The sequence below is a fragment of the Mercenaria mercenaria genome, chromosome 4, assembly GCF_021730395.1.
Source record: "Mercenaria mercenaria strain notata chromosome 4, MADL_Memer_1, whole genome shotgun sequence".
Classification (NCBI taxonomy): Eukaryota; Metazoa; Mollusca; class Bivalvia; order Venerida; family Veneridae; genus Mercenaria; species Mercenaria mercenaria.
Genome location: NC_069364.1, coordinates 56,981,812 through 57,053,900, shown reverse-complemented (window position 1 = coordinate 57,053,900; position 72,089 = coordinate 56,981,812). Strand labels below are relative to the sequence as shown.

At 34.8% G+C, this 72,089-nt stretch overlaps 3 protein-coding genes across 3 annotated transcripts; 2 read left to right on the top strand and 1 right to left on the bottom strand.

Annotated features, from left to right (window-relative positions):
- Positions 1–9,111: 9,111 nt before the first annotated feature.
- Positions 9,112–23,204, bottom strand: LOC128556643 (uncharacterized). Its single transcript, XM_053542219.1, has 4 exons — positions 23,111–23,204; positions 13,450–13,579; positions 11,012–11,214; positions 9,112–10,455 (listed from the first exon to the last, which is right to left on the bottom strand). The coding sequence occupies exons 1-4, from the start codon at positions 23,202–23,204 to the stop codon at positions 10,406–10,408; spliced, it is 477 nt and encodes a 158-aa protein (XP_053398194.1). The 3' UTR covers positions 9,112–10,405.
- A 28,008-nt stretch (positions 23,205–51,212) lies between these two features.
- Positions 51,213–54,161, top strand: LOC123532323 (uncharacterized). Its single transcript, XM_053542218.1, has one exon. It carries the CDS (start codon positions 51,213–51,215, stop codon positions 54,159–54,161), a length of 2,949 nt encoding a protein of 982 aa, XP_053398193.1.
- On the top strand, positions 54,158–55,873 carry LOC128546018 (uncharacterized). Its single transcript, XM_053542217.1, has one exon. It carries the CDS (start codon positions 54,158–54,160, stop codon positions 55,871–55,873), a length of 1,716 nt encoding a protein of 571 aa, XP_053398192.1.
- The last annotated feature ends 16,216 nt before the right edge of the window (positions 55,874–72,089 follow it).

The window sequence follows — 72,089 nt, the reverse complement described above, 5'->3', positions numbered from 1 at the left end:
ACCCCGTTGCGGGGTGAGAATCTCATGGACTCTATCAGTTGATATGCCAGGATACGCTATCTTGGATGCCTTGTACTTGGCGTCTTCAACAATCATACTTCATAGAGCAGCAATGTTTTAATGGACCATCCAGGTTGTGCCCTGTCTTAATAGGCAGCTTTATTATTTTTAATATACAGAACCACCAGTTAATAGTTTTTCTCCTACTGTTTTTTCCGTATGCAGTTCACTTGATATTTATCTTGCATGTATTTAAAAAACAAAAACATACTATAATGTACGCTGCACTTTTCTTCTCTTTTATAGCCGGATGTATGTTGTTTAATTCACATGACCCTTGCAGCGTAATCAAACAGAAAAATCTATTACAATGACGTTGATATGGTACGTATATCAAAATGCCCTTGTGATCATACAGTATTGACAAAACGGACATTTTTAATACGTAATGAGTATTCCTTGGGAAGAAAACATCATACCATTTATACGGTTACAAGTACAGGTACTCTGAAACCCGCCCGCTTAGCTCAGTAGGTAGAGCGTCGGTCTACGGATCGCGGGGTCGAGAGTTCGATCCTCGGGCTGGGCGTATGTTCTGCGTGACTATTTAATAAACGACATTGTGTCTAAAATCATTAGTCCTCCAACTCTGATTCATGTGGGGAAGTTGGCAGTTACTTGCGGAGAACAAGTTTGTACTGGTACAGAATCCAGAAACACTGGTTAGGTTAACTGCCTGCCGTTACATGACTGAAATACTGTTGAAAAACGGCGTTAAACCCAAAACAAACAAACAGGTACTCTGAGCTTTTTAAGATATAACATCAGCTGGCAGTCTTGTAAAAAAGAAGTTCTGACCGAAGCTTTCTCAGTTGACAGATTTTTGTGGGCGGCGTAGCCGGAGGCTTAGCCACGCCCACAGATTTACCATACCACAAATTTGAGATCGAAAATTCCTTATCCTAAACCGAACAGCATCTATAGACGCAGTTACCTACGCATGAAGTAGTTCCATGACCTCCGTAAATTAGAAATAGAACTTTTAGAAATAACTTTTGAAATACAATTTTATAAATATTACATGCGTTTAACTTATTTTAAAACATATATCTGTCTTAATCTGAGATTCAACAAAAACAAAGTGTAAGAAGATGAGCACGCTTATATCACTTCGGCAGTTATCGGATGATGTCGGTGTTTTCCGGAATTTTCATTCATGAACTTAGTTTTATTTGATTTTTTTACATTTTTGAATATCATTCAATAAAACCATTAATAAAAAGACAAATACTTAAAGAATTTTTACCAATAGTTTTCTTTTATCAAAAATTTGCGGAATTCTCGTCTACTCTCTTTCAACGAGATGAGAAGCAATGGCGGCGCCCATAAGGAAACATTGCGAATGCCGATTATAAAAAACAAAACAAAAACAATGATAAACGTTTCACATGAGAATTAATAGTCTATCGTGTGATCAGATGGTACGATAGGCGCCAAAATATTATCATTTATCGTGCTAACAAAACCTGTCGACTCTGAAAATGCTGTGAATAGCCCAAAACATCCGGCTTGACATGTACAACACTCACATTACAATGATCAGATGATATAGAAAAAGTAGGCATCGAACACAACGATTGTCCACGAAACGCTTGATTTAGGTAGGTGTTTATAATTTGCTTGTAAAAAGTCAATGGAATAAATGTTACTGAGATTATGTATAAATTCTTGAACATTCCTACAGGTATAAAATTTATAATTGAAGTGCATGTCAAATGGTACAGTATGCCACAAAACGGGCAATGTTCCACATGGCAGTGGCTAGGAGTCTGGTAACCAGACCTCTTAACCCGGAGTCTAGAGGTGCGGTAATCAGTTCGAATGCCGAGAATGGCATTACAAAGAGGAGACTATGTTTTATCATTAAAATCGGAGATGATTTCAAAAGTTTCTCTCGTATTTTTCTTGTCATTCTAAATGCATTGTATAAGTGACAGGAAACAGAAGTATTTAATATGAAGTAAGGCATTGAGCATGGGGATTTATCTTTTATATTTTATTTACAAAAAAATAGTCAACACTCAAAAGAAAGTGAAACTTCACTCTAGCGAATATCATACTTGACAAAATTTACGGAAAGCCGTGATGTTGACGTTATTCTCCGCGTTCTCGCACTGGCTTTTGGAATTCTTTTTGTTTATTTGCACCACACGCAGAAACTTGACGGTCTTTACACGTCCTTACTGTTTTAAAAGTGTTGTTCAGTTGCATGTACAGTTTTCATTACGAAAAAGAAGTAAACGAATCATGTTGGCGCGGTTTATGAATTTATGTGACTTCTTCGAGATGCTCGGATGTTCATGCAGACAACCAGTCTGCGACGTGTACATAAACCGGAACCGGAAAACATCGAAAAAAATTGCCTCAGTATATGCAACCAACAAAGACGAGTAACTATATACGGATGTTACCGTCTCGGGGATTTTCATCCCCCGCGCTTTGCGCCGTTAATAAATCCCCTATAATTCTTTAGTCCTTGGATAAATACGATCGCAAATTTGATAAATAATGAATAGGAATTTGCGCTGCAATTGGAGGCATTTATCAAATAAATATAGTCTCCTCTTTATAAACACTGTTCTTAGTATTCATTCTAACTGGGAATTTAAAGTTCAAAATTTGGAAAAACATACGTTTTTTGCTTTGAAACTGGCTCCTTTTACCGCAGGTAGATTTCTCCAGGAAACAGCCCTGACATTGGTAAAACAGCATTAAATAGTACATGTATATTGAATACTGGAACTCTAGACTCCGGGTCTTGAGGTCTGTTTACCGGATCCCTAGCCAATTCCTTTCCTTAAAGGCCAAACCAAAATTTTTAGATGCACTGCAGCACGAAGTGGTAAGCATGTTATTTTGATGAAAAAAAAGATGTTAAAATAAGATTTGATAAAATATACGAATTGTGTTGAATATAATAACTGATAATTCTTCGAATTTGAATGTAATTTAAACTACTGGGACTGTTGTATTGTTTATGCATTGATGTTGAAATACGCGCTACATGTTATATGTACAAAGCTGTTACTGCATTGGTTATAGCCCTTTGGTATTTATGCGCCATTTGTAAGCGTCAGTGTTAAATAGATAAGTTGTACTTGCGAAAAGAGTTATTTTAAACCTCAAAAGGTTTGTTAATTTGATTTACTACAGGACGATTCTATTGTTTCTCTGATTGGCTGAAAACGGTTCGAAAAGTAATGAGTACATATCATATCAATTTATCTTTGGTTATAAATAGTACGAAAATAAAAATAGATCGAAGTAGGTGCTTGGAAAACCAATATCAACCTGATTTGGTCTAAATTTCTTCCTTATTTCTTTATTAAAGTTACGGTTGTTAATACAAGACTGACTTTACATTTATTCATGTAATAAAACAATTATTGACTTTTTCATAGGTTGATATCAAGATTTATCAACCCTCAAAGAGTTATATTCACCTCGCCTTCGGCTCGGTGAATATAACTCTTTTTGGGTTGCCCAGCTCATATATACATGTACAAATGTAAGTCATATGCATGTACCTTCAAGCTGAGTATTGTTGAAAAATGTGATTAAAACAAACTTATGCCTCACCCAACAATTTAGCGTTTTGTTGTTTAAGGTAGTTCTGCACGTTTGAAAAACCGGAAGTCATGGCGTAATGTCATTTATCCGGAAAATGTAGAACAATGCCAGGATTAGGCGTACGGAAACGAAAACCAGTTTTCGAATTAATGGCATCCAGTTAGTAAATTTATTAAAATGGTACTGTTACTATCTTTCTAAAGTTTAAATATAATATTAAAACACTTGATACTTTACATAATTCAAAATACTGTCTTAAAATTTGTTTGAAATAGGCGATTCACTTTAATCATAGCCAAATATCTTAAAAGATAAGCACACAGACCTATACATTTTATTTCAACATATTATAGGCCATATATTCATTTTCGACTGTGACAAGGTTCGTTAAAATCTGCATTGTACATAGAAAAATTTCTATAAGCGAAAATGTTATGAAAGTTGCAATTTTTCCATAGACATCCATTAATGATTATGAAAACTTGCGTAAGGTCGAAATTTTTAAAGTCAGTGTATAGCAAAAAATCAAGGACACGACCCTATCTTTTTTATTTGCTGAATTTTCTTGGTATATTCCAAAGTTTTTAAAAATCAGAGTTTAATCGAATTCTACATTGTAGAAAAAATTTCAATCCTAAAGTGCAGAACTACCTTAAAATATTATGTTTAGACTTTGGTATGATCTTTCATTGCATGGAATACATCATCAGTATGAAGTGGGTATGTGCTTATTGTATGATCCTACTTTTAGTTAAGCCCCTTTTTTGGACTTATCATTATTACAGCTATATCAGTTCATTTTTGACTATATTCAACCTACAGTTTTCATTAAATTCAAATGCAACTTGCAATTGGTATACTTTTATTGAGTTATGCCTTTTTGGAACTTTTTTAATTTATTCTATCAAGCATTCTCAAGGGGCTTAATTCATACAATATGACATCATTCCTGCTTTGAGTATTTAAAATTAACTCATTTTTATAATATTCATACTTGATCTTAAAATGTTGATAATTTGTCTCATTTCAGTGAGCTGCCATTACCAAAGTACCTCAAATATGTAGGAACCATGACATTCAGGCAGTTCTGTTCTGTTGAAATAATACTTGAGCTGAACCATGGCATGAGAGAAATCCTTGAGAAATATATATAAGTGGAGAGTGAGACATCAAATTTGTAAAATGAAAAGACATATGAAGCAAATAGCAAGTTCTGAATGCTGCAAACTAACTGTTGGTAGACTTTGGATGATTTACTGCAAACATAGGGCAAAAATGACTCAGATACAAATATATTTCGATATCACACCGCGAATGCCTTCGTGAAAATATTCAATTGTCTCCCTTATCGGTGAGGATAAATTTTGATATCACACTGCAAACAAACAAATATCCTCTATATCATAACAATGCATAGTTTTTTTACATGCCAAACTTCCAGGGCATCTATGCAGGAGAATATACAGGAGAATTCAGTTGAAAGTCCAGGAGATTTCAGAATTTACATTGTACCTAGTTTGATAGTATAATTAAAAAGATAGTTCTGAATTCTTTTCAGCACATCTGATTCATTTTTAGCTCAACTATACAAAGTATGGAGAGCTATCCTACTCAACCCGGTGTCGGCATCTGCACTTTGGTTAAAGTTTTGATGCACGTTCTCTTTATCTTTGTTATTACTTTATGGATTTACTTCAGACTTGAAATAATTGTTCCTCATCATCACCCACATCATATGGCACAAGGGTCATAACTCTGGCACCAATATTTCATGAATTATCCCCCCTTTTTGCTTAGAATTACAGGTTAAAGTTTTGGTGCACTTTCACTTTATCTCGGGTATCACTAAATGGATTTGATTAAAACTGAAAGTAGTTGTTCCACATCATCTCCCACATCATATGACACAAGGTCCATAACTCGGGTACCAATATTTAATGAATTTCCCCCCCCCCCCCCTTTTACTTAAAATTTCGGGTAAAAGTTTTGATGCAATTTCACTCTATCTCAGTTATTACTGAGTGGATTTGATTCAAACTTAAAATAGTTGTTCAACATCATCACCCACATCATATGACACAAGGGCCATAACCCTTGCACCAGTATTTCATGAATTTTCCCCCTTTTTACTTATAACGTTTTGATGCACTTTCACTATATCTTAGCTGTTACTCAATGGATTTGATTTAAAGTTAAAATGGTTGTTCCACCTTATCACCACCTACATCATATGACACAAGGTCCATAAATCTGGCACCAATTTTTCATGAGTTATGCCCCCTTTTACTTAGAATTAAAAGTAAATTTTGATGCGTTTTCACTATATCTCAGGTACAATGTATTACAAAAATAATTTTGTCAACATGACACAAGGTGGATCACTCTTGCACCAATATTTCATGAATATGCCCCCTTTTTGTTTGGATACACTTGATCCTTATCTCTCTTAGTACTTAATACTTTTGATACAGACTCGGGCTATTATCCAATATCTTCATTCACATTGGAGTCATTAAACACTCCGGTGACACTTCCAGCTTCATCAAATATACCCAGCTTCACTATCCAGCATCGAAATAGTCGAGCGCGCTGTCTCCTGTGACAGCTCTTGTTAAATCTACAAGGTATTGTCATCATTTTGTTGAACTTTTTCAGCTGTGGTCTAGGTTAACATTTTTGTTTATGTTCCTCTTTCCTTTGAAACTATTAGAATTATAGCTTTGAAACTTAGTACACCTGTTTATCATCATTACATCACCAAGTGTCTAATTCCCACTTCTGTCATTTTTTTGGCAGAATTATGACCCCTTATTTACCTAGAAAATTGGAATTTCTTGGTTAAATCTTTGATTAAATTAAATGTTGCATACTTTAAGAGCTATAGCTTGCAACTTATATACTTGTTTGTCATCATTAGTTGACTAAATAGGTCATGAACTATTGCTTGTATTCTGTCAGAAATGAGGCCTTTTTTGAATTTGTGCAGTATTTCTTGGTCAATTTTTGGTTTGGTCTACTTTGTAGCTCGACTATTTGAAGAATAAGAAGAGACCGTTTGCTCTTGATAAGACAAACATTTACTCACTGTTTGTGGGTTAGTATCTTTAGATTAAACTTCATTTTGAAGATATACCTTATGCCAAGCTGTATCTTGAGACAGCATGTATTAATAGTAATGTGTGCTAATCTTGCTTTCATACCAAAAAAGTTACATAGTCTTTTATATTTTTATATAGCTTGTCAGGAGGTTTACAAAAAGGTATTTTAAGTTTATATGTTGCATTTATAAATTTATGCTTTTGTACGACATACTTCACATGTTCCATTTGATATTGTATGCTGTTTCTGAGTTCAGAGTTTTCTAACAAATAATGTGGAATAAACTTCAAAAATTTGGGTTGCAGTTTTTATGTTTCATTCAGAATTCCCCTAAACCTGTTCAGATTTATGTGTGCTTATTGGTCCCCCTACAGGCTTCACACTGTATTGGAATGTTTTCCATTTGTCTGCAAATCTTAATCCGGCAATTACTTGACAGCATTCATGGGCAGCGAAGTGTGGCCACAGATTTACCATAACACAAATTTACTGTCAATACCTTTATCCGAAACCGCAGAACAAGTAGTTCCATGTCCTCCATAAATTATTTGCCCACCATCATTAGATAGTGAACTATTAAATCACTCTGCGTCTGTGGTATGTCGTTCTTCTGTCTGTCCGTATACAATTTCTCGTTATCGCATCTCCTCAGAAACTTCGGTGGGGATTTTGGCCAAACTTTGTCGGAGTGATGTATTGGTGCCCTAGTTTTGCTACCATAATTTCAGACTGGTTCAACAGTTTTGAGTGAGTTATGGCCCTTTGTTTATTTGTTATAATCTACATAGATTTATATAGGGAAAATCTTGTCAAAAACCATATGGTCTAGGACTTTGATATTTGGTATGTAACATCATCTAGTGGGCCTCTACGAAGATTGTCCAAATTATTCCCTGGTGTCAAAAATGGCACTGCCCCGGGGATCACATGGTTTAAATAGACTTAAATGGTGAAACATTTGGTCCTGTATAGTTTTGAGTGGTTTGATGAACCTCGACATGAGTTGAACTTGACCTAGTGACCTACTTTAACATTTCTGTAGCTACATTCTTCAAATTTGGGCCACATGCATAGGTTTGTGTGCCGCAATAAACTTTGACATTTACCTAGTGATCTAACTCACATTTCAATTGGACCACATGCATAGTTTTGTGTCCAGAAATGAAATTTGACCTTGATTTTGGCCTAATGACATATTTCCACATTTCTCTAGCTACAACCTTCAAATTTGGACCATGTGTATAGTTTTGTTTACCGAAATGAACTTTAACCTTGATATTGACCTAATGACCTACTTTCATACTTCTGTAGCTACAGCTTCAAATTTGGACCACATGCACAGTTTGGTGTACAGAAAAGAACTTTGACTTTGATTTTGACCTTGACCTAGTCTTGAAATTTGGAAAATTCAAAAATGGCTCAATGGTGGGTGCCAAGATCAGTCTGTGATCTCTTGTACGTAATTCAAGTCTGTTTAACATATGTTCCCTGTTTATTCAGTACAATATCAAACTTGGAGCATGTCTTCCTTCCTTGAAAATGTTGATCAGGTTGGCATTTACCAGAATCTATAAGTCGCCGCCCACATCAGTCCTCTCAGTGCTTTGATTAGATGATAAGGAATACAATCTCTAAGGAATTCATACCGACTTTTTAAAAATTCGTCTCATTCCTATGCACTGCTTTCAAGACCAAGGATTGTCCAGCATCTAGGATGAACACATTAAGAAATACAGAGTATAATACCGTTTAAGTACTTATTTCTACGGGCTTAATATTCTGCGATTTTTTTAAAAATGCTGAAAATTGAGGTGGTATAAAATTTATGCTTACCTTATTTCTGCGGTGTCTTCCTTCTCACTATGATTGGATTTATTTCTGCGGTTCTGTATTCATCGGTTGTTTCATTAATTTCAAATAGACAGGTGCGTATTTTGTTGTTATTTTGACAGTTATGTTGGCTTCCGGATTGAAGATAAAAGTTGACGAATACTAATGTGACATCGTTATCATCACACAATGTTGAGTGTTAAACGCAAGAAAACAGTCATTTTATAAATGCGGTCATGCCAAACAGACACGAAAAATGCTTGAATCTATATTTTGCGAACATTCTCATCTATGCATTGTAACGGTATGATAATTTTAGTTAATCGCATCTTTTTCAAGTTCCATACAAATATACGTAAATATCATCAGACGGATCGGTTAATAATAGACATAAAGGATACAATGGATTGTGTTTGTCTCATAATTTAAGAGAATTGAAACTGGCAGCTGATTGCTCAATATTGAACGAAAATCAAAACAAATCTGATGTTTTTATTATGTTTATTCAACAGCAAAACAATAATCAAACAGTTCTATTATATTCCCGTCACTACTAATTTTTTTACACTTGCTTCGTCGGCCTTCGGCTACATGTGGGACAAAAGCCGATAACGCTATCGGACATTGTTTGATACTTAACCGGATTATAATGACGGCTTGTATATTCGTATCACGGTATGTCAGGACAAAAATTTCTGCGGATTTTAAATCTGCGGTCTTGTTGTCTTCCGCAGAAAACGAAATAAAGTTCCCGCAGAAAAAAGTACTTCTACCGCAACGGTATATGGACGCATTTACCACAGCAAACCAGATACTAGGACACTTACTTGGAAAGACATAGCAGACAATGTACTTTAAATACACCAGATGTATGTATTATGGGACTGGAATAATACTTACAGCATACAATACAACAGACATAACAGAAAAAAAACTTGAATAAAGCAAGTTGAGAATGAAGATATAAACACTTTCTTAAATTGTAAAGGTTACTTAGACGAAACGTGTTAATGGCATGATGAAAATTCAATATTGTTCTATTTTAACAAGCGTAATGTTAAACTTATCTATTCGTACTTTACTCTGAAAGAAAAATTCGTTTGTCAAAGGAATAATTTCGTAGTATTTCAAAGTGATTTTGATTTTTCTATTCTCACTATATACCACATGGTAAACGGTTAATTATGTAATATGTTATGTTATTCATTTCATTTTTGTCAGTGTTACTAACATGCACACGCATAAGCTCAGCTAAAAAGACCATCACACAACAGTGTTTTCATAGGCTACAAGTTCCAGTATGCAGAAATCAAATATCATTAATTGTGCTTCAAGGTTTTGTCTTTTGAGTGTAAGTGTTACATTAGTTTAAAACTTTTATACTCCGAGATATGTGATAGTTATCTGTTCAGTGATTGATGGGTCACACTCAGCAGTGTCGACCTTTTTATCGTGTCATATAAACTTGTTTATTATAGACAGCTTTTAATATAAAACTTCAACACTTTGTTCATTTGATATTTTTTCCAAAACTAACACTTTGGGTTTAAACTAAGGTGCATCATCAACCAGTTTAAAATACTCAGTAATGTTTTTGCCTCTGACCATTCCAAGGCGAGTCCAACTGTGTTCTTTAGTTGTTTGTTTAGTCGTCGATGTTTAATGCTGCGTATGTGCTTTTGCGTATATCTTACCAATGTACATATATACACAGTTATATGGTTGTTGCTCAAGGAGTGTTGTGTTGTCTGAATATGTATCTTCAGTTAGATCCCTGTCTTCGTATTTTTAGCTGTAACATACTTTAGTACTAACACAACGTAGACATATCGTTGCCTAAGGGACTTCATAAATTTGTATAATTAGTACTATGATGATCTGTCTGTCTTTCCAGTCCTGAAATAATTAATAACGTATTATTAAATGTCTTATTTTTTCTCAATAACTTTAAATGAACTACAAACTTGCTCAACAAGGTGTTTTTACGAGACCACTTACACTACGTGACCACTTCTACTAGTACTGCATTAAGAGACCATGTGAAGTACTTCTGTCTCTAAGGTGGTCTCTTAACGCGATAAAAGGTTCGTTGAAAATAAAATACATAATATGCTAGTCGCCGCATATGACCAGCAAACTACCATGTACAAAATTTTAGATAAAATTGTCCATTTGACAATATAATTTGAATACATGGTAAATGATGTAATGTTGATATATAACATTTCATGATTCTAATGAAGTAAGTTTAAAATAAACTAATTGCTCGTACAGCCTCGCATAATTTATGTTAGATCGTTATAAATGATCAAAATTATGAATTTTAAAAGGCGAACAGCAGAAAATATGTATTACATGCATACAAATTTATATAAAATATCTCCAGTAAACATGGATTGTAGTTTGTAGAAGCTCAACTGCACATTATAAAATTCTTCTATTAGTATTTTACCGCTATACTGATGCTGATCATCGCGTCTGTCGCCATCTAAACTGTCATACACACTTCGGGATGTTTCATCTGATGTTTTATTAGATCCTACACTCGTAGTCTTAGACTCTGTCACTGTAGATGAGATAGCTTGCATCGTTATGGCAGTATTTACATACTGTCGTTCATCTCTGACAATTTGGCTTCCATTTGACAGCTTCCTTCTAAATATACGATAATGTAAATTATTTTCTCCCTCACTGCCTTCGTCCGAAAATAAAATATTTCTTTTCTAAACATACCTCCTGGATAAACAAAATCAACATCAAAAATATTGTACAAATAGGATAGGCTGGCTATTATCTCTGTTTTATACTACATGCAACATGTATCATTTTGTAACAGGTTATGAATTCGGCATTTGACATAACATAAAAGCTTCTTTATACTTCTATTTCATAATATTTACGCGTAAAAAATCTAACTACTACTAACATTTTCTAAAAAAACGATAGAGCTGATTCTACATAAAGACCCTTTCTTTTCAAAACTAACAAAAAGAAGTCCAGTAAAGCCGGCTGCTCCAAACCTAAGTATCTTTTTCACACCCAAATATGTTTTTAAGGGGAAGGGGAGGTAGAAGGTATCCAATGCTGCAAACAGTGAGTGTACCTATCGCTTCCAGATTTTCATGGCAATTGTGCTTAAATCTGAATAAGAAGCACATGCTCATAATAACATAACATGATTAAAATTCAAACGTAGCAAGACCCACTCTCTTAATATTTACAGAAAAAATTGCCACACCAAATAACAACCTATCTGTGTAGTAGCTAACCTCGAAACTGATTTTCCCGCTCAATAAAAGAAAATCCCGTGCAATATCTATCCCAAAGAGTTAAATACCGAAAAGAAAAGTAATTTGTTTGATTTGTTTGTTTTGGGTTTAACGTTGCATCGATACAACCATAGGTCATATGGCGACTTTCCAGCTTTGATGATGCATTATTCATCACGGGAGGGCACCTGGATAGAACCACCCAGCTGCATGACTTCCTCACATAACAGGACAAAGTGCGCCTGTGTATAAATATTGTATTCATGAGAAGGTGATATGAAAACTGTTCACCGCGAGATATATGAACATCGACTTAGGCGCCAGCCGAGGTCTATATTCATATTTTGATGGGTGAACATTTTTCATATCACAATCGCATGAATACAATATTTATTTGATTATACCAAAAATATATAACTGTCAAAACATTTACTGGAAAATAAAGACAATGAGTTAAAAGATTTATTTAGGCGCCTCAGTCGATATTCATATATCTCGCGGTGAATATGCTTCATGTCACCCTTTCAGGAATACAATACTTACTTATTATATAAAGATCAAAGCATTATGGGGAAAATAAAGATAATGAGATAAAGGATTTATTTAACATTAAAAGTAACTAGAGCTGTATTTGAGAAAAGCGCATGTCCATCTGGATTGGCATTTCTTCTCCATTATGTATCTGAGTCAACCATACACCAAGACTTATATCACTGGCATCAGTATTTTCGGTTAAAGGGCAACAATTCAGAAGTGCCTAGGCCGATTTGGCTAGTTATCGAACTTGGCCGAGGACTTATTGGCAAACACATTTTGTTCAAGTTACGCGAAGATCGCATGAGAAATGTTCGACTTAGAACAGACTCAATCAAACCGAGTCTGCAATTTTTATTATTTGCCTTGTTCTCAGTGCTTCCGAGAGATCTACTTTCCAGATTTTAGAATGCGGACAAGATTTGCGACAGACTAACGGACTGACGGACACCAGCATAGGCAGGAGTAAATCAATATGTCTCTCACCACAGTGGTGTGGGAGACATAATTACTTACCCGAAAAATAAAGTCAGAAGGAGTCTTTACTTGTTAGCACTTAGAAATTGTGGTGACTTAGTTTTGTAATAAGACTATTTTTCAAGCAATATGATACGTTTAGCCGAAACGTGTAAATATCGTTGACCCAGGTAATAATTATTTATGCGAGTATTTCAACTTTGCACTATATGACTATAGTTTCGATTCAACATTTGATAAAACGTTGTTTTTGACATTTTTGGCACGGAGAGCAAATCATTTAAAAAAGAAAATCGGCACTAGACACTAAACACTATAAAAAGTAATTTTATCCTATAATATATATCAGCGCCTCGTCAAAATTGATCGTCGCTGCGAAAAAATCAATTTCTCAACAGGAGATACGAAAAATTATATCACATGCGCATAAAAACAATATAGTGCTGTTGCGCAACTGATATGAAATTACGGATCATATAACATCCACAGAATTGAAAATAGCGATTATAAATTCGTTAGAGAATATGATATATTTTTCATGTTGAACGAATCGGAAATTTGCATTGGGCATTTATGACAGGAATAATAATAAAACATGTTGTTAACTAACCTTTGTCGTATATGGCGGACGGCCACAAAAGCCACAAGACTCAGCAGGCAAATGCCATCACCAGTGAGCATTCCATGGAGAAATAATTTTGCAGGACTGTCATTTTCATCATACTGTCCACGAAGATTCTCTAAAATTTATCAGAAAACGTGGAATATGATATTGTCATTGATATAGTTTTGCACAGTAAACTATGCAATGAAAACTTCATATTAATTATTATATCATTTCTTTGCAATAAATTCTTTTGTATAGATAGAATTCATGTACAGTGTATGTATACAAACTTACAGACATTCATATTTTAATTAGAAGCAAAGAAAAAGAATTCAGATAAATGTAGGGTCGTCATGAAAATAAAACATCGAGTCTGATGTAATTATACCATATTCTTCATTTTTCATAATAATACATATAATTCGGCGACACAATCGTTTTATTACTTTAATTACTGTATTGCACACACCATAACATGTCACCATTAATGTTTTACCTGCATATTTGTTGTTTCTGTGTTTGAAACATGATCAGTATGCTGTGTATTTTCATTTTTTCTTTGATTGTCTATCATCTCAAGCTTTAAATTAAATTAGACCAGTCGCAGCGGCAACATCAGTTATGAAGCTACTCTATCTTTCCAACAGTGGCATTTACGGTCAAGACTAACGCAGTTAAACTAAATGTGTATCCACAATATTTTATTTGGGGTACTGTTATGTATTTATAGTCGCACCATTATTTCGTGTCACAAAATTAGTATTTTCCTATAAATAATAAAATTTTGTTGTAATCATTTAATTTGGGGTCTTTTCCAGATGATCCATTGAAATAATGTTTCCTCTTGTTTAATACTTTTTTGTGTAAACGCAACTTTAAAAGAAGCATACACATCACCCAAATAAATAAAGTTAATGTATTGATGCGATTTCTAAAACCAATACCTCACATGGAAAGAATTTACACTGAAAATATATCCATGGCTAACGTCATAACATGTTTTGACAGGAGTTAGCCATTATGACGTCCCAAGTAACGTAACATCACATGATACAAAACTATTGATTAAGGTTGTTACTTGATATTAAATCCTATACTTGTATTGTAAACACTGGTCCGATTTTTGATTTTTTATATAATTAAATGTTGTTGTGTAGCAGATATGCTACATGGGACACTAGAGAGGTTAGATAGTTAATTGTCATGACCTAGTGAACGGAATACTAGTAAATTATTTTAGTACTAAATCTATCATATTTATATTATATCTTCGCCGCCTCGGTAGCCCAGTGGTAGAGCACCCGCTTCAAGTTCAGGGGCTCGTGGGTTCGCTCCCTGGTCGCGTCACAAATAGTCTTAGCTCAATAGTTATAAAGTCCCATAATAGATAATTTATAAACATGAAGTCAAAACATAGCTTTCTTCTTATTCAATCAATGTATACATCAACCAGCGCTTAAATATTTGGTATAATCTCCTCAGCATTGAAATTCCGAAATGAAATTACTGTGACATTCGCCAGATTTTCACCATATGACTCGTTTCCTTTTACACAAATATGCTTCTATCACGGATTGAATTGCTACCCTTTAATTTTTCCTAATTTCTCTATTACTTCAGATTGTTCAAACTTTGATATATTGCCTTCTAAACTCCAAAATGTAGAAATGATAATCTGGATTTGACAAAATTTGTAATTACAAACAAAACTGTTTGCCACTGGGTATTGAACTTTAACTTCCTTCATCCAAAACGAGTTTGAACATGGGCTCTACGTATCGTCTTGATGAGATAGCCATCCGGGTATCCTTCAAGGGTTTCAAAAGATATCGAGCGGACATAAAACCAAAGCTTCATTTCGAATCTTGACCGTCGTTATGAGATGAGGTTTCTATCAAATTACAGAACTTTAGAGAATATGCAGAGGACACGAGATCGAATGTACGGAGTGAAAGTCTGAAGGAAAGACAGACGGACGGGTGGACAACGTGAATCCCTGTTATCACTTTTGGTCAAATTAACAATACGACGGAAGGTCAGGGAATAGCCCTTAAGAGGGAAATAATTATACTTCGTCAAAATAACACAATTTATTTTATCTTGAAGACTATGCTAACATCACTAAACCGCTCGTTCCTGAGCTTGCTATTAATGAAATTTTGGCCTTTTTATTGATCTTACCTGTTGAAAATGATAACGTCGTACTGACTGTCAGCTTAACTTCACATGTATTGCCTCCGTATCCATCTTTACATCCATGCACACATGTCCCGTTCGATATATAACAAACTGCAGATAAGGCATCAATATCAACACAATGTTCACTACATTTAGTTTGACAAGCGTAACCGTAATACGCGCGATTACATGTTTCACAGAAACCATCTGATTTGTCACATGAGCCTGAGCTGCAACCTTTATAACATCTTATGTCACATTTAACACCCCAGTATCCTTTATCACAACCATTTAAACACGTTCCGTTATTTATATTGCATCTCGGTAAGCCTGGCAATGTCGAGCAATGTAAACTACAAGGGAGCATGCACGTTTTTGTATAAAAGTCTCCATTGCATATATTACAGTCATTTCCATCATTCTGGTCGCATTTTCTGCATTGGTCAGCACACATTTCTGTACACTTCTGACCTGTCCAGCCATCTTGACAGCCACCTAAACAACTTTGGTTGATATCACAGCCATTGTAACAATATTGTGAACAAATCTTTTTTTCAGGAACACAAGATCCGTTCAGAAATGTGTATCCACTTATACATTCTGTACATTTTACAACACTTTCAAACTCGATGCAGCTCTTGCAGTTTGAAATATTGCAGTCTTTACTACAAGTAGGTCCATATTTTCCCGACTTACAAATACATTCACCGAAGCTTATACATTCTTCACAAGCCGGACTGCATGATGAACAAAAATTATAGTCAGAATTTTCATAGCTAAATATATAGTAGCCCCTTTCACACTGTGTACAATTTGTCATACTTATGCATGACGAGCAGTGGTCATGACATTTTTTGCATTCAAAAGCGTTGTTGTCTTTATACTCATAATATCCGTCAATACATCCAGTTATACATCCCTGTTGAGTACATAGGTTGTTGATACAGAGGTTACAACTGTGGTCGCAATGGCGTCCGTAAAAGCCTGGATGACACCCTAAGCAATGCCCTGTTGTATCATTGCATCCGCTGACAGCACAGTTTTCGGCACAAGGAGAACCACATATCATGTTAGGTCGAATATCCCAGAATCCTGACTTGCATTTTGTACATCTTGAAGCGTTTGTGCATTGTTCACAATTTCGAGAACAAAGAGAACAGTAGCTGTCATTTTTTGACCAATGTCTGTAGCTGCATACTTCACACTTTGGTGAATCGGCAGTTTTAGAGCATACTTCGCAGTTTTGCGGACATGACCCTAAAACTAAATTCGAAACAAAATAAACAACTTCCGCTGTTTCGTTATCAAATACCATAACAAACACGAAAAGCAAACATTGTTTTTATATATACTTCCATTTGTAATATTCTTTTAGTGCAACAAAACTGCAAAAGAGTAATATTATAACACAATTGATATTTTAAATGGGTTTTCTGGTATTTGTTTTTTTTTGTTGTTTTTTGTTTTGTTTTTTGTTTAGAAATAGATAAATGATTTATTTCTTCTATCAGTTTATTAAATGAAACACAGAGTTTGTTTTGTCGAACGTTACTGTAGTCGCTATATGATTATATGTAAAGTCGAGAAGACATATCAAATCGGTTAGTCCTTAATCTGACCAATAAACTCAAATAATCATACCTTGACCGTTGTAAATGTCAATAATATGAAAAAGAAAGAAAGTGGAATGTTACGTTTTACAGCATTTGTCAAGTATTGTCTTAACCTTCCAAGCGTAGGTCTGGTTAGCAAAAGCAAGAGAGTTGCTCAACCGTATCGTCATAATAAACCATATATTCCTAATAGTATGTCAGAAAAATGTTAGGAAAATATTTTTTTTTCCCGTCCATAAATTACATGTGTATCACTTTAAACATTGTGTCACTGTTTTTAAAACGAAATAATTGGCACTATAAGTATTGCTAATTTGCTCTATTTGATGTACCGAATATTTCGATAAACTGATAAAAAATAAACGATTTGCTCTCAGGCTACCTTCAACCTAACACAATATAATTTTGACAGTAAAATGAACTATTTTGGCAAGTTTTATATTCAAAAGCAAAATGCAGTAGAAAAAATTTAACCGAATGGTAAAACTAAGTCAGCCGTAAAATGGGCTTTTCCTGACAGTGAGTTTTTATAGCTAAATTGTGATTAAAGCATCACCAGAATAACTTATCATTTAATGCGTTATAAAGAGTTCAAACAGCTGACATTCTAATGTTATTTAATGTACTGGTAAGCGCTTAAAGTTAAAAAAAATGAAATAGAGGGACCAGTTTCACGAAGCCTACATACGACAGAGTTGAAACTTTGGAGTATGGTGTTTTAAGAATATCATTTCAAACAGAATCATCCTAGCATCTTCATAACCTGACACAGGTTATATCCATTGAAAAAAATTACTGTGTTTTGTTAAAGGAGACTTAGAATGAAACTTTTGAACTTAGTGGGACGGTCTAAAGAATTTTTACTTAATAGCGACGAACCTACATTTTTGTTGCATTGGTCTATATACGAGGGGCGTTCAATAAATAATGTTACTCCATATATAGTTCCGTTTATTATTGTAAAAAGCTGATATTTAGCTGGTATATTTTTCATCATTGCAATCATTAAAAATTACTAATTTTCTAGATATGTTGTTCAAACAAGTGTGTTGCCAAAATCATGTACTTTTTCATATATTGTTTAAGACTACCTTCAATACCTATCTATTCACATAATAAGATACGATCCATTAGTGTCTATACTAAGGCACCTTTTATAATGAACACTTCTTTCAATGAGTTTTGTTTCGGGTTTTAACAAATTACGAGATAAACATGCATTTGTAAAAGAATGTAAGTACATCAACCTAAATGCGTGAATTAAGTTTCGCTATTTGCTCGCGGAAATCTGCTTTCTGTATGTGCTTTTAGGCGCAACAAAATTTCTAAACCAGCAATCATCAACGTGACGTGTTGACAAAATGACAGAATACTTATCTTAAAGTCTTGAAAAACAGTTTGGAAATTAGATTTCGTAAAAAAGTGTAACACAGCTTTCGTCTGTAACAGAAAGTTTATGCTTGTTGTGCTGTAGCGTATCAAAAAGATGTAAGTGTGTTAGCATTGCGTGTCGGGAGGTCAAGGTTATTCCATAGTTTTACAGAACTGATTTTGAGTAAATTTTGAGACGTCTAGGCAATGTTACAAAATTAGTGTTGTTTCTAAGTTCATAGTTGTTAGAATTGTGAACTGTTGGAGGAAAAATGTCTATAAGGTAATCAGGAAGTAGTCCGTTATTTCCTTTATACGCTAATATTAATTTCTGCATAATTCTACGGTCTGCAAGAGAAACCCAGCCAATTTCAGTTAATAAATTTTGAATGGAAACGGATCGAGTCAAACCAGTAACAATGAGAGTTGCTTCATATTGAAGTTTTTCTATAGTGTCCTTTTCATATTGAGTACAGCTATCCCATACAACTGAAGCATACTCGAGTAGAGGTCTCAGATACGATAAATAAATGTTGTTAAGAGTAGACCTTTTAACTTTGAATTTTAACATTCTCATCTTACATCTTTTAAGAGCAAATTGAAAAGTAAATTTAAATCTCCAATTGTTCCGTCTTTTTATCTAATAGGAGAACGATTCTATAATGTAGTTCAAACTCGTATTAGAAACCGATGCAGCAACTTAAACAATGATTTATTTTATAACCATTTACGAGACTATCCCGATTGCTCTTGTGGACATGGTATTGAAGATGCAGAACATTTCTTTTTTAAATGTAGCCATTATGCCGATGCTCGTCGATTGTTATTTATTAACACTCGAAGATTTCATCCTCTTAGTACTCACAAATTACTTCATGGAATTGATTCACTTACTATTGAGGAGAACAAATCTTTGTTTTTAGAAGTACAAACTTATATAAAAAATACACATCGTTTCTCTAGCACTGCCTCCTGATCGTTTGACTATATATCTGTTTTGAGGGCTCTGGGTTGGGTTGGGTGTGGGGATTCGGCAGCGGATGCGATGAGGTGCACTGATTGATTTTACGCTTGTCTGTGTTAGTTTTATTGTTGTTTGTTTTTTCTTTTCGATTGTTTTATTTTTCCTGCTTTTCTTCTATTTAATTTACTGTCTTAACTCTTCTTCTATATAAGTAAGTTTATATCTGAAAATTATATTTTGTTAAGCATCTATATTTTTTTCCATTCTAGTCCAAACAAAAAGCCGCCATTTAGTTTAATCTAACATTAATTTGACAGCCAGGGACGGACCGATTTCTAATGTTGGCAGGACTTGTGGTCCAACCCTTTTGTATTATCGCACATTCGCAAAGTTACTGAATACTTCTTAATGTACAGTAGTAATATATATGTCTTGTATAATGATAGTTTGCTGTTGTATATATATTTACATATGTATCTGTATTTTATTGTCTTGATGTACATTAAATTTTACCATAATGTCTTGTGTGATGATTACAATAAAATATGATTAAACTAGAAGCGTATCAAAAATGAAAAGCATACAACTTTTAATGTTCTAGTAAATAAAATATTAATATTTCAAAACATGAATGGTAATTTACAACTTCATAAAAGGAAGCAGGATCTATTGCACAACAGAGAAACCCTACCACGCCCAACCCCCACAAAAAAAAAAAATATATATATTATAATGTATAATATAATAGATATAATTATGTGCATAAACATGGAACCGTCCAAGTGCAACAACTTTAAAGAATATGTGCTGATTGAACCGGGCAAGTAAAACCTTTTCCTATGATTTTGTTACATAAATATGTTAAACTAACCATTGACAAGTGGCTTCCAGCCATGTAATTATTATTTTGGAAAATTCTTTTAAAACGCATAATTACATGTAAAACATTTTGCTCCATATGAACAGTAGTCAGCAGATATCACGTACCCGGCTCATTTGTTTAGTTCATCTACATATTTTTTTCTAATCTTTAAGTATAAAAGATAATAGGTAAGGGTAGATTTCTCGGAAGCACAGAGCACCAAAAACACAGCCCCAGAGCAACGCATTTAATTAGTAGGCCTACAACAAAAAGAAGCTGTAATGGAAAAATATTTCAGACGGGTTGCTTCAAACATCCAACAAGTACATATTAATATAAGCTAAATATTGATAAAGGGGAAGGAAATGGTAAGGGGCGAAATGGGGTCGGGGTGGGGGAGGAATCCGAAGGGGAAAGTTGAACAAGGACAAATATACAAGGGAATGCCATGTTCTTTAAAAACAGTCGCACTACAACGTAAACCACAATAGCGCAGACACTCATGTACCAAAGACAAACACACAACGACGATCAACTGAACAACATAGAAAAACGAACAAGCAACACATAAGAAAACAGTAGGGCACCGTTATAGACTCACAAGCTTACAAAAGCACCCACACAAGAAGGAAAAAACAATCAAGTACCGTATTGGGATTCGGGTGCCAAAATAAAGAGGAGCCACGAAAACTTACTAAAAGTAAATGGGATGCAAAAAGTAGCGTAAATGCAAGGGAAAGGAGAGGGCAAAAGGGGGAGTAGGGCGGAGCAAAAACGCTTAAAGGTAATACAGTCATTGTAGTTTACAATGTAGAAGTTTCGCTCGTTTGAACCAGATCGCGACGCGTCTTGGAACATTTGTTATTTACATTCAGTGAAGTTTTGATAGTAAAACAGCGGTTAACTCCTATTCCAGCATATCGTAGTTCAAATCAAGTGCTTGAGAAATACAAACGTTTAAGCTTAAAAGTTGCAACTTACTCCTCATCAAAGTGCAATATTACATAAAACCACTAACCTTGTTTGTGAAATATACACAGATAAACGAAAAATGAAATATTTCCAAGACACAACATATCTAAATTATGTAAGTCAAACATTTCAACATGAATAAACTGAATGATTCATAATAGGTACCTCCACCAAACACGTTTATTAGCTACATTTTGAATCGGCTAGGAAGTAAATATCACGGTTAATTTTCTCTCGTACAGAATTTAAATGCTGGTACATACATTGAAACTATAATAATTTATTTGTAGGGCATGTTTTGTATTACGTTTCACGTTATTTCAACAAGACCAATTTAATTTTAAACTAGATTGAGCTGTACTTTAATTAAAACTGAGCATTTCTGCTTTAACAATATGTTATTAATTACCTAAAAAATGTAGAATAAACGAAAGGAAGATATTATTATTTTTATATGATACATCATTTTATTAATTTATCTCTCATCACGCGTATGTAACTGGATACAAAACAATACATTTTCGAGTTCCCGACGATTATCAATAATATTTAGAGACATTTGAAACATTGTTTGAGGCAAAATTATAATTTTCAATATAATACTAGTATATGGTATGAAGCGTTTGGGAGGGAAATTAAGTGGTAACAAATATAAATGAAGAGTTTTGAGGCTGGCATTTGAGATTGGCCGATACATCTTAACAGTTAAGGAAAATGTGCGCTTCCACCTCTATCCACCACTTTACGGTGATCAATTGTATAATGTTTCAGAGAAAAAAGGCATCTGTTTGTGGATTGGAGCTATTTTAGGTCGGCACTTCTGCCAAACCTCTGCCCATTCCATTAAAGTTTTAGAAGGCATTTAAACGGGTAAATATAAGAATACAGAAAAAGAAGTAGGACAATTACATTTGTTACAGAAGAAACTTTTCTGACATTATCTGTTATCAAGTCGGAAAAAGTAAGATTTTTTCAGAGTTGGTATTTCTATAGCTGTGTTTTGGGTCCTCATTGCATCCGCAAAATCTACCCTTAAATTTTTCTTTGATATTGCATGCTTTAACACAGTGTTATAACAGCGGAACATTAACTAGATACGTTGTTTATACAATTAAAAAATTACAAACATATTGCTTATTTTGATAAAATATTTGTAAAATGTGTCAAGAAATTGATCAAAAGAGGATACAATGCGAAAATCGTTAATCACAGTGCATGTTTGATGATTGACCCCTCTACAGGTAATCGCTACGCTTTCCTGTTTGATGGTGGAATGACTGATGACTCCTTGATGCTCTTCTCCTAACTCCTATAAAAACGGACGGAGGGAGTGGAAATTTGTCTTGCAGCTTGCTTATATAGTCGAGCCCTTAAAAGGAAAGGTAAGCTCTCATTGATTTGACTTTTGACAAGTTGTTGATTACATTGGTGTATTTGTACCTTAGATTGACACTTTTTTAAGTTCTACTTTATAAGATCTGGTATTTTTGTCACTAATGTTAGAGCCTTTCTCAGCGGGGAGTAATTTTATTCACACTTTCTTGTCAAACTTGTTGAAAATGTAGTAAGTGCGAGGTTGGCATGCCTTACACGCGTTGAACCGAAACCCATCCCCCATCCCCGCCCCCCACCACACACACACATTTCCTCTGTTCCAATGCGATACACCTATTTTTAACTTGTTTTTATCCGTCTCGTACGTACCTTGTGTTGTGTATGTTGTCTTCTTTGTTGTTTGCTCTTCTTTCCGCTTTCCCCTTGCTACCCCTTTTACCCCCGTCGCCCACCGCCATCCCATTCCCTTGCATTTATTGCATTTATGCGTCTTTGTTTTTGCTTTCTCTTTCTTTACCTTGACTAATTTATCTTGCCCATCATATTTTTGTCCGCCAACCGTCCTTAGGCGGTGCCCAACTGTTGTTGTTTTTTTTCCTGCTTATGTATCTGTGCGTGTTTAATTGTCATGAGCGCTGCGCCAAAGTGATTTTACCATGAGTAAGTTATCGTGACCACAATGATTTTATCCGCCGGCCGTCTTTGTCTGTTTGTTTATCTGTATACGTTAGTGGATTGTGTTTGTCTTTTTTGTGCGTGCGTGTCTGCGACGTTGTAAGAATACTACGTTTAAGGAACGTGACTTTCCCTGTTTCATATTCATCCTTGCCCAACATCCGACCCTATCGCCAGTCTACAAGTATTAAAACATGCGAAACGTTTACATGCTAGCACAATATTTAAACTAAATATATAAAGAAATGTATTCTGCCAGTAATAGTTAAATACGCACAAATACCTTATCTACTGGAACAACAGAGAAAATGACGTGCATGTAAAGCGCCGTTATCACTAAACTAAAATAAATTGACCGATTTAAAGACGATAACATACAATTTTCGCTAATGTATAATAGGTGTAGAAAGCTGCACATGGTAAGAAAGTGTTGATAATTTCCGATCGCCCCTCGTATTTGGTTCGTAGGCGAGTGTTAGAAAAATATTGAAAGGCGTTCTAAATCTTTTCCTCACGAGCCTACAAATCTTATATGTTCAGCTACTGTACATATAATTCTTTTAATATGCAATTCAGACGTTGAAATACTCTTTACCGGACCAGTTTAAATAAGACTTTATATTAGCTTCCATACTCATTAGAGTAGGGTCATTGTAAAAATAAAGACAATCGTGCTGGAATATAGTATACTAAGTAGCCTTAGTTTACCCCTTCAATGTATTCACCCGAGACTTCCACACATTTTCACAATGGTAGACGTTGCATGGTCATCACCCTTTGGTTTGGTTTAGTAACAGAATAATACCACTCCAAAGTGCTGTATTCGATGAAAAATTCTCTCAGAAACTTTTGAACGATTGATATTTTATGAGCCGCAGCGATGTCATGGATGAACTGAATACCGCAAGGACCAGTCCTTAGATGTATTTTGTTTACATTTTCGCTTAACAGCTTTCAGTACTTTGTTTCTTTAGAACTTTCCACTGGCTGAATTTCAAGACGGTATGTTTTAGTATTAAAGAAGATGGAATACAACACATTTTCAATATGCTTTTTGCAATTGCTGGTCTCCGGTCAGTTTTTCGCAGCAATTGTATGTTGTTGTAATAGCGGCCCCAGGTTCTCAGCATAATCTCGGACTGATGGACAGCGAGTGATCACAATGCTTGGTGTATGACGTACAGACGGACAGATCACCATAAGCACACATGTATTACTCAGTTGGACTGAATATTGGATACTTGTAACAAAACAACTAAGAAATTTATTGTGCTTAAAGGTCCATTACTAAGGGAAAGTGAGTTGGCAATTTTTTTCATAGCCAGTGCATAGACTTCTGCAAGACACTAAATAATGAAGATTGGCAGGTCAAAATTTACAGAAGGTCTTTGGAACTCAAAGAAATGTATGTGTATTATGTTGAAATTTCAATGAATCGACAGAATGACCCCCCAGGTCTTTTTAACTTTCTTCATACTTCATAGAAAAATAATTGTACATATACTGCAATTTATTTCGAATTTCTACATACCAACTTTCATTTTCCAATAAAATGAAATAGTTTCTGTGCTTTTTAAAAGAAATTAAAATGTTCACTTTCCTTAGTATTGGACCTTTAAATATATTTTACTTTGTATATACTAAATATTCAATTATACTAATATACTGGATAGAAATTCAGGAATTATATTTCAGAGATGATTAAAGAATTTTATTTTATTATATATTAATGTAATTGAAGATATAATATAAATGTGTGGTCGTATTAAGATCAACTATTGCGTTGGACTAAGTCCAGATTAACTTGTCAAGGCTATGGTTCTATTATACTGACCTTACAGGTGCAGTACCTAACCGATCGATACACTATCGTGTCTGGGTATATATGCAGTCATAGGTAGAACACATTACAATTGATTGATTAATTAAGGCATGCAGACGAATGAAATCCACTTAACCAATAAAAATATCTCAACACTTGGTAGATCTTCCAAATAGGCGACATTTATGTTGAAAATGACCGAAAACTAATCAAAAATAAAAGTTGTAAGAATTCTGTCCTATTTCACAGTTAAAGTGACGCAGCTGTTTATGAAAGCAAATCCAAGTCTCATTTCCTATTAAGAGCTGTAACACTGAAAGTTTTTTTTCATCGTTTTTTTTAGCACATTTGACCCTTTTGACCTTTTAATCACAGGTTGACGCGTTAGGTAACCATCGGGCACACACTTCCTTTTAACCAATTGCAGGGTTAGATTCTCATGAGTTCTCACCGTTTATATGCCAAGATACGCTTGGATACCTTGTACATGGCGTCTTCAATAATCATACGTCATATAGTAGTCTGTGTTCAGACCGTATGTTTTGTTCAAAGGAGATAACTCCTGAGGCTATTCAAATTTTGTAAAATTATGTCCCTTATCATCTCAAAACATACGGTCTGTGCAAAATTGGTTTGAGCATCTCCTGAATCCTGGAGATCGCCCTTTGTCTTAGGTCAAGCTATTACATCTAATAATGATCATGTTACATGGCCTTGTGGTTCTAGGATATTTATTGCCATTCACACATGTTTATAAACAGCGCCTGCTGTTAACAACCTTGATCTGTAGATTATAGGGAGCACTTTGGTAAAAATTATTGAACCAGGAAAAATACCTAATGCATAATTGATACAGAGTAGATTAATGATATTGTTTACACTTTTTATATATCAAGTTTTCTGTTTCTTGAATTTGAATGATTTATTTTAGAAATAGATGTTGTACAGATTAATTCTATATAATAACTCATGTTTTAATTTCTAAAATAAGAAAATGGATAAGGATGCCCCGCATCATAAAATGCATGTATAGTATATTGCACACACTTCTTTCTATTTTGTGGTATACTTATTTTATTTTTATCCCGAGTTATGTTTTGAACACATGTGCACACAGGGGCAGCAGCAATTAGCAAGTGCATTTATAACAAAATGTAAATTTATACCACTGCATCACTGAAAAGAAACGGTAACTATGATAACTGTTAATATGTTAAAAGATTTTTTTTCTGTTAGCAGACGTCTCGAAATGTGAAATATAACTTTATCATATTTTTGTTTGCATGGGTCAAAAATCTTTTTAGATCCTAAATACCATCTTCAGTTAATTTCAACGTGGGATTATCTTCGATTAAATATTAGTGCTTTAAACCTCTATAATGTGTCATATGTGCAGAATTAAAAATTGCTGTTGCAAGCCTGTTAATTGATGCCTATTTTGCAAAGGTTACATACATACTCCTTTCATTCCCACACAAAGAAAAAAGATTCTTCATCTTAATCAAAGTTATCACAGTAACAGATGTGCGAGACTTTAAATCCAATTTTTGCAAGGTAAGGGCACTGATCTCTAGATTTTGGCGAAAAAATGATGTTTCTTTAAGATTGATGCTTGGTCTTATCATGACCTTTAGAAAATGAGTTTCTGTTTCTAAACTATCTTAAACAAGGCAGTCTGAAAGATAGCTTAATCCCCCGCCGCTGTTATGGATAGTAAAAGAGTAAACCTTTGACCTTGAGCTGTGACCTTGGCCTTGAACTGACATAGCTGATTAATAAATTCTGCACATTGTCTTGATGAGGTGATAATTTGACCCAAGTTTCATGAAAATCCTTCAAGGGGTTTAGGAGATACAGAGCTCAAACATTTAACCTTGAGTTGTGACCTTGACCTTGATTTGACATGGCTGTCTCATGTATTCTTGATGAGGTGATCGCTTGACCCAAGTTTGATGAAAATCTTTCAAGGGGTTGAGGAGACACAGGGTGGACACAAAATAGAAGGCTCAAACCTTTGACCCTAAGTTTTGACCATGACCTTGAGCCAGCATGGCTGACTTATAAGTTCTGCACATCGTCTTGATGAGGTAATCATTTGACCCAAGTTTGATGAAAATTTAAGACAATTCAACAAATCGACTGAAGCTATGGTATCATTTCATTTATTCTGCGACGTCAGTCAAAATTTTAAAACGTTACAAAAATACACACAGATGTCTTTAATCTACACACCTGCAAAGAAGTTTTGTTATCATGATAAAAAACAACTTCTTTTTCTTGACATATCATTGGAATACTTTTTAAATAGATGTGCTATGTGACCATATATCAGTGAAAAGTCAATGTCTACTCCTCTATGCGTCTAAATGATATTTGCTCGTTTGACAAAAACAATACTTTAATGTGTGTATTTTTGTCATTTTTAAAATGGATTAAATGATGTATTTGGACAATCTGATTTTGGTGAAATTTTCATATATCGTTATTAACATATCTATTTAAATGTGTAAGAAATTTGATTAATGATTTATTAAGATTAAAAAAGAATCTAGTCCGAAAAAGGGAAAAGATTCAACAAAATTCTTTTGATAGCAATACAAAAACATATTATTATTATACAACACTTATATAGCACTCTTTTCATACAAAATATGTACGTTCAAAAGTGCTTAACAAAAACATAGAGAACACATACATACATATACATACATGTAAATATATTGGTAAAAGATTAAAAGGAACAGTAATTAAGATTATCCATAAATTATGTTCAACGTTAAATTACATTACGAGAACAATCCCTCATTCAACACGAATAGAGTTGATATATGTACCACAAGTTTTGGAAATGTCAGCACGGTACATTGTTCAATAATTGAACAAGTACACAACCTTTATTGGAATTACATGCAAGAAAAATAATCATTCTCCAGACGAAATTCTGAATTAAAGCGGATAGATCCTCATGCAATATCTTATGTGGTAACGTGATATATCAAGCAGAGGCATAATATGTTCAGACTGAATACATGACCTTACCTTAGTAAAGTTAATGAAAACTTTTAAGTAGTAACATATTAGTTCAGTAGTACTCAATCCATAAATGATTGTTTCGTAAAAATATAAATATTGAAATACAAAGATTCCTTGTATTGTTATCAGTAGCATGAAATGTTAGATCAATCTTTATTTAGGAATTCATGTTAACCAATTAAATGTAGTTTGCATACTGATGAACCTAAAATCTTCATGTTCACGATATCTTTTTATTACTTGTGTGTTATAAAATTATAGATATGCTAGAAGATAAATTTCATATTCAGCTTCGTCCCCGTGAGTGGTGAGGGCATATAAATTTGGTCTTGTCTGTGCGTCCTTCCTGAGTGCGTGCGTGCGTCCGTCCGAAGTTCGTGACAGGCCTAGCTCAAAAAGTATTTGATATAAATTGACGAAACTTTGCATGGGTCTATCACAATATGAACTTGCGTACCTCCTATTTATCGTCTGGCTGCAGCCCCTAGTTCCAGAGTTATGGCCCCTGAAATAGTCAAAAATGCACATTTTCACATTGTGACATGCCTACCTCAAAATGTACTTCATATAGATTCATAAAACCTTGCATGAGTCTTAATCATGATATCAACTTGCGCACCTCCTATTTTTCATCTGGCTCCGCCCCCTGTTTCTAGAGGTATGGCCCCTGAAATATGGTCAAAAGTACACATTTTCACCTTGTGATGCGCCTAGCCCCAAAAGTATTTAATATAAATTGATTGAACCTTGCATGAGTCTTTATCATGATATGAACTTGCGCACCTTCCATTTTTCAACTAGGTCCGCCTTATGTTTCAATGGATATGATAGCAACATTTGTTGTTTTTTATGAAATACAAGATGGTTAGACTAGACTTTGCATTGTAGAAAATGTGCCAAGAACGACGGAGGCCTATGGAGTTTGGCATTGTGCCGGCTTTCCATATTCCCTGTTGTATAATAATATATATATACTTAGGTTAATGATTCAGAGAGATTTTAATGTCAGCATTGTTAACACCCCTGATCAGTTTAGTAGAAAACGTTCACAGTTTCTGTGCACCTGTACACATTAACAATGACGTAACAAACATTAACAAGCATACATGATGAAGGAACACAGCAGGAGATCGCCTTGCAACGGACAATGGAGTAACACCACTGGAGGAGTTTAGGATAGTTTACTGACAGCAAACTTCTCCTATGCTCCAATGTAAATCAAGTTATATTCGCTACATGCGCATTATTATCCCAGAAGTGTTAGCACTGGATTTGAAAAGCATTAAATAGTCACAGCTCAATGTAATTAAAACTCTCTATGATAGATAATTCATAAGGAAGAAGTGTTTCCCATCAAGTACTGACCTTCAACTTTCCTACATTAAAACGATACGAAGTTTGAACCTGGTGTATTGGTACGAAACTTTTCACAGATTTTATTAACTATCACAACAGCAATCTTTTAAATGCCGTTTGGCGACTGTAAAAATTCTTCCCATACTTGGATTGTTATATTTTCAGATTCTTTGGGATCATGGAGTCCATTCAATAGCTGTGTAATAGATTTCCGCTTAAGCCGGTGCTAGGGGTCGTGAGAGGTGTTGCACATTTTATTACCTCTCATAAACAGACTCAATAAAACCGAGTCTGCCATTATTCATTTTTGGTTGCATTCTATGGTCTTTTTTTACAGATTTTATTAGTTACAGTGACCATGAACTTGCTTCGACTGGTATCATAGGCAATCAAACTTTGCTTTCTATAGGCTATCTATTTGATTTTTATAGTTATAGAGCGGACAATATTTTGCTGTTTTAAACAGACTTTAACATTGGGCAAGCGCACTTTGAGCATGGGATCTGCATATCGTTTTGGATAACCGTTCAGTAATCCTTCAAGGCTTCAGAAGATTGGGAGCAGACACAAATCTAAGGCTCAAATACAAGACATTTAGTTCTAATCTTGACCTCTTGTTGGTACTCTTTGAACATAGAATCGTCTTTATGTGATGAGCATTCCATGAGTTTTCATAAAACTCTTACAGGAATTTTAAAAGATACTCAGTGGACACGAATTTGAATGGAAGGACTGACTGTCGGGAGAACTGATGGACGGGTGGACAACGTGAAACCCTTCATATTATATTTAGGATGAAAAGACCGAGACTCAAAACAAGCTTTAACTTTATCATTTGGAATTTAAGAATGCGAAACAATGCATTTCTACCACTACAGAGGGAAACTATTCAAATCTATCTCTAGATATCGAAAATATTCTTAATATTTACAGCTATAGATAGAAAGCGAAATTACTTCCTACTTCAAGCGCTGTAAATCACATTATTTATCAATTTTAATTACGAGAACAGATATTGAAAGAGTACATAATAACGATAAGCACAAATACGTATAAATACTTTCTTCTTCAAAAAATATCTATAGTCACAAGCATCGACCAATATGTTACAATACATTTATCGTCTTATCCAAATAATCGAGTAAACAAATTCGAGCAATTCTGGCAAAGTCCTTTTATTTTCTCATGATACTGTGTTATTACTCGTATAAGTTTTATTTTACAAGGTAATCAGATTTGATTAATTTACTTCTGTCTCGGACTTTCGGAATGATAAGTGATTTTAAAACAATCTTATTCGTCAATAGAACGAAGCCTTGTTTTCCACTGTTGAACAAAAAGAAAGGCTGTGGAATAGATCTTAAGGTATTAGATCACTAATAGAGAACCTCCTTTTTGAAGAGTATTCAATTCCTACCATAAACCTACTTTTACTGCAATTCTTAGTGGGGCGTAGGTTCAAGCCCTACTGGGACCAAATTTTTTTTCCCTTATTTTCCTTTTTTTCTAGTAAGTTTTACTTCTTTCAAGACTTATTATTAATTTCTGGTACAAAAATGGAAAAAGATGAATCTTATAAGCGATTTCGTGGTGTTCAAAGTGAATTTACTACTTAAACAGAAGGGGTAGAGTTACATATCTTTAAAGATATTGAGTTACACGCGGTGAAAGTTCTCTATTTTGCTTTCACTCTTAGATTATATATTGTGGAAGAAATTTAGGTAGCTTTTACGTCTGCCCTAAGGTTATTTTTAAATAGAATAAGCAAAATTCAAAACAGAAACACAGCATTCGACCTTATTTTTTCAATGTTGAAGTATGAATTCTGTCTCATTAAATCTGTTTACTTGAGGCACCATAGAAAAAATGATATTGACATTTTTATTTTGTGTTTTATAATTGTTTACCAATAGTTTGATGTTTCTTTTATTAAAATTAATGGTAAAATGAGTTCTCTGCAAACGTTTTAGATAGTGGCTGTCACTTTGAAATTTGTCTCTACTTGAGCTTGAGGAGATACCATAAGTTATACAAAATTTATAAAAAAACGGCACGGTAAAAGTTGTTTAAAAATTGCAAAATAGTGCAAAACACGGTTACTTTTCAGAATATACCAAGCAAAGGCCATTTTGTAAACATTACTATTGGTGCTCTAATACCTTAAAGTGGCATTATACGTATCTTACTGCACACAGTGTGTTTTTGGTGAATGTTTTATAAAAGCAATTTTCGGTTGCTGTGATTTAATTGTGTCAAATTAACGATAATGCTGTATAAGTATTTGAAGTTGATGCTTTAGAAATAAAGAAATTGGACTAATAAAATAATAGTTCTTTCCTTAAATCTTCTACGCTCTGATCTCCCTTACCTATAGATAGAGATTTCTGAAGTTGAAAGGAAGCGTGCGAATACAAGTGTCACAGAACCCATCTGATTGGTTTCATGATCCTGAGCTGCAACATTCATTACATCTTTTGTCACATTTACCATCCCAGTATCCTTTATCACATCTATTTTAACATGTTCCGTTATCTATATTACATCTCGGCAAGCCTGGCGAAATCGAGCAATGTAAACTACAGGGGTGAGTTCATGTTGTTGTATAGAAATCCTCTTTGCATATTTTGCAAGTCCTTGCATCATTTTGATTGCATTTTCCACATTGGTCAGCACACATTTCTGTACACTTCTGACCTGTCCAGCCCCCTTAACAATTTTGGTTAATATCGCAACCATTAGAACAATACTGTGAACAAATATTTGTTCCAGGAATACAATATCTGTTCAAAAATGTGTATCCGCTTATACATTCTGTACATTTGACAACACTGTCAACCTCGATAAAGTTCTTGCAGTTTGAAATATTGCAGTCTTTACTGCAAGTAGGTCCGTATTTTTTCCGACTGACAGACACATTCATTATAGCTTATACATTTTTCACAAGACGGACTGCATGGTGAACAAAATTGTCATCAGAGTTTTCATAGCTAAATAAATAGTAGCCATTTTCACACTGTGTACAATTTGTCATACTTTGACATGATGAGCAGTGGTCATGACATTTTTTGCATTCAAAGCCTTCGATGTCTTTATTCTCATAATATCCATCAATACATCCAGTCATACATCTCTGATGAGTGTATAACTTGTTAATATACAGAGGTCACAACTACGGTCGCAATAAAAACCTGGATGGCACGAAAAGCAATATCCTGTTGTATCATTGCATCCGCTGACAGTACAGGTTTTGCTATAGGTAGAGCCACATGTCATGTTAGACCGTATATCCCTGAACTCTGACTTGCACTTGGTACATTGTGATGCGTTTGTACATTGTTTACAATTATCAGGACAAGAAGAACAGTAGCTTTCATCTGTTAACCAATACCCGTAGTTGCATTCGTCACACTTCTCTGAATCACCATTTTAGAGCATTTAGCGCAGTAAGGTGGACATGACCCTAAAACTAAATTTGAATATACATGTAATTGACTGTAGTTTAAGTGTATGCTATAATGTGGTATTATATTTTATGCTAAAATCTAGCATAAGAACCATAATCTAACTTAATTTTCATTTGTTTTATCTAATAAACATTGTGCAACTATCATACAAAGGAATAAACTATTTTCATCACAAGGAGAGCCACATATCGTGTTTAGCGGTATATCCAAAAATTTTGATTTGCATTCTGTACATTGTAAAAAAACAAAGACAAATATCAAACAGGGAATGCCACGCACCAAAAACACAGCCTCCTCAAAACGAAACCCACAGCACGCAGACGCGTGCACCACACACACACACACACACACACACACACACACTGCCAACACATTAGGACAAAAGCATCTGTTCATTGTTCACAATTATCTGGACAAGAAGAACAGTAGCTGTTTTCTGTTAACTAGTGTCCGTAGTTGCACTCGTAACATTTTTGTGGATCATCATTCTTAGAGCATCCAGCGCAGTAATCTGGGCATGAACCTAAAACTGATTGGATCAACATAGGTCGAGTAAGCTATAAATAGTTACAAAATATACACCTAAAAGTTAAGCGCCCCTAGATTTTTTTACAGTGGTTTCAGTCTCAAACTTTTTCATGAACACGTTGATACTAAATTCACTGAAAAAAAATTAAACTATGCAACATCAACACTGTGGCTAACATATCAATGCAACAACTGACTAAATAATACATTCTAACACTTTTAAGATTTCCTTTTATATAAACGAAAAAGGGCTTTACCATGTATTGTCTAGTCGATAAGAGCACGTTTCACAAAATGAACTACTTTGGGCCATTCCGGTATACTCCCTTGTATAAAAACCGCATTTTATCAATGAAATCACGTGATGTAAACAGTGTATAGTAGTTGTCTGCATTGGTGTAATAAACAACAACAACAATGGATTATAGTGACCAAAGCGCTAAAATTTTCCTTCTGTAGGGGCAATATGTATTATACGACGCGAAACAGGAGAGTGGAGAGTTACTAGGTATTTGTTTGATGGTTTATTGATGAAATGTGAGCTTCAATGCAAATGAGAATATTTTCTATAAGAATGGGGCAAAATAGTTTGAAATGTTTTCGGTTTTCATGATTAGATTTACTACGCATCTGAACTCAAAATATTTGCCAGCAAAGCGCGGAACACTAAAATCTATTTCCAAAGTATTCTAAAAAGCAAATCTAAATTTCAATAAAGTTATAGAAATTTATTTGGCCAGATGCTCGCCCCAATTTAGAAAATAATAATCGGATGAGAATCAGTCAATTATTTTATAATGGGCTAAGTTTAATCATTTTCACACATTTTTTTCTTAAATCAAGAAAATATAAATGGGGCTATACAGTATATGATTGTTTCTCAGTAATATATTTTGTCAACAAAGAATTAAAATGTAACAAATAATAAAACTGTTCAGATTGGATGATTGAAACAGGCTTGGGGCATAATGACTTTGGAATGGCTGCAATCAGATGAACTTGACAGTGTGCTGGGGAATTTTTATGCTGCCTTGCAAACCAAAAACGGTCAGGAATACTCAAAATCAGCTCTAGTTGGAATTCGGGCATGGATAAAAAGACATCTAACCTCCCAAAACGTAGGTCGCATCATTAACATTATAAAAGATCGGGAGATAATGGCCTCCAATCAAGTTGTGACTGGCATTGTGAAATCCCTCAAAAGAGAGGGCAAGGATTTAAGCACCAACAAGGAAACGATAGAGGTTGATGACATTAGAAAACTATATGCATCTGGGGTCTTAGACGAGACTAAACCTGAAACTTTAACACAAAAAATGCTAAGCATTCAAGACGTATCATTTCCCACTAAAACAGACGTCGGTTTAAGTATTGAGCTGCAGATCCCATCAGTTCATTTTTTTGTTACGATTTCTTTGTAAAAATTTCAAATGAAGTGTCTAGAGCAAGTTTGTACCTTACCTGTTCAATACCGCGTGAACCCGCCACGTGTACGGATGACTGCATCAACACTGCGTCTCATCCATCCGGCCGAACGTCATATTTGACAAATGGTCAGCTGCCGCCACTTGCGATGCAAAGCTGCTTCCAGTTTGTCAAGATTCTGTGCGTGAGGGTCCATTTTCTGTATCCGACGCCCTAGAATATCTCAGATATGCTCCAGCGGATTCAACTCCGGGCTTCTTGCTGGCCAGGGCAAAATCTCAGTTGCATAACGTTTGAGATATATCGTCACATCCATTGAACGGTGGGGTCTAGCGTTGTCTCCCATGTCCATAGGCATAGTGGCCAGTGGATGGTTCTCAAAATGAGGCATAACTACCGGCTCGAGGACGTCTTCTATGTAACGTTCACCTGTCAATTTGCCCTGTATGGTCACCAATTCCATCTTGTCGTAATGCGATACGCAACCCCAAACCATTACAGGACCTCCGCCGTAAGGAACCGTTGGCTTGTTGTTTCTTGGTGTGTCAGCCGTGTTTCTGTGTCGCCAGACTCTCATTCGGCCATCTGTAACATGCAGCAAAAACCTGCTTTTATCCGACCAGTGGATTGGTCGCCATGTCCTCAAATTCCTCGTCTCGCCAAACACCACAGCAAACGCGTTCCTTCATGCTCATCTGTTAGCAGAGGACGCTAAATCATTCTTCGGGAGGCTAGTCAAGCCGCCCTTGGGCGATTTCGAAGCGTGAACAGGGCTCGATCCCCTCGTTGCGACGTTATACGAGGTCTCCCTGACCTTGGCAGATCCTTGACATCATTCGTCTGACGATGCTTCCTTCTCAATCTGCTGACAACAGTGTAGTGACAGCCTAGTTGACGCCCTATTGCTTTGAAAGACATTCCCGTCGAATGCATCCCTGCAATGTGCCATCTTTGCGCTTCCGATAGTCGTCTTCTGGCCATATTTACCTACTATGGCTGAACTTTACGTGATAGCAAGGAAATATGCATTACATATGCGCGAATATGTTGCATACGAACACTGCTTTCGGCGAAAAGCACGGGTAGCACGATATTCTCGCCTATATCTACGTGTACAATTATTGCCACAGTGACTGTGTTTTAAAGCTTTAATCCTATCTACGTAATATTATTTGTGATAAAATTTCAGACGTTTTGATTTCTTTATTAGGATATGCTTAACCTTTTTTCCAGGTATATATCTATTAATAAATTCTATCCTGTTGTATTGTACCGCAAAATAGTTATATCGTACGAATACTGACTTTAAGGTAACTTGACATGGACAACCAAGATGCGTCACGAAATTGGGGTTGGTCACATTATTTAGTCGTATAGACGATATGCTGCTACAGAGGTCTAAAGATGCATTTTAATCATTTAATACACACATATACAATCGTAAAATGAATTTAATTTATAAAATTATAAAATCAAATGTTCTTAAACTCACCATGAAAACTAGTAAATTTTGTGCACATTTTGCATATGTCCTTCAGGTGCTCCACCTATGAACAAAAGAACTTATCCATTGAGTTTTATGCTATTTGCTCTGAAATTTCGTTGGTAAATTATAAATGTCTTTATTTTACACCCTAAAATGTTGAAACCTGCCTGTAGTATGAGGGTCATTAAAAAACATTCAAAGTTCATGTAAGTTTACTTTGTTCTTATTTCTTAGACTTTACATCCTCACATATTTAGAGTTTTGAGTGCTGTGTTCATTTTTTAGTAATTCTACATTGTTTGTATTTTAATTTTATAAAACGTTTACAAGCTGTTTAATCAGTGTCCTAGTACAAATGTGCTTGCTACTGTTTGAATAACCCTCAATTTCAAAACTTCATATGATGTATTATTTTACAACTTTTATATATAAATTTCCACTTATTACTGTTAATATGCGTTGACCTGTTTACTAAAAGTATCAATTTACTGAGAGGAAAAACAACAATAAACGAATTGACCGCAAAAACTTTTAAAGTTAAACAATGTAATTTTGTCAAAAGCAAGATAAATAATTCGACCAGTGTTATATCAGACAGCTTCTTAGAGAGTAAAATCCATTGTATGACCATTTTTTGATTTATTAATTACAACAAGTTGGCATTAACACGGTCTTTTTAATTGTGCAGTGATTGATTTTATTGCAGTTTAAACTCAGGAAGAATTGCCTTATCATCTAAATGTCTACTGACGAAATCGAAAGATTTTATGTTTTAATATTTATAAATTCTTGCAAATATAAAAATAAATAACATAACACTCCATTCATAACACCGCATCTCTTTCTTTGGTGCATCTTGTTTACTTTATGATATATGCAAACGTGAGCTAGTTGATTTCGTGTTTGAAAAAAATACACCAGAGATAATAGATGTCCTTTTAAAACGCATTATTACATGTAAGCGTTTTTTTTTTTTTTCATTTAAATAGTACAATGTAGTCGGCAAATATTACTTATCCAGACCATTCGGTTAAATTTTCTACAATGCTTCTTTGCTAATATCAAACTATATGATACTCGTTTTCATGAAACGGTTTCACTCGTTTGGTCCAGGGCAAGGTTTATGGACATTTACATTTAGTGATGTTTTTATACTAAAACATCGGCTAATTCCTGCTCCAGGGTACGTACTTTCTTTCGAATGATTCATTTCAGGTACCTCTACCTTAACCGTTCATTAGGTAAGTCTTGAATCAACTAGGAAATAAATATCACGGTAGAATTTCACGCGTGCAGATTTTAAACGCTGTCAAATACAATTATAATAATTTGCTTGTAGGACAGGTTTTGTGCACAGCGTGTAAAATTACATTTCATACTTAGGCGGCATTTTATTTTAACAAGTACAGTGTGATTTTAAAACTAGACTGAGATGTACTTTAATTGCAGAAAAGCATTTCTTCTTTATGTTAATAATAACTTAAAATTATTTTGTTAAATTTATCTCTCATCACGCGGATGTAACGGGATACAATACAATACATTTTCCCCATCATTGTCAGTATTTGAAACATTATAATATTAAGACAATTCATTTTTCAATATAATAAATGAAATGAAACTGTTGGCGAGGGGTGTAACACAAATAATGAAAGAATTGAGGTGTTAGCATTTAGCTTTTCATTTTATAAAATAAATGATATCTTTGAATAGTTAAACAGTTAAATGCTTTGAGGAAATGACAATGCTAGGTGAGATCAGAGAAAAACAATCACAACTTTTACACTTCAACCGATAATATCATCTCCGCTCAAATAGATAACCATTTCACAGGCTGTAGAAGTAGACTAAGTTTTTTTTAATAAAACTTGAGGGGACATAAAGTCCATGGGTGTCCTGCCCCACACATTCGTTCACAACAGAAAAAAATGTCCCATGCACATTTACACTTTGCGGTGACCCTACGTATAATGGAGAAAGGCATCGTCTTGTGGGTGGTTGGGGCTCGTGAAGGTTGTACGAGTGTCAAACTTCTATCTATTTCTTAACAAAATATGTTAAAATGGGTAGAAATAAGAAAACGGTAAAAAGAAGTTAAAATTTGTTACAAGAAAGACTTTTCTGGCATGATCTGTTATCAAATTATTTTTTGTTCAGCAAAAGATAGATTCGTTAAGCTTGGTATATCATGATTTAACGGTAAACAAACAAGTGAATGAAGTATTGCCATGCAATACAAAATCCCCTACTGGATGGCAACTAATTTTCTCTACTGCAGTATAACATAATGAACTGATATCTGTCAATAATGTATTAACAATATTGTACTATATATACAATATGATATAGCAAAACACTTGGATTAAACTTTGTATGTATAAAAAACTATAGTTTGGCCGATTATCAAAAAGGTATCATATATGTTATTTATTGTTAAAACAAGAGTGCCAGAATGTCACAATATACGCCCGTCATAGCAAATTTCTTTACACTGGCACCAGTATTTGCAAATTGATTTTAATTCTGTGGTTGTGTAGTAATTATTGTAATTCTTTTGTTTTTCGAAATCCACGAAAAAACTCCTTACCAGGCTGAAATACTTTAAAATACACCTGAAATTTGGAAGTAACATCTATGTTTTACCACAGAAAAGTGGTCTTGGTTTTTCCCTACGGTCAGTTACAATATATGTTATCTATAGTTACAACTAAGGGAAGTTAATCTTAAAAAAACATCCAAAAACAATTTCTAATACCACACAAAAATCCTTATCTGAGGTAGAGATAGGTCAAAATACACCTCAAAATTGGATGTAACATGCATGTTGTGCTACAGAAAAGAGGTCTCTCTATAACTAGTAATGAAAAAGTTACAATATAAGCTATTTATAGTAACAACAAAGGGAAGTAATTATAAAGAAGGCACCTGCGCATGACACTCTGTCTCATGATGGTGTACAATTGTGCAAAGTTACATCAAAATCCCTCCATGCATGAAGAATTGTGTCCGCTCCATATGCCTTAAACCCCTTGAAGGAATTTCATGAAATTTGGTTCGAGTGATCAATTCATCAAGACAATGTGCAGAACTCATGAATTTGGCATTTGACCTATAAATGTGACCTTGACCTTAGCCCTAGGGACCTGGTTCTTGTGCACAACAATCCGTCTCATGGTAGTGAACATTAATGCCAAGTTACATCAAAATCCCTCCATGAATTAAGAAGAAATGTTCCAGACAAAGTCATTCTTGTATCTGATATTCGGCCTCTCTATGTGACCTTGACCTTCGATCTAGGGACCAAGTTCTTGCGCACGACACTCCGTCTCTTAGTGCTGGCTGAACATATGTGCCATGTAATATTCAAATCCTGTTTTGCATGACAATGCTATACACCGGACAGGAAAAATGTCCTTTGATCTCCAATTGTGACCTTGAGGGTTCTGGGTGCAGTGCATGACACATCATTTCATCATGGGAAATATTTATGCCAAGTAATATTAAAAATCCCTTGATGAATGACAGAGTTCTGTACCTGACAGGAAAAAACCCTATTGACCTTTGATCTCCAACTGTGACCTTGACCTTTGAGCTAGGGGTCAGGATTTTGCGCATGACATGTTATCTCATCATGGGAAACATTTATGCCAAGTAATATTAAAATCCCTTCATGGATGGTAGAGTTATGGTCCGGACAGAAAAAAAGCCCTGCTGACATTTGATCACTAATTGTGATCTTGACCTTTGAGCCAGGGGTTCGGGATTTCCGCATGACATGTCGTCTCATCATGGGGAACATTTGTGCCAAGTGATATTAAAATCCCTTAATGAATGATAGAGTTATAGACCGGACACGAAACAGACCCTGTTCATGCCATTTTAACATGTGACTGCCAAATGTGACCAAATAATACTAAAATCTCTTCATGGATGGCAGAGTTACGGACCTGGCAGGATAAAAACCCTGTTGACCTTTGACCTCCAATTGTGACCTTGAACTTTAAGCTAATCGTCCGTGTTTTGCGCATTACACCTCTTCTCATCATTGGAAATATTTGTGCCAAGTAATATTAAAATCCATTTATGGATGACAGAGTTATGGACCGGACACGAAATTGCGGACGAACAGAAGAACGGACGTACTCATGGTATGATACTTAAGTGACTTTTAAATGTTAAATTTTAGCCACATAAACCCAAAAATTAGTCACATAAACCCATTTTTGGACACTTTTAAAGTGGCTGTCATATAAACAAAGAGTCCAAACCCTAACCTGCTAGACACTCAAGTACCAATTCGTTAGCCCGAAATCACGGACAGACGGACGGAAAAAGCGCAGTTGTCAACCAGCAGGGGACTAAAACATGACTCTTACAATTATCATTCATAATTTACATAATGGAATGAATGCAAAACAATTTAAGCAACCATAGAAACAACTGCAAACCTAATATTTTAGTCATTTATTGGACTATAAATAAGCATATATTGTATATCTATCACCAGGCAATAGGTATTGAAACATACGAAACATTTTCAAGCTCAACCATAAATAAAAGAACAATATTTCAACTGAAAATATTTATAAAAAATCGTTCAGTCATACATGCAAGGAAATACATGCAAATATTGTAACCGGAATCACAGAGAAAATACTTATACAAACAAGGTAGAAATTGTCTAGAGGCGTGTCAAACGGTCAATAAAGCATGATTATTCCCCTCTTCTCAGTGTTACAACCATGACATTAGTAGAAATTAGACTTCAAGTTCAAATTTACCAATAGTATGCATCTTACATACAAACATTCACTATCCTTCAGGCAAATATGTGTATCGCTCAGATTATTGGTAACACTTATAACCTAAGATTTTTACGCTTGAATGGCTATATTTGGTTTGTAGGCGAATGTTATAAAAACATTGGAAAGGTTGGCTTTAACTATTTTCATTTAACCATATATTGCCAGCTTCTATACTAATTTTTTTATTATGCTTTTCAGACGTTTAAATACGCTTTTCCCGACCAATTCAAATGAGATTTTTGTATTAGCCGATCGCTCGTTGTAGACATTGTTGGTGATATGATGCGATATAATTTCTGAGTAGATCTAAAGAAATGAAGGCTCTAATTTATTAATTATGACAAAATCAATACAGACACGTACGGCATGAAAAAATGGTAAAATCAAAAGAATGCAAAGGACCTTAGCGAATATAAACACTATATAGTATACATAACATCATTTTACTCAAAACCAAAACAATGTACGCATGCGAAGAATTGGCTCATTTTTGTGATTATGATGCCATTGTATACATGATCAATTCAAGGTACGATGATTTCTGAAATATGTTGTGAGTTGTTTATTTATATATTCATTTTTAAAACACCCGGCCTATAAAGTTACATTGAAATGTGTTATTTTCATAAACTTACATATATTGTCCGTTGAATTATTTAACTATGAATTATATCATGGAAAACGTCAGGTAAAACATATTTCGTTGCACAAGTAAGAGCACAAATAAGTAATACATTAAGCTGAAGTAATATTTCGGATTTAAAAAAGAAAAGAAAAAATCCTTAATGATTTACTTTTCTATCTAGAAAATAAGTATTTTTATTGAAGCAAAAGAAACCACTTTATAATAATACGTGGGCAGTCAACAATGATCTCGCATTTCGATCTGATCACACTTCACTTTCGGAGAAAGCTGAGTATATTATTATATGTGTTTCAAATAGTTTTAGTCCGATTACTGTGTGTATTTTTATATGCATTAAATATGCATCAGTATATGTAGCAAGTGCAAGCAAGTACCAGTAGACGTTTGTGGTGTTGCACGTTTCTTTATCTTCATTATCTGAACAGATTTAATCAAACCGAGCCTGCTTTAATGTTGCTTGGTTGCGTTCTATGATGTTGATATCTCGATGAACAATGATATTCCATTCTTTAATTTTTTTTTATGTCCTTTTGACCTATAAATTGTTTAGAAGAGTATTTTATAGTAAAATAAAATAACAATGTTGATCTTGAAATGTAACGTAAACAAGGTTGACGTCATTAAGACGTTTTTGACCTGGGCCGGGATGCTTACATTTAGAAAGTAATGCAACTGGGTTCTCCCTTTGCTTGTTTTGTTGCACCGACGCAATTCAAGTAATATGGTGACCTTCCAGCTTTGATGGAGGAAAAATATATAAAAAATATATATTGCACAAACCAAAAGTCACGATTCATTCTCAACGCCCCGAGTGAGACTTGAACCCATATTGGAAAGGGGCAAGTAACCGTCTTAACCACTCGGCCGTGGATCCCCCTAAATTGGTCTGTAGCTACCACACATTTTGTTGCATTTTGACTAAATGAGGTCTAGTCTCCTCGTCAGCAACTACACAGTACCTCAAACAATAGGGCATTATCGGCTCTATTTTCGGGTATATTATAATAAAGGTATCTTAACAGTCATTCAGAAATGGACAAAATTGCTTTTTTTTTGGCAATTCTAAAGTATTGTAGAATTTGTATGTTTTAAATATAAGCCCTGTTAAAATAGTGTTGTCTTCTTTCGAAAATGTTGTGTTGAATGTTTGGGTATTTATTACACTATTTCCTGCATTTATTTGGATTTCAGTATGTTCATATAACTTACAATATAACTGATAAAATTGAAGCATTTATTGTCATCAGATAATGTGTATCAATTTGTTGTCAATCTGCATACAAAGTTGCGTTTCGACATTCTTATTTTAAACTGTGGACCAACGCCGATTCTTTTTAAGTAACTAAAGGATTGTGACAAATGGTATACAATCTGAATAAATCGTGATTTTTGGTTTGTGTCATGCATATCATTTATAGTCTGCCAATATCTCAGGAAAATGTGACTTATGATGGCATTTTTTGTTAATGCTCAGATATTATTATAAAAGTGTTCCTTAGGATCAAACATTAAATTTAAAAGGGGCTGTCGCCTTGTGGGGTTCCTCATTACAGTATAATGGGGTCAAAGGTCAAATGAGTGCATTTACAAATAAACTATACCGTTGTTCACTCGTTTTATTTTCATATAAACATCTAAATTGGTTTAAATATTGTTTTTCAACGCCCTTTTGTATTTTATAAATAAAACTGATGATAATATTAAAAATATATAAATAATATATACATGTATATGTTATATAGAATAATATATATCTAGGAAAAGTGGCATACGATGCCAAAGTGTGTTATACTTGACATGTTTGCCAATTTATATATGTGGATCAACTGCAAAAATATTTCTGGTACTGTCGTTTCCAAGGGTTATTTTAATGTAATTTCAAGGTCACAGACATGTCAAAGTTAAATATGAACTTTTGAAAATGACTTCTAAGGTACCAAAACAAAGCAAAATAGTGCATTTATTAATAATAATCTCAACAACTTTTCTAACTCCACACCTGTTTTTTTTTCTTTTATCGCCAAATTGTGACAGATTTGAATGATGTTCTACACAATGTTTAATGATTATTTTATTTAAAAAAACATAAAAACGACCATAGCCTGAATTATATTCATTTAACCGTAAGGGTAACAATAAGGTAACCTTTGAATTAAAAGTCACATAATTAGTAAATTCGTCACAGCAGAAATTCAAAGTATCATATTCTGAATGTTCAGCTATGTTTAGATGAAATAAAACATCCGTCAATATTTTCAGTATGAACATGTTAATTTTATATCAGGTTTGTGATGTCAATTATGACACCAGTTAAAGACAAAATTGTTTAATACTGCAGATGGGAGTACTTTCCACATAGAAACCAACACCAAGTTGCATCCATTCTGTGACGTTTTATTTTTAGGTTACCTTATTTGAACTGTCATATGGCTCAATGAATGTACGCAGGGTTGATATCACTGTTATGTTTATTTAACTTAACTACTCATTAAACAATGTGTCTAATTTTCATTCAAATCTGTCAAAATTTGGCAAAGATAAAAACAAGAGTCAGGTAGCAATAAAATTTGAATTTAAGCTTTGAACTGACCATCAAAAGATTATTTACACATTGTACACCTTTTGATAAATGTGTGCGAAAGGGAAAATATGGTTGGTTTTGTGGAGGAAGACTACAACGAAAATGAATTACATATAAATATATAAAAATTCTCACATAAACAGTTAAAATCACTTTACTGTCATGAAAGTAAAACCAAGTATTTTAGCTAAATAAGGAGAGGGCAGATCTAAGGATCGCGGGGTCGTAAGTTTGATCCCCAAAAGAGGTGTATGTTCTCCATGATAATTTGATAATAGACATTGTAAGGAGTAATTTCGTCCTCCATTTCTGAATCGTATTGAAAAGTTGGCAGTTACTTGCGGGGAAAAGGCTAATACTTGTAGAGACTCCAGAAACACTGATTAGGTTAATTGACCGCCGTTACATGACTGAGATACTGTTGAAAGTAACATTTACATATATGGAATGCTTCTCCAGCTCCTAAAGTAATCACTTCAATACTGGTGATAATTCATTATATGATATATATTTATGTTAATTTGTCCACGCGGTGATTGTTAAATGGGACCATTTTGGGGAATAACTGAAACATAGGTCACAATATAGGTGTACACAGAACATGCACGGTAATAAACAAAACAGAACAGGTCTGTGGGAATTCAACTAGTTACTCTATACTTCATATCTTTGATTTGCTGTAATTTGTTTCCTTTTTTACTAACGGTCAGACATTTATCATCATATTTTATGTATTTGTAATTTAATAAAGTAGAACATTTCAAGAACTATTGACGAAGCTCTTAATGCGATATTTGCGTTATTTTGTTCTGAAAATTCAGCACGCTATTTCTTTTTCGAATCTTATAATTTTTGGCTTTGCTTCCACACTCTCACTTCCTGTTCGAAACAACAGTTGAAAACGAATCAGATCATAAAACAGGATGTCTTTGATTACATTGTGAAAAGAAAGCTAGTATCTTGACACTGAAACATTAGTCATTCATTTGTTTTACAAATTAAAATGTAAAAATAAAGATATAAAAACATCAGAAAGGTTGCTTTAGATTGATCATAATAGCAAAATTAAGGTAGATTCAGTGAAATATTGAAAATATACCTTTCGGTATCTTCATGATTACTGACAGATGATGGTTCAGCTAATCAAAATGATGAATTATGGCGGTTCGATAGTAACTTAGAGATATACAATGTGTAAAAATAACTTTCTTCATGATGAGAAGTCTGAACATGAAGAAGAGATTTGAAATTCAAAACGATAAATTTATAATAAACAAATACTGTCGATTGAATATGTCAGGCTAAGACGTCTGTAGCTTGTACTCACATTTGTTTCATTTTATAACATAGATTCCTTTGTGATACATTGATAAATTGCTCTACCCGGTTCTATCACCAACCAAATACTCGGAAATCTAAAGGCGTTGTAACAGGCAAACAAACATGCTTACCCCTATATTCACAGTCATAAAGATAATACTAATAATATTCGATATACTTTCAAATTCACTGACAATCATTAAGCCTTTTTGAGTGTGACATTAATAGAACCAACATAAACAAACACTGGTAGTTACAAAATTGTAGATATTGAAAACACTTGAAGTGCGGTTACCAGTCTTTATTATAGTCTAATGTTAATGTGCAAAGAAATATTTTTTAGCTCAAAAATATGTTGAGTACCATTTTCATGCTCATGAAATGAAAATAAAAACATCATAACATTTGCGGTTATCTAATATCTATATTCAAACTTTGCTATCGCTTACTTTTTGTACATAGATGGTATTTCTAAACGCCCACGCATTCCTGAAATTACTACAGCACATGCGTAAACCACTGGAATATATTTTTAATTGACAGCATAATCCATTTTAGGTAATGCTTGAGAGAATTTGCACATTTCATACTATCATACAGACTTAATCAAACCGAGTTTACTATTTTACTTCCTTCAGTTCTATGCTTCCGAAAGAATCTTTAGATCTGTCAATAGTTATTACAGTCAAACTATGTTCGCTAGTGCTCGACGGGACAAGCAAAATGTATTCGAGATATCAGTAGTACAAGCCAACGTGAAGTTAACGTAATATTGACCTGACAATGATTTCGAGCCAAGAGTAGTAGGCGAATAATCCTAATTTGAGCAAACGAAGTTTAACTGTACCAGTTTTATAATACGCGCCATAGAACTTTTCTACCTGTACTGTTCATACAGACAATCATACAAGCAATCAAATAGCCTTTTTAAAAAGTGTTAGCCTGAAAATGGAAGTTTTAAATATCAAACATGAAAAAGATAGCTTTTATAAATGAACAAAATATCAGAGCATACGAAAAATTAAGCTCAGTCATTCTATAGAAATAACTCTAGTCGTTTTGAATTTTGCCAGTTTCAAATGCAATAAATCTACACGAAGTAATTTATTTACTTCTCAAATTCATAATTATCACCGAAAAATTACAAGTTTATATTAAAAGGTAGCAAAAATCGCGAAAATCTGACGTTTATAACAAAAATGCACCCATTGACCTTTGACCTTGTGCTGTGACCTTACTATGACCCTTAGAAGGCGACAGCCCCCTGAAACTTTTCCAATTTTTATAAAGTTAACAATGAACATGGCTGTCGGGCATTAACAAAAAATGCCATCAAAGGCAATTTCTAGGCCACTTTTCTGGATATATAGGCAGACTATTATATCTTTTTCACGTGTGTAATGCATTTAAAAGACAAAATTGTGGTTTCTTGAAACTAGGACCCGTATCAATCAACATTGTAAGTCTGAAAATCACCTTTTGCCTTATATGTGTAAATCTTATATACTTTTAAATAAAATAGCACAAATACGGCATATACTATAGCAAAGACATGTGCAAATTTGCAGCGTTGTACATTTATTTTATTACAAATTAATATATAGGAATTTTAATGTTTTAAAGACGATGACAAAACAGTGTAATCAAATGGAAAAATTCTTTTACATTGACATTGATATGGTTAGTATGTCAAAATGGTTATACAGTATTTACAAAATGGACTGTTTGAAATGAATACGTAATGGAACACAAACATACCCGGTACAGGCTACGCTGCAAACGTTGTCGATATGATAATGATATTGTTAAATATTGTTGTGTTGTTTTTTTTACTAACAATATTCCATTTTGAAGCAGAATGGCAGCTTTATACATTTTTTCTGAAATTATTAAATACAAGTACCCTGAGCTTTTGAAGATACAAGATTATTTGGCAGTATGGTAGAAAAAATAAGTTCTGACTGAAGCGTTCTCTGTTGAAGGATTTTGACAAATAAAATATGTTAATGCGGTCAGGTTCGTACCCGATTGGGTCGAATGCTTAGATGTACGAATCCTTTAAGACGAACGTTATTATCGCCCTTTGGTTATTTGACGCCTTTTGTAACGTCCATTTTACGTTTTCGGGGGGAAAAGAAAAGAAAGCCAATTTGGTTAATTTAGTAGAGTTTTCCATAGGGGCAAAGAGGTTTGTGATGTTATTTAGTCATTATTTCTAACACTGTATTGTTGTGTATCAATATTTTACTGATTTATTATGGAATCATCGAATTTCAATGCAAATATTTCGCATTTATTTGGTGCTGAAACTTGACAGTTTTACAGTTTTCACGTGAGCATTGTGATTGTCAGCATAGTGAGCATCGTTATCGTCTGAACACTACTGATCTAATAAACGTTGAACTGCTCCCAGTGTTGACTTTGCCTTTGTTATTGTATCCGGCCAGGCTGCGCGTCATTCTTTAGTCCCATAAGAAAAGACGACTGGTCGCCACAGTGAAAACTCTACAGGTTGGGGAAGTTAAACTCTTGTGAAATCTCGTCTGTGAATTTTGGCATCCGTGGAGTGAAAATTGTTTGGCAATAGACAAATTCATCCGGTGAGTCATACCCCCTTTGCAGTTACAGTACATCTTTGTTAACTTCATGAGTGATAACAGATTAAAAAAGAACATTGAACAAGCCAGCACATCAACAGATATCACACATCATGAACTATCCAGGAAGCCGATTGTGCTGAGCGATAGCAAAGGAAAATATCTGAAATTATCTGTTGATAAAAATATTTCACACGAAGAACAAATTCTTTGGCTGCACAAAGGTGGTGCAAATTCTTCCGAAAGATTCATTTGGCTGGACCGCAACATTACAGACCTTTTGAAAAAATACAAAAGAATTGCAATCTACATCTGGTTGGGCACTTGTGACTTAACTCGAAAAGATCAGAAATTTATTTACTTGAAAGACAACCCACTTCCAGCCCTGAAAAACAAAGAAAAATATCAAACAGGGAATGCCACGCACCAAAAGCGCAGCCTCCTCAAAACGAACCCCCAGCACGCAAACGCGTGCACCACACACACACACACTCAAAGCTTACACATCAGGACAAAACGAACAACACACACACACATACACTCAAAGCAAACACATAAGGACAAGACGAACAATAAGCATACACACACGCGCGGACACAAAGTCAACACAAAAGGACAAAACGAACAAACAAAGGAACACAGTGGGGCACCGCCTTGGAACGGTCAGTGGCAAAAACACCACTGGGGAGCTTAAACCGGTTTATGGTGCGCACCCAACCTCACTCTTACCCCCACCATGTTCCAAAGACATGGGACAGTGTAAATAAAAGTAATCCCCTCCAGGTGAATCTCTAACACACGTAATGGAAACAAAAAGGCATGGCATGTAAAACACAAAAATGCTCGTGTATAAATATATAAAAAGCAAACCTTAAGAACCAAAAACGTATGTACTCAATGCCTTTTCAGAAGACAGAGCAACAAGAGAAACACCCTTAAGGGCCCGACGAAACAGGCCAGAAGACAATTATCAAAACAGTTCAGTCCTGGTAGGATTTAAAAACTGCTCATCATAGAGTCCTCCCCCTCTTCCGTCAGACGCAATCAAAGAGGGAAGCGTAGTGTCCAACTGTAAACGGGTTGAACACTAAACATGCGGTATGTCTCAACACAGTTGGGTCGTAACCTCTTTTAATAAAACGTTTGATAATCTTTTCAAATACATTTGGAAAATTACCATGACCCAAGATCTTACGAAGTTTGTAAACCACATCCCCATAAAAAATGGGTTTAGAAATACCTTCTCGCAGAAGTGTCTTTAAATTACTATTGAATTTTAAAACTAAATCAGAATTACGATTATAAAATTTAGTAAAATATTTACGCAATTTGTAATAACGGTAGCCTTGCTGAAGAAGTTTATTTGTAATATATTGCAATCTCCAGAAGTTCAAAGATCTCACACACAGATATCCAGATTTAAAGGTCAATTTTGTACATGTGCATACTATTCCATTGAAAAGTGGAACAATTTGAAAGGTCATCCTAACGCGCAAGTTTACAAAAATGATGACAGACAACTTACCGACTACATCAATGAGATAAACAACTATATCGATGAATTGAACTGCCAGTCCGGTGCAAATTCCCCAAGATTAAATCAAGATCTTGTGAGAAGCCGTAAAGGGAAAAACCGCAAAGCAAGATATTCGTGGAACTTCAACCTTTTAGTGGACGGAGTTCATCCATCTCCAAGACTAGCCAAGTCCTGGTTAAAGTCGCTTTGCAGAACAATATTACGAGAATGCTCGTAAATACGCCTGTGTTAAGTACTGTGTTTCAGCTGTTAGTGTCATATCGATAATTATTTGTGGTGTGAAACCTTTTACATGACTAAAGAAATTTTGATCATTATTAACTGATTTGTGTTTGTGTAGGCAGGGAATGCCCAGCCACACATGTTTAGTGCCTTTAGTGCTTTGAATTAGTACTGTTATTAGTGCTATTATTATATTTCAGTATTATTATAAATTTTTGAGGCATCACGAGAGAACATGTCTTGAAAATGCCTTCGAAGAGTTAAGTTCGGCCTTTGATAAGCTAAATTATTTAATCGTTGATGATAGTTCCGGAATCTCTGACTCCGAGACATTGGAAAAAATAGAAATGGAGCATCAGGAGATTATGTGCAGGTTATCCGAGAGAATCTCAGTGCTGCAAACCGATGTTGACTCGCGATCAATGCGTTCCTTCAAAAGCCATAGGTCTAGACAGTCTTATAACTCTAATTCTAGTAGGAAGTCAAGTCATGCAGCCGAGGCTGCTGCCTTAAAGGCAAAACTTAAGTACATAGATGCGGAAGCTCAGTCGCGTGCTCACCTTGAAAGAATTGCAACAATTAAGAAGCTAGAAATAGCAAGAGCAAGGTTACAAGCTATAGATCGTTTAGCTGACGACCAAAGGTCAGACTTTGAGACAGGCCAAAGGTTACCTCTACCAGAACAAGACAAATCTGAGTACGTCCAAACATATGTTGAAACACACTCGCATTATAATACACCAGCATCCCAAGTTAATGCTCCACCCCCATCCTTTGTCAATTCAACTCCTGCTGCAGCTCTGAACCCTGATGTAAACCCTTTTACACCTGTGAACTTACTACAAAATGTAGTGTTGTCTCACAATGATGATGCACACAACCTACAACAGTCACCCTAAGAATTGCATGCAAGTAATGCAAGTAATGATGTGTTAGGAAATAAAAGGGCTGAGGAACCTTTAGAGAAAGGTTTCATGGAACTAGCAAAATCTTTAGCTGAACAAGTAAGTCTTAATAGACTTCCTCCACCTGAACCCGGAATATTTTTCGGTGATCCCTTGAAATACCCTGGATGGAAAGTGGCCTTCCATACCTTGATTGAAGAAAGGCATATCTCTTCTGCTGAAAAAATCTATTATCTCAAGAAATACATTGGTGGTCCAGTTAGAGAGGTAGTTGAGAATTATTTCCTGTTGACTTCCAGCGATTCCTATGATGAGGCTAAAAAGCTTCTTGACGAAAGATATGGCGATCCCTATGTTTTGGCCAATGCGTTTCGGGAAAAACTTGAAAAATGGCCCAAAATAGCTCCGAGGGACGGTCAAGGTCTTAAGGTCTTGTGTGATACTGCTGTACGTTCTATTGGCAGTCTCCGGTGTCTTGATGATGATCGAGAGAATAGGAAGTTGTTGCTTAAGCTGCCTGATTGGGTTGTCACACGTTGGAACCGCTCAGTTGTAAAATGGAAGGATCAGAATAATTCATTCCCACCTTTCTCTGAATTTGTTAAGTTCATTGTTAGTGAAGCCAAAATTGCCTGTGACCCTATCACATCTCTGCAATCGTTAAAAGGTGACCAAGGTATCCCAGAACCAGAGAAGCCAGACAGGCGTCCTAAACCTGACAGCAGCAGAAGACCCCGACCCCCTATAAGAGGTCATTCTCATTTGACTGAAACAAACTCGACACACTCTAGCACCTCTGTAAGTTCAAACAAGGTCAGTTGTCACCTTTGTAAGGGAAGTCATGACTTAGATGAATGTTCACAATTTACTGCTAAGTCTTTAGATGGAAGGAAAGCCTATGTTAAGGAAAACAGTTTATGTTTTGCTTGTTTTAACCCAAACCATGTTTCGAAATCTTGTAAGCACAGGAAACAATGTAAAACATGCTCTAAATTTCACCCAACATCGTTACACGGTGACATACCGAAGCGAGAAAACCCAGTTTGTGGTTCAAGAGGTAACTCCAGCGGCAGACAGATTGGAAAGGGTCAGTTTCTAGAACATGTTAAATCTCACTCTAGTGCTTCTTTTTCAACCGATACAGGTTTATGTCTCAAATGTTCTATGATAGTTCCAGTATATGTGTCCCACATGGATAATCCAAACAAAGAGAGATTGGTTTATGCGCTTCTTGATACACAATCTGACACCTCTTTTATTCTCAGTCATACATGTCAAGAACTTGGTATTACAGGCACAGAGGTGAAACTTATGCTTTCTACCATGCATGCTGAAAACCGAACTGTCTCCAGTGAAAAGGTTAAAAACTTGGTTGTTCGTGGGTTTGACAGTGACTTGCGTTTAGATATTCCTACTGCGTACACCAGGAATATTATGCCTGCCAACAGATCACATATTCCGTCTCCCCAGATTGCTAAGAAATGGTCATATTTGGAGCTTATTGCGGACAAGCTAATGCCTGTGGGTAATTGTGAAGTAGGCCTTCTTATCGGTTATGATTGTTCAAGAGCCCTTCTTCCTCGCGAGATAATTGCCCCAGTTGGCGAAGGTCCTTATGCTCAGAGAACAGACTTGGGCTGGGGTATTGTTGGTATTGTAGGCTCTGATGGTGTTCACAGTTGTGACGATGAGATTGGCGTAAGCCATCGTGTTGTATCATGTGAAGTACCTTCTGACTTGGTTGTTGGACCGACTCAGACTGTCTTATCTTTCCGTAATAGTGTAAAAGAGGTCGTGAATCCGAGTGAGATTGCGAGAATGATGGAGCTAGATTTCAGTGAATGCGAAAAATCTTCAAAGACCCCCTTTTCACGAGAAGACCAACAGTTTATTTCATTACTGCGAGAAGGCATTCACATAGCGGATGGACATTATGAGATGCCGTTACCATTCAGAGGTGGTGTCCCCCACCTGCCAAACAATAAATCTTTAGCTCTTCATCGCCTTGGACAACTGCGAACAAGGTTCACCAGAGATGATCTGTACCGAACAAGGTATACCACATTCATTAAGGACATGATAAGGAATGGGCATGCGGAGAAAATCCCAGAAGATGACATGGAACGCCAGGATGGCAGAGTATGGTACATACCACACCATGGGGTGTACCACCCACAAAAACCTGACAAGATTAGAGTGGTATTTGACTGCAGTGCACAGTATAAGAACAAATCTCTAAACAGCCATCTACTACAGGGACCAGACCTAACGAGCAACTTGATTGGAGTTCTTTGCCGGTTTAGGAAGGAAGCTGTACCCTTCACATGTGATATCCAGCAGATGTTCCACCAGTTCAAGGTCAATCAAGAACATAGGGATTTTTTAAGATTTTTGTGGTGGAAGGACGGTAACGTTGGAGATATTGTTGAGGAGTATCGCATGACTGTCCATTTATTTGGAGCCGTGTCATCTCCAGGGTGTGCAAACTTTGCTCTAAAACAGGTTGCTTCTGATTATGAAGTTGAATTCGGTTCTGATGTTGCAAGCTTTATTAAGCGAGACTTCTACGTTGATGACGGATTAAAGTCGGTACCTTCGGTCAGGGATGCAATCAGTTTAATTGATCGGGGTAAACAGCTTTGTAGTAAGGGTGGTTTGCATTTGCATAAATTCTTGTCCAGTTCGAAGGAGGTGTTAAATCAGATACCAGTTGAGGATCGAGCTAATGGTCTGAGAAATACTGATTTGCTGCGTGATGATTTGCCTATTGAACGGGCCCTGGGTATCCAATGGTGCGTGGAATCCGACACCTTTCAGTTTCGCATTACTCTGAAGGATAAGCCATTCTCTCGGCGCGGTGTATTATCTACTTTGGGCTCTGTTTATAACCCACTTGGGTTTCTGGCACCTGTCATTCTGATAGGCAAACAGCTGCTTCAACAGATGTGTAAAGATCAAACGGACTGGGACAGTTCACTGGTCCAAAATTCTTATGGGAGTCAAACATACCATACATGAATGAACCCCCAGAGATTCGAAACTTACCTACGAATGACCCAGAAGTTAAAAAGTCTTTGGTCCATACTATTGGTGTCGCTTGTATCTGGCCTAGTATCCTAGACCGAATTGCTTTCTTTTCCGATTGGAATCGTGCGACAAGGGCTATTGCAGTGTGCCTTAAGTTCAAGGACATGTTTGTCCAACGTTGTGTTAAGAAGCCCCGCAATGTATCTGCTAAGCATGACCTAAGGTTAAATTTTAAAGATTATCTGCCAGTTCGAGTAGTCGATATCCAAAGAGCCAAACTAGAAATTGTAAGGTTAGCACAAAGAGACGCCTTCCAAAAGGAGTATAAATTGTTGTCTTCTGCGGCGGCTATGCCTCAGAGCAAAGACTTAAATCAATCCCGCAGTAAGGTTCTACCGAGGCAGTCTAGTATCTTTAAGTTAGATCCATATGTTGACGGAAAGGGTATCATAAGAGTTGGTGGACGTCTGTCAAATTCCCAGTATGCTTTAAGTGAAAAGCACCCGGTTATCTTGCCTAGAAAGGGACATGTCACAAATCTAGTTCTTCGACATTGCCATGAGCGTGTAAAGCACCAAGGTCGTGGAATGACTGTGAATGAAATCAGAGCAAATGGTTTTTGGATCTTGGGTTGCAGCTCTGCGGTTTCTTATATGATATCTCGTTGCTTGACCTGTCGTAAACTCCGAGGCTCCTTACAGGATCAAAAAATGGCAAACTTACCTTCTGACAGAGTTGAACCAGCGCCTCCTTTCACTTACTCGGGCGTAGATTACTTTGGGCCATTCTATATAAGGGAAGGTAGAAAGGAACTTAAGAGATATGGTGTGTTGTTTACCTGTCTTTCGTGTAGAGGTGTGCATCTAGAAACAGCTAACTCTTTAGATACTAGCTCATTTATTAATGCTCTTCGACGCTTCTTGTCAGTTCGTGGTCCAGTACGCATTCTAAGGTCTGACCGTGGCACAAATTTCGTAGGGGCAGAGCATGAGCTTAAGGATGCTCTTTCTGAGATGGATGTTGAACAGGTCAAACATTTTTTGGTAAATGAAGGTTGTGATTTTCAGTTTCAGATGAATGTGCCCAGCGCCTGTCTTATGGGTGGCATCTGGGAACGACAGATACGCTCTGTTCGGAGCATCTTGTCTGCCCTCATGCTACAAAATGGGTCTCAGTTAGATGATGAAGCCCTCCGCACATTCATGTGCGAAGCAGCGGCCATTGTGAATAGTCGTCCATTATCAGTCTCAAGTCTGAATGACCCTAACTCTGCTGAACCCATTACACCAAATCACCTTCTTACCTGTAAATCCAAAGTCATTTTGCCTCCTCCTGGAAATTTCCAAAGAACCGATCTGTATTCGAGAAAACGTTGGCGCAGAATCCAGTATCTGGCAAATGAGTTCTGGAATCGGTGGAGAAAAGAATACCTCCACAACCTTCAGATAAGACCCAAATGGGTTTCGGCTCGCCGTAATCTTTGTGTGGGCGATATCGTCATGATAACAGACGAAAACCTCCCGAGAGGTGAGTGGCGCCTCGGAAGAGTTTCTGAGGTTTTTCCGAGTAATGACGGGTTAGTTCGTAAGGTTAAGGTCTTAGTAGGTGAGCCTGCTTTAGATGACAAAGGTAAACGAAAAAGAGATTTCAGTTTCTTGGAAAGACCGGTACATAAACTTGTATTATTGCAAGAGACCGAGTGATTCCCAGTCAAGGAGCCAGTAAACATTAAGCTTTGCGTTCAGATGAAGAATTTATTGTAACATTTTCTATATTTGTCAAATTTAAATACTTTCGAATTAAATGTGCCTTCTTTTTATTCTTGCATTGAATATAATTATTGTTTACGCGTATATACATACATCATTAATATGATCATTGTCATTTTGATATGTTGTGATCACATGACCAAGTAACTTTTAAACCAATTAGATTTTTGGGGTAAATTAGATAATTCTAATTTAGAGGAGCCATGTTAATGCGGTCAGGTTCGTACCCGATTGGGTCGAATGCTTAGATGTACGAATCCTTTAAGACGAACGTTATTATCGCCCTTTGGTTATTTGACGCCTTTTGTAACGTCCATTCTACGTTTTCGGGGGAAAAAGAAAAGAAAGCCAATTTGGTTAATTTAGTAGAGTTTTCCATAGGGACAAAGAGGTTTGTGATGTTATTTAGTCATTATTTCTAACACTGTATTGTTGTGTCAATATTTTACTGATTTATTATGGAATCATCGAATTTCAATGCAAATATTTCGCATTTATTTTGTACTGAAACTTGAATCGTTTTTATTTACAGTTTTCACGTGAGCATTGTGATTGTCAGCATAGTGAGCATCGTTATCGTCTGAACACTACTGATCTAATAAACGTTGAACTGCTCCCAGTGTATAACTTTGCCTTTGTTATTCTATCCGGCCAGGCTGCGCGTCATTCTTTCGTCCCATATGAAAAGACGACTGGTCGCCACAAAGTAGCTTTTAGTTAAATAGGAATACAATATCTAAGGAACTCGTGCCACTTTTTTACATCTTATCTTATTTCTGTTCACTGCTTTAAAACCGAAGATTGTTAAACATTTAGGATAAACTAATCAAGAAATACAGAGTGTAACATATAGATGCATTTACCACAGCAAGCCAGATCCTCACCTTCCTCAAATGTTGCACTTACTTGAAAAGATACAGCAGACAATATGCTTTAAATACAACAGATATGTTTTTTTTATGAGGCTTGAATAATGCTAAGAGCATACAATACAACAGACATAACATAAACAACAAAACTGGAATAAAGCAAGTCGAAGATATGGACACTGCCTTCCTTTGTAAAGGTAACTTGGGTTTAAACGTGTTAAATAGTTATCTATTCATAATTTACCTTGAAAGCGAAAAGGAAGACATTTCATACTCGTTTTTTAAAGGAATATTTTCGCAAGATTTCAAAGTCATTCATTTTTCTATTCTCACTTCTTACCGCACGGTATACGGTTAATTGTGTAATATTGTGAATGTCTATCTAAATGTTATTCATTTTTTTTTGTCAGTGTTACTAAAATTCACAGTTCATAAGTATCCGTGTGGCTCAAAAGTCCAGCACAAAAATGTGTATTCTTAGGCTAAAAGTTCCAGTATGCGGAAACCTAATATCAGTACATATTCTTCCAGGTTTTGTCTTTAAAACTCTTATGCTACGAGATATGTGATTGTTATTTGTTAAATGTTTAATTCCTCACACTAAGCAGTTTGTTCATTTTCTTATATACTAGTAAATTAAAACTTGATTAATATAGAACACTTTCAATATAAAACTCTGACTCTTTGGTCTTTTGGATATCCAAAAGATAACACTTGGAGTTTAAGGTGTACCATTAACCAGTCTAGGATTTGCCTCTGACTTTTCTAAGACATCGATGTTTGATGTTGTCTATGTGCTTTAGGGTGTATTTCATCACAGTAAAAATACATTGCTACAGGGTTTTTGTATGTGGGCTGTTTTATATGAACATGTTTCTCCCTATAAGATATCTGCCTTTGTTGTTTTAGCTATCACATACTTTCGCACTAACACAACTGTATTTGCAACATAGATACATCATTGCCTAAGCGACTTCATAAATTTGCATAACTAGTACTGTGGTGATCTGTCTGTCTTTCCAGTCCTGAAATATTTAATGACGTATTATGGACTTATTTTCTCTCCATTTCATTAAATGAACTACAAATTTGCTCGAGACACCATGTCTTTTGAAACATCATTTGCACTATGATTCCGTTTATATTATTTAATAACACATTATGTTGTATTAAGAGACTACTTGGATTAAGTATACACCTTCTGCCTGTCTCTAAGTTCGTCAGTAAATGCAAGCGCGTTATCAATACCAATGCAATGCCGCTTGAAAATAAAATTCGTAATACATGTATGTAAGCCATAAATGTCACTTAGAACATACAACAAACGTAGATAAAATGTCCCTTTTAATAATAAAATTGTACGGTATGTCATTACATAGAGAATAACAGGCTATTGTCTTCTGATATCAATGTTATCATGTACAGGCTAATATGGGCTGGAAGGGGTGACTCCTTCCGCCCATATTAGCCGAGACCTGATAACATTGATATCAAAAGACAGTAGGCTGTTATTCTATTTTACCATGTAACTACTATGCAAACTGCCTAAAACAACATATGTCTTCATCTCTTATTTTAAAAAAAATAAATTTATATTTTCGGATTTGAAAATTCATCCGCCCCTGAAACATCTGAACGAAACAATACGGCAGCCATATTAAATTCTACTCCGACAATGTTTTTTGAATTTCTGATATTCTTGTAAAAATATAACAATGAAATAAACTATTAACTACGTAAAAGTAAAAAAATATCCTCTTGAATAAACTAGAACATGCTTTATTTCCATATAATGAAACATTTGACTCAAACAACTACCTGTCCAAAACGCTGAAATTTCATTTCCAGTTAGAGACTCAGGTCAGAGATACTTTAAAGTTTTTAAAATCACTAAATTTACACTGATCCAAGAATTATAATTAACAGATCCAATAATAATTAACACAATTAATTTTGCTAATACTTAATAAAATGTGCATGCCTTAAATTAGGCATAGATCAAGAATAAGTATATCATACATTGTCAAGTGTATTGTAAACCTTTCCAAGAATCGATCTATGTAAACATTGTGATGTCATGATGAACGTTTCACAATGACGTCATTCAGTGCTATTGTCTGTGTGATAAAATAATTAGAGACAACCATATTGAAGGGAATTTGTTGAGATTACTGAATCTATTTAAAAGAAAAGTTATACAACATCGAAATTAGACTCTGTAATAAAATTCAGTCTGGAAGGAAATTGATGTAAAAACTAGTCCGTCAATATGGGAGGAGCTTACTTTCCTGATAACAAAATAAAATATCAGGCAAGTGATATCAGGCACTTTGCATAGTAGTTGCATGATGAATAATATTTCATGACTTTATTGAAGTAAAGTAAGAATAAACTAATACAACTACCTCGCATAATTTATGTTAGACTGTTACAAATAATCTAAACCAGGAGTCTTAAAGATGAACAGCAGACATGAATGGTTAATATTTTTCTGTCGATATGGCTCTCACTTTTTAGAAACTCAACTACATAATTTCTTATTCGTATATAAGTATGTTACCGCTGTACATATGCTGATCATCGCGTCTGTCACCATCTAAACTGTCATACACACTTCGGGAGGTTTCATCTGATGTTTTATTGGATCCTACATTCTTAGTGCTACACTCTGTAACTGTAGAGGATACAGCTTGCATCGTTACAGCAGTATTTACATATGGTCGTTCCTCCCTGACAATTTGGCTTCCATTTGGTTGTTTGCTTCTAAATAGTAAGTAATAAAAAGCCATATACCTTTCCACATCTTATTATTTTCTTCTATCGAAACTTCTCACATATTAAACAATTTCAATAAATCGGCTGAAGCTATAGTATCATTTCATTTACTCTGCGATGTCAGTCAAAAATTTAAAGGGTCACAAAAATACACACAAATGTCTTTAATCTACAAACTTGAAGAAAAGGTTTTTTACAAAAATAAAAATCAACTTCTTTATCTTGTGGTATCTTTGGAATAATTCTTAATTTGATGTGATGTATGACCATATATCAGTGAAAAGTCAATGTCTTGCTCGTTTGATAAGATACTTTAATGTTTATATTTGTGACTTTTAAAAAAGGGCAGAGATAAAAAAAAAGATTTAAATAATGTATTAGCACAATCCGACTTTGTTGAAATTTTCATAATAATATGATTATATTTATTTAAATGTGTTAAACGTTCGATAACTGTTTTATTACAATTATGGAAGATATCATTGAAGTACCAAATGGGGCGTTAACGTTTAAAAGCAGTGTACGATAGTTAGAAAAACGTCTTGACCTCTTTTTAAAATTGATTTTCAATTTTCAAGCATCCATTTAACTAAATCCGTTATTTACGGCAGTGTAAGTATATAAGTGGATGTTACATGACTGATATATAAAAATTAAATAAATATAATAAAAAGCATATAAATAACACGAAAAAAACGAATTGATAAAAACATTGTGGGGCACCACTTCGAACGGTCCTTGGCAAAATTACCATTTGTAAGAGTAAACCGTTCAAGACTACAAAATCCCTTTGCCATGTTACAAATCACCGAATTGTGCAAAAATAACCCTTACATTTTATCATTGAAAAAATACATTAAATGTAAAACAAAATATGTAAATATTCATAAACACAATACCTAACGAACCATTTACGCATATGCAGAAGCAGGCCAAGAAGAAATACACGTATTAATCTAGCACAGTCCTAAGTAACACTGAGTCTTAACAACGATCTATTAAAACGTATTTCACCTTTTTCCATCAGACACTATGAAAGAAAAAAGTGTAGCTTTAAACTATGCAAAGATTACACATCAAACATGCGGCTAGTCCAAAAGAGCCGAATCATAACTTTCCCGAATAACCGACCCTCCCATCAAAAACCTTTATATTAACAGCACTCAGGAAAATAAACAGAACAATGCAGTGATACCCGAATTGTTAGCTAAATATATGTGGAGCTCCCTGGGATGTTATAAATAGCATTGACCATTGGACATTGGATTATCCATATATTAAATTTTACGCAAATATTTGCTAAATACAGCGACAAAGGCCAAAAAACATTAAAATCCTTAAACCTAAGTTGCGACAAATATTGCAAAGGTATGTCAAAACGCTAGAGTGTTCAACAATGCGCTTAGTATACAAATTTATTGAGATTAGATGCAAGAACTATACCATTATATCGTCAAAATTGTTCTGAATTAAAACAGATAGTTCACGACTCAATTGATGTGGTACAGTGGTATATTAAGTAGGGGCATACTATATTCTGACTGAATACATGGCAAACTGCGTACATTGAAGAGATTGAATGAAATATACGAAATTACTTCGACAATAAATGATTGATATTAATGTAACAATACAAAATATGCCAGTAACTTATATTGTTAACTAACCTTCGTCTTATTCGGCGGACGGCTACAAAAGCCACAAGACTCAGCACACAAACACCTACACCAGCGAGCATTCCAAGAAGAAATATTTTTGCAAAACTGTCAGCCTTGTCATTTTCATCGTACTGGCCACCGAACTTCTCTGTATTAATCAGAAGATCTTAAATATTAACTTGTCATTAATATAACTTATATAACACAGTATACTATGCAATGACAATTTCGTAAATATTGCAACATATTTGTTTCCTATAGCTTCAAGGCATAAAACAAAGATAAATATTATAAACATGGCTCTCCGGCTGTGTTTGGGGTGACCCTTACCTTTTATTTCTTTTAGATTTAACAGTACAACTGTTGAAACTTACAATGTGCCAATTGTATAGATGTAATTCATATACAGAGTATGCATACACACTTATTCGACATTCTGATTTTTATGAAAAATACCCGTTGATGAAAAGTCTGTACATGTACTTCTCCGCCATTTACAAACATATTTATGCGTATGCTTGAATATATCTGAGCTTAATAATGGTCCAACTTACTCTGCAACTAAAGCACAAAACACATTTCCCAGTTTGTGAAATATCAAAAGAAACCAGAAACGAAATATACCCCGTGCATATTAAATGTAAAGCAATATAAGCTATGCAAAGAGTTATTTAAGCTGAATTTAAAATTTACCTTCTAGCATATATGCTATTCTTATAACACTCAAGTAAAAAGAAGTTATCGTGTACATGAAGATTTTAGGTACATCAGTATGCAAACTACATTTGAATTCCTAAATAAAGACTGGTCTAACATGTTATGCTACCGATAATAATACAAGGAGTCTTTGTATTTCGATATTTATATCTTTATGAAACAATGGCTTGAGTACTACTTAGATAAAATGATACTAATTAAAAGTTATCATTAATTTTATTAAGGTAAGGTACCGAAATGTTTCATTTCGAAACGATTTTTTTCTAAATAAAGAAAACAAACAAGGGTGTTAATGAAAACCTAAAGACATTATTCCTTAGTTTATAAAATAGAGAGATGTAACTCTAATGTGTTTCCAATAAGCTGTTCGACGTGCTGTCGTTGCAATACTTTGAACATGCAAGAATACTGGTGAACAAACAAATGTTCTTTTCATTCAACAAATTACTGACTGTGTTAAATATACAAACTGTAAAAATGATAGACAATCTTTTATGGAACTCGTCAGTATATAGCCCATGACCTTGCTTGTATCATAAATTATATCGTATCAAATATGATGTTCAACTTCATTCAACTTTCAACTTCATTTACAAAATGCTTCAAACCTCAGACCAACAACTTGATAAGTATGAACAAGTCAGATATAGTTTAGACAGAGGTATGCATCGTTTTAGTTAATAAAACATACGAAGACGATTACCTGTTATACAGTAGTACGTTGCTTAAAGAAATATTTTATATCATATTTTTTCCATAAGGAAACAGAACACATGTATACACATTCGCCTCATTGCAAAGATATCAGGCACATTTTCACAATAACATCATAAAGTTTAGCACCAGACAAAAGGACTAATTGAGTTCAAAAGATTTTGTCAATAATGATTAACAAAATATACAAATATGCATTCTAGAATTTTATGGAAAGTTGTAGTTATGAGAATGCATTCAGTGATATCGATCTGCTTTTCCCATTTTCTGAAGTATTTTGGCATTTTCTGTTACAAATTGATCGCACTATTGTTGCTTCAAGAATATAACCAGGTGCTTATGAAATACATTATATAGTAATAAATTCAATAGACATTTTTATTGACACAATTTAGCTTTCTTTGTTACGGTCTTTGAATTACTTAAAATTTTGAAAATTGAAACTGTCTGCTCTCAAACCACCAGTTCTTATCAGCTGTTGTACAAACTTAGTCACAATGTTTATGGGCATATGATGTTTGTCAAGTTTGATAACCCACCAGATAGTCCCAAGTAATCTTGAGTTATGGCCCATGAATTCATTAAAATTGCAAATATTGATAGTGTCTGATAAGCAGTTCTTATCCAGTGTTCACTGAAATTGAATTGTTTATGGGCCTACTATCCTTGCGAAACTCAGTAACCAGCAGGATAGTCTTTGTCGCTCTGTAGTTATTGCCCTGGCATAAGTAAATTGAGAAAATTGACACTGTGTGCTCAATAAGTACAGTGTTTTTAAAGTCAGAAGTAATTTGCTGTGATGCACCATATTGCCAGTTGTATTCCCAACCCACATTACACACACACCCACCATCCCTCCCTTCTGCCACCAACCCCACTTACACACAGCACAGACATGTAGGTAAAAACAATCACTGTTTTCTATCATTTACTTATCTATTGGTAAACATTCTCAAGTGCTCGGGCGCATTGTCCTGACAGCTCTTGTTTTTGATGCAGCTTTCCTTTGAATAATACAAGAAGAATTTAACAGCAGTTTCAAGGGTGATATTTATGTTTTTTTGATCAAATACATTACTTTTAGGGAGTTTCTACCAGTATGTTAATGTAGAATTTTAATTTTTGAAGAAAAAGAAATGTAGGGCAGGAAAAGTATGGTTACATTTCTTCCCCTTTTAATTTTTGTTTTGTTCTTTTTATAATGATATTAATTAACCTTTCTTTAATGATATAACTGCTCATAATCTCCATAAATTTTCATTAAGATTTATAATTAAAAGAATTAATTTAGCCTATGGTTAAGTATTTCTCTGTATAAGACAGAGATTTCATCATGATCTGCATAAACAGTATTAATATTAATATTATATACGGTATAAAAAGTGTGTTTAGTTTGTTTACTTCAGTTTATAGCAGTATATTGTTTCAATGTTCAATGTTAATGTTGTATCATTGATCACAACGCCTCTTTGAAATCCAGACCTGTAACGTCAATTGTGTCATCTATGTTATAATTAGACATGCTCACCAAAGAAAAGGTTAATGATCAGATAAGAATTGTTCCAGTCTATAAACTTAAAAACAATAATATCGTTATTTAGTAATTTCTGTATTGAATTACTTCTTTTATCACAGGGGATTTTAATTATTTTTGCTTTATTTACTGTAACATAGTTTAAACTAGGGCTGTGGATCATCAGACAAGTGGCGATCCGATCCGATCCGCGAGTCAGGGCTGTCGATTCACAGATCGAACCACGGATCACCAACAACAACTTATAATGATACAAAAATGCAAGCCTGATATGATTTTACTGTTTTCTTTATGGAATCTAAGCTTTGCAGTTCTCATAGTGCTCAGTTTAATAGTTTCGACCTATGTTTAATGTTTTGCTCATTAATTAAAGTCAGGTTTCGCGGGTGGACTTCTGTAATGTTCGGCCATTCTTGCAGATGAACGATATGACGTCGGTCATTAATAATCACAATATTTAGTAACAGTTCCGTATTTTTTGATAAGAAAATTTTATTTGTTGGACAGAAATTTTGTATCTAACTTTTTATTGAATTTAATTACTTAAATGATAAATGTTTATTCACTGTTTTGACATATTTCATATTAATTTTAGTTCGAAAGTAAGACCGATGCTAACTCTACCTAAACTATTTGATTACATCGGGTTTAGAATCTGACAATGCGCAATCATCTTAGATGTGCAAGAAAATTCATTGAAGACGTTTAATGTGGCTTTAATTTAGTTTTATTGATAGAATTTTACAAATTGCATATATTAATGAAAAAGATCGCGATCCAACGATCTTGACAATGACGAATATCTGTACTCGAACTTTTGGTCAAACTCGTGGATATTCGAGTACTCGGATACTCGTTGCAGCCCTAGTTTAAACAATACTAAATAAAATCAAAGTGAATTGTAATTATCTATAATCTTGGACCACTGCCAATAATGTCATACTGTCAAGCCTACAACCCATGCTATGTTGTAACATATTTTGTGATTAAATGTTACCTTGTATCGAGTAACAGCAACAATTATATATGAGAAGAAAATATATATCCCATCATACAATAGAATGAACATTAGATACTGTATTATACAGTATAAAAGCTCATGTCACCATTATTTATCCTGTGTTTAATTTCTGTTCCTGTTTGCCTTGCATGAATAGCCCATAATAAACATGTAGATTTAAGAATGTTGTTCAGAAGATAGCAAGTTTGATCCCAGACAAGGCAAATGTTCTCTCTTTTGTCTGAAGTCAGTAGCTGTTGTCATCCATTTCTGATTGGTGTGAAAAAAATTCAGATATATACAGAGAACAAGTCAATTGGGGTGGTCGTAGAGGTTGGGGTGTGGGGGGGGGGGGGGGGGGGTCAGTGCCAGGAGTTGGGGTTGGTGGTAGGGGTTGGGGGTGCAGCAGTTGGATTAGCCTTGGTTCGTTAGTCTATTTGTCTGTTTGAAACTAAATGTTTTGCACATATCTCCAAAAGTATTTGACATAGAGTCATGAAACTTCAGAGAATGTTATTCAGCATGTGAAGTTGTGCACCTGGCATTTTGTTAGGGATTTCACTCAGTAAGATTAGACAAAAATTAATGACTCTTCAGATAACATGTATAAAACACCTAAAATTTTGTAATGAGACTGATGTTACATGGGTGGTTTTCAAAATAATGAAGCAAAAGTGTGACATAGGGGTTAAAAATTCAAACTCATTTCTTATGGTGGTCACCTATTTTTTATGATAGCAAATACTTCAAATTTGAAGGAAATAACTTTAGGAAAGTGTTGAGAAATGCCAATCAGAAAATATTTCAGCCTTTAATTCGAAAGTTCAGTGAATTTCCAGTAAGATGGGTGATAAATGTTGCATGGTTTTATTACAAGGAAATATGTATAACAGTATTTTTTTCAACATAAATGATAAGTAATGGGTGTATGTGTATGGTTTGAAACTTATTTAATCATATGTTTGTGGACACTGGTTTTAAAAATCACCCTTTCTGCAAATATCTGACATGAAAATAAACTTTTACCTAAAAAATTGTTGCAGAATGCAATATAACTAACATATAATTATAAAACCTATATTTTTCTCACATTTTGTATGTTTATAAACCACATGCCAAATTTCAAGAATGTCCAGTAATTCTAATTTCTAGAATTGTCAACTCAAAATTGAGTTATTTTACAGATGCACAGGGACACATACTGAAAATCATGTAATATTCATCCATTATTAGTTTTCTATTCATAAAAAGACTAACGGTAATCAACTTTAGACAAATACTATTAAAAAAAATAGTTTATTCCACAAAATAACTAAAAAATTGAAAATTTTCACTACAAAAACATGAAAATTCAACAGAATGTAATGCTTTAAATGAAAAAAAATGACTTTAAACATAACTAACACACTGAAATCATTTAGTTTACATGAACTGCTTATTCAGAGTAGAAAAATGACAAAATGCCATGCATGATAAAACGGAATAGTAAAATTCATACATACTTTATAATTTTACTAAAAAGGGTGCACAGGGGACAAATTGTGTCAAAATATTTAGTCATAGAATATGTTTTATGGTAAGTAAAATTCTTTTAACTACACAATATTTACTAGTGAACATTTACATATGTAGGTAAACTTAAGAGCTTAAGAAGCAATAAAATTGATGTTTCCACTTTTAAACTTGAAAATTGGCAACTTCAGAAAAAAATGCAAACAGTGAATTTTAAATTGTCCAGAGTTTCTTATATAATGCTAAATTATCAAGTAATGCTTAAATTTTACATTTACACTGCTAGTAATATAGAACTGCCACCATAAATTACAGTAATGCTATGATAATTGATATATGTAAAAAAAGGGTGCACAGGGGACGTCACTTTTGGCTTTGTGAATATTTAACAGTCTGTAATATGTGAAGTTGAATGCTGCTTTTGTATCTGTTGTAACTCCCTTTCAAGGAAAATAAAGTAAAATCCCATTTTATTTAAAGAATAAAAGAAATCTGACACTTAACAATTGAAAAGGTGCACAGGGGACATTTTTAGGTGTATAGAAATTCATCAAGTTTTTGAGAAAGTTGATTTATTAAAGAAAAAAATCATACTGTGTCTTTGCAGCTGAAAGGATAAAGATCTTAGAAAAACATCAAGACTTTAGAAAAGTAATAGGGCTATGAAATTGTAGTGTTCAACATTTTAAGTTAGTATTTTTTTCACTATTTTTTGTGAAGGGGTTTCCATCACAAGATGTGAAATATTGGTAACAATAAGATGTATATAATGAAAATGAAGTATTTTATTTAAATGTGCAGAGTTTAAGTTACATAAAAAAGTCAAAGCTGTAACAATAAAGCATGATTTTAAAAAGTAAACTACAGTTGAAAGCTATACTTCATGTAAAATGTCACACTTTTTTGGGTGCACAGGGGACAAAATTAGCTATATAATTTAATATAACTTTAAAACTGCTTGAGCCATCAAGATAAAATTGCACACATTTATTGATTACATTGATTTGGATATAATTTGCTCCAAAACACATTCTAAAACTAAACTGAATTAAAGTAAGGTGAGAGAGAAGAAAAAGCTTCATTATTTTGAAAACCACCCACATGTATTTTATTTTGAAGGTTGTTTGAACATCACCTGAAACCTTATGGCTATTTACTGTCTTACAATGGCCAGACAGTCACAGTTAACCCTTACCATGCTAAATTTCTATAATAGACTGGTCCATCTTCCAATTTGGGCAGTACCATTTATCATTTGAAGGGGTGTTTACTGAAAATTTACTGACTGAATAGCGAACAGTGCAGACCATGATCAGACTGCATGGATGTGCAAGCTGATCTTGGTCTACACTGGTCGCAAAGGCAAAATCAGTCGTGTCCAGCATGGTAAGGGTTAAAATGTAAAAACAGTAGTAAGAATAAAGATGGACATGTTGAATTTTTCTAGACTTCATGATATTTTGCAGTTGTTGCCATTTGTATAGTAAAGTCATATTATGATATACATGACTGACAGGAGAGACAAACACATGTGAAGTCTCTGTCAGAGTTCCAATATGTAATCATTTAACCTGATAATGAGGTGCATAAATATTATATTTCATCACAATTACACTGTTTAGATATATCTAGTGCTTAGCTTTGGTATGCACAAAGCTGTTGATAGGTATGATTCTGATGGAGGAATTAGTATGATTGTCAGAACTAACTGGATATCTGCCAAACCTGGTATAACTGTTACTTAGCCTAGTAACACACATTGTTTCATATAGTGCAGAAGTAACCTACTTTATAAAAAAAAGCAGTCATACAATATTTAGCTCACCTGAGTTTAAGGAAAAACTGTTGTAGTTGACCTTTGTCCACCCATTCTCCAATGTAGCTATGGGACAGTTGTGTATGAAAAAAAATTGAAACACTGTCATAAGAGGCAAATAATGGGGTCTGAATACTTAAACCCGCCTGCGTAGCTCAGTAGGTAGAGCGTCAGTCTACGGATCACAGGGTCGTGAGTTCGATCCTCGGGCTAGGCGTATGTTCTCTGTGACTATTTGATAAATGACATTGTGTCTGAAATCATTAGTCTTCCACCTCTGATTCATGTGGGGAAGTTAGCAGTTACTTGTGGAGAACAGGTTTGTACTGGTACAGAATCCAGGAACACTGGTTAGGTTAACTGCCCACCGTTACATTACTGAAATACTGTTGAAAAACTGCATTAAACCCAAAACAAACAAACTGAATACTTAAGGTTTAGGAGTATATCATCAAAACACAGAAATATTTGATAAACGAAACAACATCTTTACCAATATTTTACCTGACCATTACATGTTCTGCCGTACTGTCCTGTTCGACGGATACTTATTCTGAAAAAGTTGTCACCCTTTGAAAATGAATGCCATTTGTAAAGAAATAAAAATAAACAATTGCTGAAAACTGTGTTCCACCTATATATATATATATATATGTGTGAAATTTCAACACTCGTACGCTATTGCAAATGCATCAAAACGAACATATGTAACAGTTCTTTGAAAATGGTGAATTTTTAAAGGCGTTTAACTGTCCTGAAAAGGGTTCCTTTAAGCAGTCCTTTTCCGGAATTCAATGTTTATAACAGTATACTGACACTTGTTTCGTAGAGTAATATACATGTTTTACATGCTGCTCAATTTTCATGTGAAACAACTCTTTCTTTCTATGATTTGTTTTTTTTAGCTCACCTGTCACATAGTGACAAGGTGAGCTTTTGTGATCACGCATCGTCCGTCGTTTGTGCGTGCGTGCGTAAACTTTTGCTTGTGACCACTCTAGAGGTCACATTTTTCACGGGATCTTTTTGAAAGTTGGTCAGAATGTTCATCTTGATGATATCTAGGTCAAGTTCGAAACTGGGTCACGTGCGGTCAAAAACTAGGTCAGTAGGTCTAAAAATAGAAAAAACCTGTGACCTCTCTAGAGGCCATATATTTCACAAGATCTTCATGAAAATTGGTTCGAATGTTCAACTTGATGATATCTAGGTCAAGTTCGAAAGTGGGTCACATGCCTTCAAAAACTAGGTCAGTAGGTCAAATAATAGAAAAACCTTGTGACCTCTCTATGGGCCATATTTTTCATGGGATCTGTATGAAAATTGGTCTGAATGTTCATCTTGATGATATCTAGGTCAAATTTGAAACTGGGTCATGTGCGGTCAAAAACTAGGTCAGTAGGTCTAAAAATAGAAAAACCTTGTGACTTCTCTAGAGGCCATATATTTCACAAGATCTTCATGAAAATTGGTCAGAGTGTTTACCTTGATGAAATCTAAGTCAAGTTTCAAACTGGGTCACGTGCTGTCAAAAACTAGGTCAGTAGGTCTAAAAATAGAAAAACCTTGTGACCTCTCTAGAGGCCATATATTTCACAAGATCTTCATGAAAATTGGTCAGAACGTTCAACTTGATGATATCTAGGTCAAGTTCGAAACTGGGTCACGTGCCTTCAAAAACTAGGCCAGTAGGTCAAATAATAGAAAAACCTTGTGTCCTCTCTATGGGCATATTTTTCATGGATCTGTATGAAAGTTGGTCTGAATGTTCATCTTGATGATATCTAGGTCAACTTCGAAAGTGGTCACGTGCCATCAAAAGTAGGTCAGTAGGTCAAATAATGAAAAAACCTTGTGACCTCTCTAGAGCCATATATTTCATGAGATCTTCATGAAAATTGGTCAGAATGTTCACCTTGATGATATCTAGATTAAGTTCGAAAGTGGGTCACGTGCCTTCAAAAACTAGGTCAGTAGGTCAAATAATAGAAAAACCTTGTGACCTCTCTAGAGGCCATATTTTTCACGGGATCTGTATGAAAGTTAGTCTGAATGTTCATCTTGATGATATCTAGGTCAAGTTCGAAACAGGGTCATGTGCGGTCAAAAACTAGGTCAGTAGGTCTAAAAATAGAAAAACCTTGTGACCTCTCTAGAGGCCATACTTGTGAATGGATCTCCATAAAAATTGGTCAGAATGTTCATCTTGATGATATCTAGGTCAAGTTCGAAAGTGGGTCACATGCCATCAAAAAGTAGGTCAGTAGGTCAAATAATGAAAAAACATTGTGACCTTTCTAGAGGCCATATTTTTCATGGGATCTGTATGAAAGTTGGTCTGAATGTTTATTTGATGATATATAGGTCAAGTTTGAAACTGGTCAACTGCAATCAAAAACTAGGTCAGTATGTCTTAAAATAGAAAAACCTTGTGACCTCTCTAGAGGCCATACCCTTGAATGGATCTTCATGAAAATTAGTCAGAATGTTCACCTTGATGATATCTAGATCAAGTTTGAAACTGGGTCACGTGCCATAAAATCTAGGTTAGTAGGTCAAATAATAAAAAAAACCTTGTGACCTCTAGAAGGCCATACTTTTCATGGGATCTGTATGAAAGTTGGTCTGAATGTTCATCTTGATTATATCTAGGTCAAGTTTGAAACTGGGTCAACTGCGGTCAAAAACTAGGTCAGTAGGTTTAAAATTAGAAAAATCTTTTGACCTCTCTAGAGGCCATATTTTTTAATGGATCTTCATGAAAATTGATCTGAATGTTCACCTTGATGATATCTAGGTCAGTTTCGAAACTGGGTCACGTGCGGTCAAAAACTAGGCCAGTAGGCATAAAAATAGAAAAACCTTGTGACCTCTCTACAGGCCATATTTTACACGAGATGTTCATGAAAATTAGTGAGAATGTTCATCTTGATGTTCAAAACAGGGTCACGTACCTTTGAAAACTAGGTCAATAGGTCAAATAATAGAAAAACCTTGTGTCCTCTCTATGGGCCATATTTTTCATGGGATCTGTATGAAAGTTGGTCTGAATGTTCATCTTGATGATATCTAGGTCAACTTCGAAAGTGGGTCACGTGCCATCAAAAAGTAGGTCAGTAGGTCAAATAATGAAAAAACCTTGTGACCTCTCTAGAGGCCATATATTTCATGAGATCTTCATGAAAATTGGTCAGAATGTTCACCTTGATGATATCTAGATTAAGTTCGAAAGTGGGTCACGTGCCTTCAAAAACTAGGTCAGTAGGTCAAATAATAGAAAAACCTTGTGACCTCTCTAGAGGCCATATTTTTCACGGGATCTGTATGAAAGTTAGTCTGAATGTTCATCTTGATGATATCTAGGTCAAGTTCGAAACAGGGTCATGTGCGGTCAAAAACTAGGTCAGTAGGTCTAAAAATAGAAAAACCTTGTGACCTCTCTAGAGGCCATACTTGTGAATGGATCTCCATAAAAATTGGTCAGAATGTTCATCTTGATGATATCTAGGTCAAGTTCGAAAGTGGGTCACATGCCATCAAAAAGTAGGTCAGTAG

What these genes read in the sequence shown, in the direction of transcription:
- LOC128556643 (XM_053542219.1), bottom strand. Translation starts at nt 23,204, where the DNA reads ATGGGATGGCGGTGGGCGACGGGGGTAAAAGGGGTAGCAAGGGGAAAG. An exon ending in GTCCGCCATATACGACAAAG is followed by an intron (nt 11,215 to 13,449) that starts GTTAGTTAACAA and finishes TCGTATATTTAG; the next exon opens with AAGGAAGCTGTCAAATGGAA. An exon ending in TGATCAGCATCAGTATAGCG is followed by an intron (nt 10,456 to 11,011) that starts GTAAAATACTAA and finishes TAATTATTTCAG; the next exon opens with GACTGGAAAGACAGACAGAT.
- LOC123532323 (XM_053542218.1), top strand. Translation starts at nt 51,213, where the DNA reads ATGGAACTAGCAAAATCTTTAGCTGAACAAGTAAGTCTTAATAGACTT.
- LOC128546018 (XM_053542217.1), top strand. Translation starts at nt 54,158, where the DNA reads ATGAATGAACCCCCAGAGATTCGAAACTTACCTACGAATGACCCAGAA.